This window comes from Ptychodera flava, chromosome 21 (assembly GCF_041260155.1).
Source record: "Ptychodera flava strain L36383 chromosome 21, AS_Pfla_20210202, whole genome shotgun sequence".
Lineage (NCBI taxonomy): Eukaryota > Metazoa > Hemichordata > Enteropneusta > Ptychoderidae > Ptychodera > Ptychodera flava.
Window position 1 is genome coordinate 32,821,402 of NC_091948.1, and position 72,089 is coordinate 32,893,490.

The 72,089-nt window shown below is 37.1% G+C and overlaps 1 protein-coding gene across 3 annotated transcripts; it reads right to left on the bottom strand.

The window, feature by feature from the left end:
- Positions 1–4,444: 4,444 nt before the first annotated feature.
- LOC139122056 (serine-rich adhesin for platelets-like) lies at positions 4,445–55,704 on the bottom strand. Of its 3 annotated transcripts, none has more exons than XM_070687433.1 (4): positions 55,483–55,704; positions 12,704–17,148; positions 8,575–11,340; positions 4,445–6,783 (listed from the first exon to the last, which is right to left on the bottom strand). In XM_070687433.1, exons 2-4 carry the CDS (start codon positions 17,118–17,120, stop codon positions 6,725–6,727), a joined length of 7,242 nt encoding a protein of 2,413 aa, XP_070543534.1. In that variant the 5' UTR covers positions 17,121–17,148; positions 55,483–55,704; the 3' UTR covers positions 4,445–6,724. The 3 variants fall into 3 exon arrangements, with proteins under 3 accessions (XP_070543534.1, XP_070543533.1, XP_070543535.1); XM_070687432.1 differs by lacking the exon at positions 55,483–55,704 and adding an exon at positions 37,028–37,194; XM_070687434.1 differs by lacking the exon at positions 55,483–55,704 and adding an exon at positions 24,262–24,390.
- Positions 55,705–72,089: the final 16,385 nt, after the last annotated feature.

Below are 72,089 nucleotides of genomic sequence, written 5' to 3' on the forward strand. Positions count from 1 at the left end.
TGAAGAGCACGCTGAAAAATATTGAACATACAGATATCTCTGATGTATGTATGCTTGATATGTTAAAGTTGAGGGTGCTGAAAAATATGACTGATTATTAAAGTACGTGCCCGAAGGGCGCGCTGAAAAAAACAACTGAATGATGAAATTTGTGGCTGACACAAGCATTTTAGGCAATGATGAGCCTGTTTCAAATTCAAAACACACACTGACCCCCCCCCCCCTTATTGGGTATTTCAAAAACATGGTGACCCCCTATCACCAAAGTCAAAAACAGGGTGAAACCCCCCCCCCCCATGAATCCACCCCCCAGGCTGAAGAAACTGACCAGTCCCTAAATACATGTATTTTCAGTCTTATTAACTTCTTGAAAATATATATTAAAAGATGTACCTTGGCCTAAACTTTGACAAATGAGTTGAAATAACGGGTTCTGGCATGCAGGCTTTGACCAAGATAAGACAAGACCAAAGTCACAAGCTAGACATACCTTGTTTAAAAGTTTACAGTTGTATACTGTTTGATCGTACAGTTGATATCTAGGTCTATCTGCCTGTAAAAAATCGATGCATAGACGTTATCTTGGGAAATATAAACAGAGGAATATAATTAAGGTATCCTTGATTTCGTTTTCTATTGGAATATAACGAGTGAGAAAATAAGGTATATGTTTTTGTATCGTTTTCTATTGGAATATAACGAGTAAGAAAATAAGGTATATGGTTTTTTTATCGTAACTCTCTTTAGACAAATGGTCGTACAGTTTTCACGGTGCAGTGGCCACAGTATCCCTGAAGCTATGGAGAGCTTGATACTTGGGCATGGCTGCAATATTGTGTTCCCTGAACAAGGCACTTGTGGTTCTCTTTGCTTCTCTCTCTACCTTCCTTTTAAAGGCGGAGAGGATTCTAAGATCTGTGTCATTGGCCATTTCCTCTAGACAAATTTTAAAATTTTTATATCGTAATAAGAAGTTTTTAGATATTCATACTAGAAGACTGTTGGCTAGCTGTTTGATTCAATGCCACTTTTGATCATGAAAGCTAATATTGGTACAGTGCTTTGTAAAAAGCCAACAAAGACTACAAACTTCAAAAAATAAAGTAAGTACGGTTTGTCCTTGATATGTCAGCGAGAGCACACCTTGAATCTGTTCACTTCAAACAAACGGGATGACTACCTGTTGACCAGAGAGTCGCATTTATAAAACTCAATCATGTACATAGAGGTAGATCAGAATTAGCACCGAAATATTTATCAGATCGTAAAAGATCCGGACCCTATATATTCTATTTTGTATTCCAGGTAGGGCTCGGTTTTGCCTGAAATGTTTTGTATACCCAGCTAGTGTTGAATGGAACAAAGTTCCAAGAAACATACAGAGTAAGTATTTATATGAATAAATGAAACAACTTGAGAAAAACGATTTTGTTTTTATTAATTGTTGTCATGCTGTTTTGCCATTGAATTTGTCTTTCGTGGGACCAAAAGTGGAAATAATAAGTTGATAACCTTTCTGCGTTATCCAAGGACTTTCGTGTTTGTATTAGAGTGCCCAATAAATCAATCAAATCAATGAAAAAAGACTGCTTGGCCTTACATTCTGGCGTGTTTGCTGGCAGGACAGTATAATATAATTCAAAAATAATTATTGCTACAGAAAAATGCATCTACTTAACTTGCAAAATTATTGATTAAAACCAGCCAAATAGAAAATCAGTGCGCATTTCATTAGCCTAAAATATGATCGAAGTCTATCGACCGAAGGGAACGGGGGGGGGGGCATTAAAACAATTACATGTGATGCATTCAGGAAAATAGGCATAAGCTTATATACAGAAAGAAATATTTTAAATCACCTACAAACTACAGAACAATGAAAGTATGTCAGAGAAAGCGATATACTCTGAACCTGACGGCCATACTGTAATTGACAAAATTGGCAGCTGCCGCGCAAGAATTGAATGAAGAACGTTTTGAACTTTTCGAGACACATTATACAAGATTAGGACGAACAGTATCTTAGCAAAACTTGCCCTTTCTGTTGATGTTGTTGTCACATAAGTTGTATATATGTCCGTACCAGTGGCGTTCATCTTTATCCTTAAAATGAAGTTTACTTCAGCCTTAGGTTTATGTTGGTTTTAAATGTACATAAAGACTGTGATTCTATGCCAAATACTGCTCATTTCAACACTTCTATTAAGGAATACAAATAACAAAAAATTCGAAAAAAATCATCAAAATTTACTCTAGCGATGGGACTCATGAAATTCATGGGGATTACCCTAATATCAATTGGCTAGGGGCTCATAGCTTTTGATGGAAACAAAAAGAATTAGTCGGCCCATAATGACTGAACATTCCATAACAAGCAAGCTCTTTTGGAAAGTTTATTTTGTGCTGGAATTGTAAGGTAGAAATATGGAAAATGTGATAGTTGAACAAAGAGCCTCAGTAAAATTTTCATTCTTTGATATGAGTCGGTGTTCCACCAATTTGATCTCACACGAAGACACGCACGGTCTTTCCTGAGAAAAGACTCTGATTTATTGATAAACACTGTGAACCTGGCCTACAGGTCGAACTCTGACGCAGGTCAATTTAATGGGTACTTTGCTTTTAAACAATATTTACAAAATCCGTACCAAAATCATGATTATGGAAGACGAATTCGATAAATAAGACCGGTGCAAGCATATCACTAGGTTTGTTTCAGCATTCATACCACACTTAGGGAGCCGTCACTGTTTAAGGACGGGGGTCGACGTCGGAGGAATTTCATCGGAAACTCTGACATTTCGAGTAAACCCCCCCCCCCCGCCAACCATGAATTGGAGTATCCCCCTCTAAAACAGAAATTTTGACTGACACCCACTCCTAGAAAAGTCAAATATCGACACATGTATTTGTAAAATTTACAAAAATACAGCAATAGTAAAGACCTTTCCAAATCCTGGTGTACCCTAGATTATCACCCGTTATCTCATGACGGTTGAAAAAGGTGAAACCAACAAATGAAATTCAAAGTCACGATGAAATATAGATATAAAAGCTCACGCTATAACCAATATCCAACCATATAGCATTGTTTAATTGGTAAATGGGTATCATGACAGGGTTTTCTCTTAGATATCTGACAGGGTAGAATTTGAAAGTACCGGGGGGGGGGGCAAGCTAGAGGCCGAGGGGAAATGTGTCAGAGGGGGTGTCCCCTCTCTTGCACGGAAAATTTCGAGAAATTGATGTGTGAAATGGTGCAGTACGGTGAAATCTGATACGTGTTTTTCAATTTGTTTTTTTACTAAGTAATACTGTTAGAACACTGCAAGGGAGAGAGCACGAGGTGTGCCCCTCTAGCATAAAATTTTGGAGAAATTGATGTGTGAAATGGTGCAATCTGAGATGTGTTTCAATTTATTTTGCACAAAAAAAATTGAGCAACTCCCCTTCTTTCTCTCCACAATTTGAGCAACCCCGTTGAAGCTTTCAATTTTTTTAGTAACCACCCCCCCCCGGCGTAAATAATGATGGCTCCCTTAGGTACAAAATGACCAGGCCACTACTTGTGGCCGTTGTCAGAGATCGACACACAACTCTTTGTGGTAAGATTGACTTTGACTATGACTTCACAGTAGAGTTTGTGAGTATACAGCCCTGCTGTGAAGAGCTACAGTATTAGTGTACATTGTACCTGTAGTGTAATGGTCATAACCTATGCCATTTGGTATCGAGGTTATGACGATGTCGATGGACTCAAGTTACGAGTAAACTAGCGGGCTAGATAATTCATTGTCTAAATGTGGTAATGTTGTAAACAAACACAATTCCAATATAAATATGATTTCATTAGTATTATTAACATTTTACGAATACTGACATTTCATGCATTTTTCTATATCATTGGGTGAAGACAAAACACTTTTCATTGAACCTGCCACTGACCCATATAAACTAATAGCTGTAACAGGGATCCAGATAATTTAATGCACAATGCCATAATGAATACCAAAAAACAAAGAAAAAATCTCCACAGACTTGTACGGGGAGCTTCTTCAATGGAAGAAGAGGAGAACTCTGGGAAATTACAAGGTCAATAGCTGTACGTAACTTTTGATGTTTTATTTCTGTTACGGAGAAATGTATTTTCTTCCCCGGTCCTTGAAGTATGCTCAAATAACAAGTATTGGTCTTGCCAACATGATGAATTGCGTGCAAAATTGTCAACAAATGGCTTTGGCTGGGACTCAAATTCAGTCATCAATAAAAGTAATTTAACAGTAATAAAAGTATCAACATAGAGGTGTTGGCAAACTTAAAACCAAAGTGTTTGGACCTAGTTTAGGGAGTAGAATAAAACACTATTTGACCAAGAGAACAACCCTTGAAAAACTCGTCTTCTTTATGTCTTCTTGTAATAGTTCATAACACGCAGCAGTCATACTCTATGTAACTAACTTTTATTTTGTCAACAAATACAGCATCAAGATGTCTTTACATAACAAAGTAAACATCACAGTGCCCTGGCTGGCTGCATAGACATAATTTAATGCAAAATCAAATTTCTTTTTATACAATATCAAACTATCCCTACAGTGGATTAAACACTTATCGATTCACAGGGAATATTCAAAGCACATAATATTATCTCACTTGCAAACAGAAAAAACAACAATATTAAGACCTGAGCTACAGAAACTTCTTTGACACAGGAGCTATTTGGTGAGTTCATAACAATTTTCCTGTTTTCAAACATACAGAATTATTGAAATTAAGTAGACTCATCTTGAGAGATACAGTTAGTAATGCAATAACAATAAGAGCCTATTGATACAGAAACTGAAGAAATACACGATTAACATAGTAAATATATATATATATAACAAGAAGATTATGTGTGAGAAACTGTTAGTTTATTATATTTTTAAGTTTGGAAACAGCTATCAGAACAAACTTTTAAGATAACACAAGATTAACATAAATTATATACATACAAGAAGATAATTTCTAAGACTCAGAACAGCTCTCTAAATTTGAAGTGATGTAAGAAATGTGTTAAGCAGCATTATGTTATCTGCTGAGTTGTACCAACAATTAATATCATATAAAGAACACAAATAAGGAAATTTCAAAATAAAAGATACAATTGGTAAATGAAATAATATGGTTCTTGCTAAATAATGCCCATTAGAAGACAAAACTTAAAACAGCTTACAGAGAAAAGAAAGTTTTTATTCCATTGCTGTTGGGATTGAATAAGATCTAAAATCTCCACTTCATTTGTCAATTTCAATGTGAAGGACACCAAATGTCCAAAGTGTTCTATGTTGGACATCAAATAGAGAAAAAAAGATTACTCATTGGAGGGAACACAGAATTAAAGTAACTTTCCTTTGCACATTTGTGCATTCAATGTGCAGCATATATTGTACATGGGAGTCAAATAATTTCAAATATTCTTGAGGTCCTATGTTACATTAAGATTGAGAGAATAGCCGAGAAGCACACAGTAGTAAAACAGAGTTTATCAGTGTTGGCGGACTTGTTTGAGTTGAAAGGTTCAAGTTTCCTGTACTTCAGGGTAATGTCAGTGCCAGAGGCATGCAATTTTCTCAACTTGTTCTTGAAAGCCTCACTTTTTAGGTCATGATTCACAAGACAGGATTAGCAGGGAAGTCAAAATCAGGAAGAACTAAAAGTGTTATATGTGATAAATATCAATCCTACAAAAAAAGTAATTTTCGAGCTAAATTTGCAAGGTGGATATAGTGGGTTAAGTACTACGGTTCTACTTTCTCTGATTAAGAGTTGTGGTACTGACTTTGAGATGCATGACACTGAAGTACTGGACTTTCAGAATATAACAACAGTCAATTTTTCTCTGTCACTGGCAAAAATCTCTACCAATGTGAGAAATTGCCTACACTCTTATTGGACAGACAGCTTTAATGTTATCTTGTACAATGACTTGCAGGGATAGATACAGCATGACAAGTGTGACAGAAGATGTTTATCGGCTTCTGTCTGAGTTGGCTATCTCTAATCATTGCTACTAGCTGGATAAAATTGGACATACAACCATTTTATTCAAATCATAACACTGCTATTTTGATTCATGTTTGAATAATTGGCAGAGTTATTGAGTAATGCATTGACATGAGGTGGTTTTAATACACATGCTCTCTTTTCCTTATCTTTTTCAATAAAGTGTGTACATTTTCTGAGAGCATAGTACACAATTGCTATAATCACAAGACATTAAAGCTATACAATGGCAAGATGATTGTTACAAGTAATTTAACGCATCACAGACTCAGAAATCACAATACAGAATTACTCCTTGATTTTCTCTATTTGCAAAAAAACATCTTCAAGGCAAGAGATTCACTCTCCATTTGACAACCGTGCAAGTTCCACTCTACATATAATGCAAGGTAACATTGTGTATTAGGAATTGACGAGTGAGAACCTCACAATTGAGAAAATCAAAAAGTATAAGTCTTTCTCTGTTTATACATGCCATGACGACTCTACAAATGCTGTTATGGTCATGTACTTTCCTGTACACTTCTTCATGAGTTGTACATATGACTTAACATGGCTCAATGACAACACATTTTTTAACATGATATACACACTTTGAAAGCTACAAGAACGGTTATGAAAGTCACATCCCATGCACAACAAGGTGTAGTTCCCACAGATCACAATCACGACAAGAGAACTAAAAATTTCCACGGGAATGCAGCTTACTCTTCTGTCTTCTTGATCTTTCGATGTGAGCTGAAAGGAATGAAAATTTGAGAAAAAATGAAATGGTTTTCATAACAGACTTCACTATCTTTATCATCAATGCCAGACTTCACTATCTTTATCATCAATGCCAGGTGATGTAATTTTGGGTTCTGATCTTAAGCCAGTCAAAACATCTATTACATTTTCCATGTGAATGAAGTAAATGTTGTTAAATTCATAAAGAGATGTTGTGTACTTTTGTACTTGCTATAAATTTTGCACAACACCAACAACTGTCTTTGTATATGTGCATGGATGATGAATTGAGGGCATGGGATGCAGAAAAGCTAATTTACATCATCTATTCACTTCTAAGTAACCTGAACAACATTGGGCCGACTCTTCTGTAGAAGAATTAGATTCTCTCAGAGGACTCTACCTAAACGTGACCCACTGGATTTATATAAATTTGCAAAGTTCTTAGAACAGCCTGGCTAGGTATTCTTTGAACTTTCCCTTCAGTCTGTTTCAGTGATGGGGGGTAGGGGGGTAGGCTTTGTGGTTATTTACTAAGATTTTGATTGATTCTACTTGAATTTAAAACTGTCTACAACTACAGCCACTCTTGAACTCTCTACACCACCTTGAAAAGTACGGCAGACCACGGTCATATTAATTAAATGCAACATGAAGTAGAATCTTATTGCTGTGTGTAAGATAAGTAAATACATCTTGAAGAGATCTGAACACAATATGATAGACCAATACTGGACATACTTAGTCACAAAGGGCCACACAAAACCCTCTGTGTCAGGGATTACTAAACACCTATTGCCTGGTCATGAGGGCTATAGCGCCCGTCTATTACCCCGAGGGGCGGTGTGTTACCAGAAACATCGCTATTCCCCGAGGCCGTAGGCCGAGGGGTATAGCGATGTGTTTCTGGTAACACACGGCCACGAGGGGTAATAGACGAGCGCTATAGCCCGAATAAAGACAAGGCTATAGGTGTTTTATAACACACCACATGCTCATGTTGTATTGTTGTACAGTTTTTAATGTGTTTTGATATTTTGCACCGCAACAATCCATTGTGACAAGTTTACTGGGCTATGTTTCGACATCGGTTTCAGTTGTACGTGGTACCACTTTCTTTCAAAAAATATTCTAAGCATACCTAGCGACATCCTTAGTTGCACTTTAATATTTTCCGTCGATGAGCTGTCCAAGTTCCTACACTGTTGGAATGTTGGAAAATATTGGAAAATCTGTTTTAGAGAATGTGTCGTCACCTATCCCAGACGCACATCACGTTCTAGTCACCCGCCATTGTTGCAAAGCTGCAGACGACACTACGGTCACCTGACCGAGCACTTTTCCAAATTTGGTCAGAACTATTTCCCTAGGGAAATAGCTTTTCAAAAAATACCCTCTGACGTCACTTTTGTCGCTCTGGTGGGGGATTAGACGTATCTATTTTTTCGTCACGTGACGTATTCTGGCAAATCGCGACACTGAATGAGCATGTGGCGTGTTATAATGTATACTATTTTTATCATAGTGCAGTCAGTGTAGTCAAGTGTGTTTAAGATTCCAAAGAAAAAATCCAATTCACTGCCATTGTATACAAAAGACTTTTTACGCTTCTTGGTTTGTCTTAACTATTTACCGGTATTTTTGTGGGGCAAAAAGGATGGAAACTTTATTTAGCACTGTGCTCAGTAAATTCTGTGGGAAGCAAAGTTGTGAGGTTGCAGACTAAGCTTATTGAAAATAACATTACATCATTACTGTTGTAAGGTTTAATTTCCTACCACACGCTTCACTGTGGATACTTACCAGCACACTTTGCAATTGTTTCTTGTAGCATTTCATTGAATTTGACTTTGCCAGGTACAGTAGAGCCAGTGATTTCTTTTCCCACAGCTGGCCTTGTAGAGCTACTCATGGAATTATCATGGATGGCGGTATTGCCCCATCTGTAGCTCTCCATCTGTCCTGCAGCTGATTGCGAGCTATAGGCAAAGGTATCGGAACTCTCTGAGATGACACTGTTCACAGGCAAGGATTGAGCACTTTGTGTGAGGCCAGGCATGGTAAATGTATGGCCATTGACGGCTGTGCTTTGCTGTTGATGGCCAGCAGTTCCTGGAGCAACATTCAGAAGCGGAGGCACACCTGTTTCCATGTTTGCTGACAGTGTTGCTGGAGAATTGAGAGCTAGTGTATTTGCTTGTACATCATACTGCGATGAAGATACTATTTGTCCTGCAACCCTCTGGTAGCTGCCATCAGGTTTCCACATACTTGCAGTCTGAGGTGATGTCACAGACAATGAATTTGATTGCATGGGTTCTTGTTGCATAGCGACAAAACTGACTGTCTCTGTGACATCAGCCATACGAGAACTATGGGATGGGTTAGTACCCATTCGTGTACTGGTGTACTGTTCAAACCCAGGACTACCACTTTGAATACTCGACACTGGATCTCTCTGTCCCCCTCCAGAGAGTGACCACACAGAAGAAATTTTTGGTCCCACATAAGTACTTTGCTGTGTTGTATTCTCAGCTCCTGTTCCTACTTGCTGCTCTCTGTTCACTTCCTTTATAGATGCACTTACATTTGGTAATCCACTCTCACTTAAGCTTTTAGTCTTCATGCTAGCCGACAGGTTAGCACGTTTCCTTTTGACATCTTCAATCATTTCACGCAAGGAACAAACAAAGTCAATCCTTATACCTGTAGTGTTGTCACTAGAGGGCGCACTACTTGTTGATTTCACTGAAACAGAACCAGAAGACTCAACTGCACCTCTGCGGAATGCTTTTGAATGTAAGACACTGGTATGATTGTTGCCATTGGCTTCAAGATATGTGGGGGAGTTCAGGTTTTGGCCACTAGAGGATAGCTGTTTGCCAACATGTCTCTGATCTATTGTGGGGAATGCACTTGTTAAAGAGTTTTGAGCTGAACTGCCAGTTTGCTGTGTAATGCTCTGGTTACTGGTACTTGCTTCAATGCTCTGGATTGGTCTCAAAGCATTTGAAGTGGGAACACTGACATCAGCATTTGTTTCTTCAGAGACAGCATTCCTTGAAAAAGCTTCGAGTGAACGTGTGGTGGTACTTTTCCAGATACTCTCATTATCCGAATTCATTAACAAGCTACAAAGTGTCGGGTTGTTTTTTATGTAGTCTGGCTTTGTGCTTTCTTTGTGTCCAGAGGTGTCAACGTCACGCCTATCTTTTCGTGTGGTATCAGACACTGCTGTTGTCTCATCGAATGCTGTCACAGATCCTCTGTTAGTTTGCTGATGTATGGATCTATCTACTACAGGTATTCTGTCCTTCATGGATGATTCATTTTCACCAACTTTGGCACCGGTTCCTTGGACCATCGTTGACAATGAACAAACAAAATCAATTTTAATTCCAGATTCAGAATGGTTTTGATGCATGGATATTTCACTACATGATCTGTTTGGAGGAGGTTGTTTCTCAGCCTGAATTAGTAATCCATCAGATGCATGTCTTTTCCTGCCAGGTGACTGTTCAAAACTCTGTTGTCTGGCATCAGTATTGACTTTGCTGAGCTGCTGATCCACTCTTGGACCTGCAGAGTGACTTTTATGGTCGGGAATCCTATGGTCTGGCTGACTATGTTGAACTGCATAGAAATTATGTTGATCCTGGTACAAAGTGTCTCTGCCATGAGGTGGAAATCTTGGATGGAAAGGAACTCTATATGGCCATGGATTATGATTTGGATAGTGTGCCTGTTGATTTCCGCGTCTTGCGTCTTCATAGAAATTTCCTTGCCACGGGCGGACACCATTATCTGCAGCATGTGGGTATCTGAACACAGGGCCTGGTGCAGGGTTCTCTGCCCTATGATGGATCAATTCCGGACCGCGGGAATGTGGTTTATGGTTAACATTTGGTACTGTATGTTGCATTCTGTACAAGGTTTCAGAATACCTTCCCTGGAGATTTGGAGGTGCTCGATCGTTGAAAGGCATGGATGGTTTAGAAGTGGGCAAGGACTTTCCTGGTGGAAAATAAGGATAAGGGTGGTTTGGCCTGAAAGGTCTTTGCCCAGGATAGGCTTCACTGTACAGAGCAGAACTTGCCACATGCCTGCCAGGAAGAGCAAACTGATGTGGCTGAGAAACAGGAAAGTGTTGTTGATTGTCACGAACAGTGGGAGGCAGTCTTGGAAATGTTTGTTGCGAGGTAGAGAGACGATCGTATTCCTGTTGGAAATAACGTCTATCCATCAAATCAATATTGGGTGGTGGCATTGATGGAATATACTGATGCTGAAGAGGACCTTGGTTGTTTCTTGGCAACTGATTCCAGTATCTGTGCATGGTCATGGCTTGATTAGTCGGTACATGCATTGCTCTCGCTGGCCAACTACCACTTGGTCGATCAGCTGGTTGGGGTTCCAGAAGTTCACGTCTTCCATGTGATTGGTTTGTCACAATGCCATCACTTTGTGATAATTGTCCAAAACCATGTTGGTCCACTTGTGGAATATACTGTCGACCCAGATCATCATAGCCCCATGTTGTTGCTGTTCCTGATGTATTCCATGTATTATCTGTTAATATACCAACAACCAGATGTAAAACATGATCATTCTGAGAAATGGAATTTTCAAATATGGTCACTAGTAAAAGTATAATGGCCACAGAAAACACAAAAAGTAAACATATATTTCAAAACCCTCAACTGTTTCATTTATCAATTTTGTTACAACAAAAATCTTCTTCGCTTCTATTGCTAGGTTTAACTTGCATAAACAGATATAGGGGTGGCACTGAGAGAGTAATTTGACCTAGTCTATATCTCATAGTGGTTGAGCAGAAGTGATTTCTTAGGCAACAGAATTGATTTTACAACTTTAAGATGGCTGCTTGTCCTGCAAAGTTACCACTGGATTGTGATAGACAACTGATGTATCACTGTCCAATAAACCTGACCCTTACACAGACAGAATGTGGCTGGGGTCACTTTCGTGGACACTCAAAGTTCTAATGTACTTTTCTTGACAGCTACTTGTGCAGGCTAATTTTGAAGCCTATTAAGTCAATAAAATTACCACCACCTTGTTTTTGTGAAAATAGAAAGTATAATTTTTTCTGGATTGTAGAGAAGCCATTTTGAATTTGAATTGAAGTCATGGCCATTTTTAATCTTCATGTATATTTCATTTATACCGAGAAGTTGTTTCAATTCACAATGTATTGGCAGTAAAAGTTCTATGATATGATAAACGTTTCTTGTTGACAATGAAAATTGCAACAAAGCCATGTTGAATGTATCGTTTTCAAAAATAATTACTGACATGTAACTATAGCTGGTGCCTTCCCCTCAAAAATTAAAGAAGTTTGTTCACTGACTATGCACCACAATGCCATCACAGTATAAACACCATTTTTTTATACAATCTTTGAGACAATGTGATTTGAATACCGACAGTAATATTGGAACTTTAAATTATGTACAGACCATGAAAAATTGAAAGGAAATGAATGGCATTTCCCAGTTGATAAAGGCCAGGCAACATCTTATTTCTATCTTTGTTTCTAGCAATATTATAAACTGAGGTAGTAAGTACACACCATTTCATGTACATATGTAGTTATGATGATCTGAAGTGTGCTTTGCATGCTGTGAATTCCCTAGAACGATGTCAATACGCAAAGTGGAAATATTTAATGTGAATTGGCTCAATTGAGAATGTTTATGAAACATCCTCTCACTCTAGAAGCCATCACTTTTTCATGATTTTACTCCTCCTGCTGGTGATGGCAAGATAAAATATGGACTGTGCATATTCAAATATAATTTTTGAATTACATTGCAATAAAAGAATATCACTGAAACCAAAATGGAGTATTGATTTGACCGTTAAACACATCAATGAAAATTGAATGTAGAAGGTGGTATGTAATACTTACCTACAGAATGTGACTTTGATGAAATGTTTGAAACTGGGTTTCCATATTTTGCTATAACACTTGTGTTTGATTCTTGGATAGATGTTTCATCATTAGTTGATTCATTTCTCGACTCAAACTCTTCTTGATCATCCTCAAGCTTTCCCAAGTTATTATCTAGCATGTATCTTAACCTTGGCATATTCTCTTTGATGTGCTCTACATTTATCATATGTTTATCTTTTCCTGAAAATTCACTGATTTCGTCATTAACAGCGATATCCAAGGTAGACAACAGCCTTAGGAAACCCTTGTGTGTGCATTGTTTGGTAAAGAGTGCCTGGTGAATATCGATGCTACTGACAAACCGCTCACCAGACAATAGAGTTATTACAGGAAGTTTTTCCCAATCTGAATCCAACTGCGATGTTTCTGAACCTGGTGAGTCTGTTGGTCTGTCATCTGGAATGGATTCCTGTTCGTCATCAATGCTTGAATCTCCAGATTCATCCGTTTTGCTCCGTTTATTTGATTGACTCTCAGCACTATCAACAATTCCAACAACACGCTGTGTGGTTTTTCTCTTTCTTTTGTTAATCCTATCACTATCACTAACATGTGACTCTTTTACGTTTTGTTGCTTTTCAGTCAGTATCCTGGCAACGGAATCAATACTCCTTGTTGGAACATATACTTTGCGTTTCTTGGGTTTGCTGTTGCACTGGTTTTCCAACAGTTCACGTTTCACTTTAATGCCAAATAACTTTGGAATGGTGGCAGGTGTGTCTGATGTGTCATTTTGAGCATGTTCATTGTCCGTGATAGTTTTTCTTGAGTTTTCATTGCCATCAGAATCCTTGGAAGTTGCAATGGTGTTTTCAGTACTTGGGGGCTCCACTGTTTCTTCCAATTGCTTGCCTGTACTCATATCATTGTCTGTTTCAACATTAAATTCCTTGCTGGCAGGCACTGATGTGGTCTGGACAGTGGAGTCTACTGAAACAGCCATGTCTTTCACAGAATGGGATGTTGTAGTACATTCTTCTTGATCTCCATCATTCTCGGCACTAGATTCAGATCTTGGTACATTTGGAAGTTCCATTTCAGCACAGGAGGCAGCTTGTGACATGGATTTGCTTGCATGAGAGGTAGACTCTACTTCAGTCACCACTGAGGGCGCATTTTCCTCTGTGCGCAAAACTTGTTCACCACTTGCATCTTCTTTGTCATTTGTTTCGTGCACACCTTCAGTACTTGCTTCTGTTGATATTTGTTCATTGCTCTCTATAGGACTATTCACCACTGAGGGCGCACTTTCCTCTGAATACAAAACACTGATATTGCTTCTATGTCCTTTTTCAGGTTTATCAAAGTCACCTTCTATACTTGGTTCTGTTGATATTTGTTCATTGCTCTTTATAGGACTATTCACCACTGAGGGCGCACTTTCCTCTGCATGCACAATTCTTTTATTACTTGTATGTTCTTTTTCAGGTTTATCAAAGTCGCTTTCCATACTTGGTTCTGTTGATGTTTGTTCATTGCTCTGTATGGGACTATTTGCCACTGGGGGCACACTTTCCTCTGCATCCAGAACTGTTTTATTACTTGCATGTTCTTTTTCACGTTTATCATTGACACTTTCCACACTTCGTTCTCTTGATATTTGTTCACTGCTCTTGATAGGACTATCTGCCACTGGAGGCACACTTTCCTTCACATCCAAAACTTGTTCATCGATTTCATGTTCTTTTTCAGGTGTATTACAAACACCTACTGTATTCGGTTCTGTTGACATTTGTTCATTGCTCTCAATAGAGCTATTTGATGATGGGGCAGCATTACTTCGCACAGGTGAACTTGGATGAAAATGAGAGTCTTCACACAAAGTTGTACTGTGTCTCATAGTATCAGTTTGGTCCATCTCTTCAGGTACATTTAAGTTGTTTTCAATGTTTGGTTTTGCATTTTGAAGGCTGACCATCTGTGTTTCACTTTCATTTGATGAGCTGATAAGCTTGTTGGAAGCTTTTTCTCTTGAATTTTTCTTTGACCATTTTCCAAGAAAGTCACGCAGGTTCCGGAGGGCACTGTTCACAGTTTCTGGTTTCCTCTTCAATGATGTCAAACTGAAAGCATTGATCTTTTTTGTTTCCTTGCGTGAAATTTCAGGAGCATATTTCGAAACATCATATCCAACATCTTCACAATTTTCTGTGACATTTTCTGCATTATTTTGTGAGTTTTCTGACCTTCCCTTACTTAAAATGTTACTTTCTACAGTAGGTAGTCCTTTCTCAGCAACAGTTTGATTTTTCTCATTTTCATTTGTTGCCATGTCCTGGCTTATATCAGAAGTGGTTTTGGCAGTGTCATCCGTCTCCTCCATGTCAGCATTGGCATATTCCTGATTTCTCCTGACATCTTCCTGATTATCGCCTTTACACATTTCTACACTGATACTCTTGACAACTGGTGTTGTTGCACCTTGCTTCTTGGAAAAATCAAGAGGGTTATCAGTGTGCTCTTCTGAAATATCCTGGTTACATTTTCTTGGTTCAACATCCTGTACATGTCCTCTGTCCAGTGATTTGGTTTTACTTTCTCTTTGTGTGGTTAGAGTTTTTGCAACAGCATGGATTGCGTGAGGGCTATACCTTACAGCATCGTGAATTCCCTCTAATTTACTTTCACTTTTGCTGGGCAAGTCAGACAATGTTCTATCTTGTGTTTCTGACAAATCAACACCGGAGTCACATGAACTTTTTCTTGCATTGCTCTCATGTTTGTATGACTTGTCATTCAAATCTTGATATTTCACCGAGTCCAATTTGCTCCAATCCAGTTTGTTTATTGCAAAAGTCTTGGTGAATGGCACACCTTTGTCCTTCTGCTGATTCATGTTTTCTTTCTTTAAAACCTCATCAATTTTCGGCAGTACAACTCTTGCTACACACTTAACTTTCTTGGAATTTTTGATCACGTAATCCAAGCCTTTCAATGAATGTTTTTGTCCATGGTTTTGTATACTCCTAAACTTTGCATCTCCATTGGTAGGACCACATGAATCAGTCTGCGTGATATCTTGAATATTTTTCTTGGCTACATTTCCATGGCTGTGTGAAAGATTTGTTGAAGAGTTCTGCTGATACGATGCTGGAACCTTAACAGATTCTTCCTCTTGGTTTGAACCAACATGTGATGAAACTTGGGATTTTCCACAGTCTTTACTGATAATTTTCCCTGCACTTTCTTTTTCAGGACTTGTGTCTCCGTTTATGTCCTCAGTTTCATGTTCACATACAGATGTTTCCTTGGAGATACTAACACTCACTATATTATTTCTCAAATTTGAGGCATCCGATACCACAGAAGTAGTGCTCTGTGAGTTGCTTTGCGGCAATTGACAACTAGGGTGTGACATTCCAGTGTCAGTATTTACCGATTCATGCATTCTCTCATTGTTATCCGTAAGTGTCGCATGATTTCCATTCTGCACATTTCCTTCATCCAAAAGATTACTAACACTTCCAGGCATGGACTGTTCATCAGGCATGCATGTTTTTGTTTCTCCCTTTTTTTGATGAATTGAGTTGTCATCACTCTGAGATGACACAGTCTTTTCTTGAGCCGATGAAGTAGGACTTTGTGTATTTCCAGCTTGTTCATGCCTTGGCTGGCTATTAATATTATTGATAACATTCCGAACGTCTTCATTCAGACTTCCAACACTTTTAGCACTGTTTCTTTCAGGAAGATTATTTTCCTCACAAGGATCTGTTGTCCTTTGTTCCACTGACGAGACACAAGATTTTTCCTTGATTGATTTTTTCGTTTCGGTTAGGGATTTGCATGAAATTTTGTCCCTGCCCTGCTTAGTCGATGCACGTGACACAGCAGGTTTGCACACATTGACTGACTCCTGCCCTCTGTCGAGCGAATTGCAGTTTCCGTTTGGAAGATCTTTCTCTTGATTACTCTCAACCTCGTCATCATCGTCATCCAGAACAATCAGAACCGGTGCATCAGTTTTCCCATTTTTCCTTGAGCGAGTTTGTATCAGAGTGTTTCCATGGAGGTCTCTATCTCTTGAATGTTTGACTGCAACTTTGCATTTCTGAAGCATATTGTCATAGCGCAGTCTAAGGTATGTATAGTAGCGCTTGAGAGAGTTGATACTGACCAGAGTAGCATTCACTTTATACTCTCTCTGCTCTCCTTGCATTCGCCGAGTTCTGTTAAGCGCCTGTGCTTCAATCTCAGAGACATTCTTGGTCTTAACTCCCTTCTCAGTGAGAATATCGCTAATGAACTCGGGGGTTGCACACTCTGGGAATAACTTTGTTGTGACATCATCAAGGATGACGTGATGTTCTCCTCTTCGCGTGATGAATGGAAACTGAGCATTTTTGAAGACAAGCAGTCTGTACGAAGACATTGTTCTTCATTAGGATCCAAATATCAATCTGTAAAAAAGAAGACAAGACGTTACTGTTGTAGACTTATTTAAATTGAATGAACAAAAACATTTCAAATATTTGACCTAAGCCTTCATAATACTGTTTTACTGGAAAACTATTAAATATTCTAATTTTGATTTTCCTTGTTGATGCAACAGGTGTGACCTAGCAGCTAATAAAGCTCTGCTGTGATATTTAAGATCATCTAGATATAGGTGTGGGCTGCTTTATCAATTAAAGGAATACTAATGAACATGTGACATTTTTGAATATCAGAAGGAAATTTCTGAATAGATAAATTTTTTTAGACAGGAAAGAGTCTAACCGAAATATGCACTACATCATTGGCAGCTTAAAGACTGCAGACAGTGTACATCATTGGTGGCACACTTTGCCAGAATGCTAACATTTAACCACAGCTCACCTGTCCAGACAAACATTTTGTTTAATCAAAACTGGCAAAAATAGCCTAATAAACAGAAGTATGCAAATTTTATCATATAGACACCTTGCCTGGACATTAGCTACAGCGTGTGAGTGCAGGAGCTCAAAAGTGAAACAGTATAACATCTTAAAGAATAGAATGACCATAAATCTGGAAAAACGTCTAGGGGAAAAAGGAAAACGAATTGGCCATTTATAAGGCATGCCCTCATGAATCATGAATTTTTTAACAACACAGTAGTTAGTTAATTGTTTTAATTAGAGTTGTAATTATTCATAATTCATAAATAGTCCCCCAAATAGTCCCCCTGTAATTGTCATGGCATGGTTTTATGATACCAGCAATATTTCATGGGCTTGCTATAAATGCTGCTAATAGCATTTAACTATTCACTTTCTGAAACATTAATGCAGTAACTATTGTTGCTGATACATGGTAGAATTTATCACTTTTGAACGCAATCCGAGGGGAGAAAAAATCATCGTGTAAAACAGATATGGTTGGTTAATGCAGTCTACACAGTGAACTAATTCTGGTGAAATGTGCTTTGGAAACCATAGTAACAGACACACCTGTAGATTGAAGCACATATATACAGTGAGTCATATCATGCTGAAATCCTATGGGATCTCAAGGGCAGTATCCATTCAGAAAAAGTTAATCCTACAGTACAATGTTAATGAAAAAAATATACATAATTTGTCTTTTAGGGACAATACAAAACATTCAGCTACATAACTTTTAATATTTCATTTTTTTTTGTTCTACAAAACAAATTTGTTTCCTTTTTCTCTCCTCAATAGTACGTTGAGATACACAAGTGTATTATATTATTGATGACAAATTAATTCCATTCTGGTCCAGACTTTGTGTGTAACACTGGAAGTTACGCATATATAGACTGTGGTATGGCGTTAAACAATGAAATGGTCATTTCAACTGGGGAGCAGACCAAGCAATTGTATTTAAGAGTGTTTTTTTATGAAGCCAGGTAGTCAGAATGTATGTAAATACTGTGGCATACAAAGTTACCACTACAATTCATTATACACACTTTCATTAGCAGGTGTCATTCTTTGACTGTAAGTTAATATTTCTATCTGGAAATTTCAATTTAGATATGCCACATTGCCTTCTTCACCCTTTTGCTCTTTGACCTGTCTGAGGTCAACCTGTCTGAGGTCAAAGTGAATGAATCACTTTGTCAGTGAATGGCTGAATGAATCCTGTCATAAGTAAAGCACAGCATTTTACCATTGTTCAATCACTACACCAGATCTCAGTTTGCTTTCACAACTCAAAACATGTATAAACTTGTCTTGCACTAGGTACAAAAATTATTCTTACTAGTATGTTTGTTTCAAAAATTAAGACAGAAAATCAAAAATTGATCAGTCCATGTATGGACTGGACTGTAAATTCTAAACTGTTATGTTTGCATTCATCATAAAGAGACCAGTGAGTTTGATATCTTCACCATTTCAAATTCAAATGGGATTATTAGAGCCCAAAATAAACTGTAATTTGTAAATATAAACTTGACAAAGGGAAAACATTTGCCAGAACATAATTTGAAATGTTTTGTCATACAATACTGGTGTACAACAGTTCAAGTATTGTGAAAGCTGCTCCGTTTTGATTCCAGATATTAGAAAATTAAACTAGAAAATTAAACCTGAAAAATCCCTCCATTTACTGTTTTACCACCAAATTTTGGAAAACCTTATGCTTTTTCTACGGTAAAATTGGACCTTATTAGTAAAGGTGTACATGGCAGTGCAAGAATTACAATGCTCTAGCAATAGCCCACCTAGTCTTTGTTTTTGTATACACAGCTGTTCTTCTTATCTTTGACCTATCAAAAGCTGCACCACACTGTGGATGGACATAGGTCATGTAATCTGACCATAATAAAGCAATCGTCAAACGCTGACTGAATCATGTTATTGTTTACTACACCAATGAGTGACTGCCATTTCATTGCAAATGCCTTCTATTATTAACTTACACAGAATGACCATACCTGAATGAAACCTCATTAATATACATTGGCACAAACAGGGTCAAAGCAAGGCTTTGCCAGAAACAGAGCAGCATAAAATATTATATCAAAGTTCCTCCTCAACATTTTATTACAATTAAAGTATTGTGACTGACCTCTTTAATATTTTAAACCAAAGTCCCTGCCAGGTGGAAGGACTGTGTCTAAACTCACTGTTCTGTATCTGCTGACATGGTGGAACACGAAGAATAAACACAACTCATCAAAATGTCTATTAATTTATTTTAAACATAGGGCCAAAGTCCTGAAGCTACTATAGACATGGATACAAAATTAAGTATTTCCTGACCGTATGAAATTATGTCACTAAGGTCTCCTAGGGACTTGTAAACCAAATATTAAAGCTGTCTGATCAGTCGTTTTGAAAAAACAAGCGACTCAACAGTTGACAGAGTTTTGCTGTGTTATGTAGAGAATACCTTTTGTGACACATGTATTCATGAAGAAGGTGGATATCTTGATCAGTCCGGGTTATGTCCATAGAGAGGATATTACGATTGACCAATCAGCGAACCTGCCGCCGCAACGTCATGAATAATTAACAATGCAATCCTCGGCTCGCAGATTGTAATGAGTTCGGAACTTTCCGCCAGATTTCGCCCTTTATTTTTAGCACTAGGTAGTTTTAGATGTAGACGTTATGCACAATGTTCAGTACGGTCGAGATGGCGACTGACACTAGTGGTTATTACATCGAATATTACTTCTTTGGATGATTTTTCCTGGCCAGGTACCGCTCCTAGAAATCAGGATTGACCCTTGTAAATTTACAGCAAGTTATTTGTCGCCAAATATCGCCTTAATATTGGTCAAATTTAATTTAACCTTTCAATCTGTGCATGGAGAATATTTCAAGCTTTGCAACGATGGGTCAAACTGTTCTTGTCAATGATCGGAGCACGATAGAGCACGATTTTTCGATCACCATGCATTTCCCGGTACGATTGACCCTCGCTCCAGAAAAACGCGCGCAGAATCAATCGCCGAAAAGTTAACCAGAAGCTGGTAAAGAGTACGAAAAACGTCCAATAACTCTTTGTCGAACATGGTCTTGGGTAAAGAAACTCAGAAAACTATTCCTGAAGAAATCCTTACAATTTTTAACACGGTAGAACGTCGCAAATTGACTTGACACCACGGGTAGCCAACATTCTCACTCGATCGGTCATTGTGGATCTATCAGGTCAGATCGCGATCTCAGCATAACATTTCAAAGTGAACCTGCTTAACCTTTAACCCTTATTACATATACAGTATGTGATTGGTTCTTGCCTTAACCTCATTACATATACGGTACGCCATTGGCTTTTCCCAACTATCCTCTATATGGACATAACCCGGACTGTTGATAGCTCATTTCAGGATGGCCTGACCATTGTAAGTTCTGTTGAATAAGTTGAGACTGTACGTACTCAGAGAAAGCACACTGAAGAGACAAATGTTTGAAACTTAAGAAGTTCAAGGTCATCAAAAGCATTATAAGGAATCATGTAACACTTTCATTGCACTGTTTACTCAGATTGCATAATTGCTATAAATAGCACATGAGGAATCTTACAGCCCAGCTTTACCATAAAAACCCTATCACTTTGACCACTCTTTTAATTGACCACTCTATTTTTTTCCTCAAAAAGTAATTTTATTTTATCCTTACCAAGTCAACCATAAACGGAAATTAGAACTTTCTCTATCTCTATTTATTTGACCACCCTATCATGACAAACTATTATGAGCAATTTCTTTTAGATAACATACAGGGCACAATAAATGACAGTTCAGAATATGTCAAAGTTGGGATTCAGGAAAGTGGCCTTATTTTGGCTTTGATGATTTCCTATTATTTCAATTATTTAAAATCATATTAATTATTTTTTCTGGGTGAATTGATAGGGTTTATACAGTACAAGAATTACATACAATGTAAGTCAAATTTTGACCAAAAATGACAAAAAAATTCCTTAAAAATACAGATTTGCATATTTCATCACAATTTGAACAAATCTAAGTTGGGTTATCCTTAGGGACCTGTATACCAAATAACAAAGCTGTCTGACCAGCAGTTATGAAGAAGAAGATTTTTTACCAAAAACGCCTTTTTTGGCATTAATTTGCCTATTTTCAACAATATCAAAAAATTAAAAAAAACAGTTTCTCAAAATCATATTTTTAATCTACACCACAAATATCAAATCAGTAAGTACTGCGGTCTCAAGATATTTGAGAGGAACGGACGCCTCACAAACGGACATACATACATACATACATACATACATACATACATACAGACTGACGCGGACGCCGGACGGATACCCATCCCAATAGCTTCTATAGACTGTAGTCTATAGTATTTAATAATGCAATGTTAGAATAAATGTTAGTAATGTAAATGCACACCTTAATAGTGTGTAGTAGACTTTTAAATTACCATTGTGTAAAGTTGGCCAATTTCTGTTAGGGAACAGTCGGTTTTGAACGCCCGCTGTGTGGTACGCATTAGAAAAGTGGTTCTTTTCTAATGCGTAGCAGCAGCCACCATGTATTGGTTCACAAGTGACTGCGCCTTAGATGTATTGAATAGCTTTGACAGTGTTTTTAATTTACTTATAATAACAAAGGTGTGTGCAGAATAGCTGAAACAAAGAGCAAGTTAGAATGTAAAAGGAATGAGTCTCCCTCTATTTCCCAAGAGACAAAGGAATGTTTGTCGGGAAGTCACTTGTGCTCTGATTCCCGATTGTTGTTTGACTTAGCATTCCAAGGCAATGATACATTGATGATAGACACTTCCCAGATTGCATTCCTTTGGGGATTATATCAAGAAAACCATTTTGGTTTTGTTTATACCAGTATGTCAAGTTAAGAGCAGATTTTGACAGGATAAATTGCCCTTTCAAGGTCATCCCCATGAAAGTCAACACTGGTCTCATTATCAGCGTACTCATTTCAGCAGGTGCTCTGCAAACTCTGAAGACTGTCAGAGATGAGGTGGAAGTCAACCAGTTTAATAGATGCTAATCTACCATGGGTGTGGGGAAGCTTCAAAATGGCTTGAGATTCCATGCATTACTTTGATAGTCCAAACCACATTGGATAGAGGGACTGTGTCCAAACACAAACAAATCCCTTTCACACCATTACCCTGTACATAGGTCTCACCTATCTTCATAGCATTCATGAAGCCCTACCCATGCCAAGGAGTGGAAGTGCACCTGGAAGTTTGTAGTCCAGAACTTACATGTATCAGTACTTTATGGTTATTGGGGGTAGCATACCAAAAGTACAGAAAGATTCTGAACAAAGTTTGCATTCTCGTCAATCCCGCTAGTACACGCATTCTTGTCAATCCCGCTAGTACACGGCAAGAAACCAAAACATGTTTACTGTCTGAAAAACAAATATTTGAAAGTACAGTTCAGTAAAATATTTAGTTGCAAGAATATTGGTGTCACAATGCAAAATTTCAAGTTCAAATTTCTAAAACTGTGAAATTAAAACTGTTAATTTCGTTTCTAGTTTCTGCACAAAAATGAATCACTAAATTTGTCACACTCAGAACTGGGGTCAATGACATTGTTTCAAAAGTTAGGACAATCACCCTGGTTTGCATGACTAGGAAGCCTGTAAATGTTGACTTTGGCCTATGACCCTGAAGGATCTATGCTTTGGCAATATATGTGCCATAAATTATACTATGTGACAAAAGAGAAGCCAGTCAGTTCCAGCAACTAAACTGTTCAACCATTATTTCTGTATCTATTCATTTATTCCTCACTGATATCAATTTATTCAGTGTTTCATCACCATCCATTCACTCTTAAAAGCTAGTAATTTCAATGCGATAGATGCATTATCTGAGGAAATGGGGAATAACAGAAATCAAAACATGGGTGAACTGTCACCCCATATCACGCCAGGTCTATCACTTCCCTGTCTGCTGAGTCAGCAAAACTTTGCATGACCACTAATTAACAATTCTTTTATAAGTAGGGTTGAATGCAATAAATCTGATTTCAATATCTGGCAATTTCAGCAACATGACAGAAGATCTAATCATGTGTGGCAAGTGTGCAAACAGTGGGTACCAGTTAATTAAACATACAGAAATTAGGCCATTTGTTCCTGCAGTACACATAAATGATCTGAAAAAGAGAAAATTCACACTAAAGTGCTGTTCATTCAGTATACAAGGGGATACAACATACCCGGTACATGTGCATGTTACATAATGAAATTGGATAGGTGTTTCAGTGGGCACAGTTACATAGGCCAATAGTAGGTGACAGACTGGGTCACATGGGTAATTGTAGCCAATAGAAAGCCTGCAGTTTTGGAGGGAAAATGGTGATGGTTGTTTACCTACGATTGCCTGATTGCAATACGGCTGTAAATCTTTCTCCAAGGCCACAGGATATGGAAGCATGCCATAAACAAATGAAAGATATATTATGCCGTTGTTCCTACACATACATGTACCTAGAGCAGAAGACAATGCATTTATCAGCCTGGACACAAAACCTCAAATACAAACAGAATGGGAACCTATGGCTTATTAGTCCCTGACCCTAACCCTCTTTCTCTCTGACTAACCAGTGACTGATATATTAAATCATACCTGTATGATTTCTCTACACTTTGATGGCAGCAGCTGTTTTCTTCTGCAGTGATTAAAATTCCACAACAAGATTTCAATCTTTCACCAAAGTTCAGTGCAGTGATGGCACCGATACAAATTCTGGGAATGTGCATACAGGTGCATCCCTCTTTTGATGTACTATCAACAGCTGATGATGTCACAACTTCCCTCTTACTGATTCGTTCCACACACTAGACTTTCCAGCTGTATGCAGAGCAGATCCACACCTGATTGCTGACACCTTTGCTCTGCTTATATAATTGACAACTGTACACTTTTATTGTGCTCTAGTTGAGTCTACACTTCAGTAATTGTGTAAACCAATAGTCTACCAGATTTTATCATTCTTTTAATGGTCATAGATCTGCCAATCTGTGTTCATCAAGAAAATCATAGAATATACTTGAGTCATTCCCAGATCGATATATATCATTTCAGTACAGAAGTAAAATTGACATATATTCACAGATGACTGAGATATTTACAATTCTAGCAATGTTAACATGTAATCGCACAATGGCACAACTGACCAGTACCTTAGAACCCTTGCCATAGAGTAAATTTTACAGGTATGTGTGATGCGTTTCAATGCTACAAATTTGAATCCGAAAACAGAAATCATCATTTGGCTTGGTCGGTGGTTTTATATTCAGTTTTAAACACAGCAATCACTCTTGTAATTTCATTGCAATGTATGTGTTTGTGTTGATAATACACCTGATGCAATCTAGTATAGGATCTTTCTATGTGTTTTGGTAGCTGGAACTACCATTCGTAGTTTAGGACTACAGAAATGCAAACCAGATACCTGATAATTAAGATGCAATGTGTCTCTGGTGAAACTGACAACCTTCATGACTACATACAGGAGAAACTCCTTTGGCTAGCAGTTGTAGTAACAAAAAATTATCAGGAATTCTTCGGAACAAAATGACAAACTGATGGATGAAAGAAGAAAAAATATCATGTCTATCAACACGGTAGGTAGGGAACCATTTAAAGAACAACAAACCCTACAGATCCATGGTTTATGAAATAAGGAACTCCCATTAACCAATGTACCATATATTTACACAGTAACTACAATTATGAGATACTGCTTGGCAACAGAACTTTTGAATATCGACTCTACAGAGGGGTATTTTATGTAGATTATGCAAACAAAAATGTAGAAGTACAAATAGAGCACAACAAACTGAAGTATTATAACACAGTGACTGATAATGTACATGTAATTGGCATATTCATTTTCATACGTGCAACACAGTGAGGGCTTTGTCCCAGCTTGGTCATGTGCAAACGTAGTTTTGTAAAGTCAGACAACATGTTCGAGATGTCGTGTGTAGCTACATATAATTTCTTCAAAGTGTAAATGTGAAAAATTCTGTTTTGTTGCGTAGTGAGGGCGCTGTTCAGAATTGGGAAATGAATGACAGTAAGTTGAAGTATTAAGATTACATAGTGTTGCTAAGGTTGAGAAATATTGATAAAATAAATGATTTAGGAACCCTGATACACATTTCTGCCGTACTACATCTGATTTCATTGATACAAGGTGAACCCCAGTAACATTTGCCTGCTTTATACTGCCCTTACAAAAACACTGAATGTAGCAGACGCTATACGTTGCTGTATTTCATCCGATGGCAAGTATAATTTCTTCCATGTATGAACATGACAAATACTTATGCAGTGAGGGCGCTGTTCAGAATTGCATTCAGGTACTTGACATCTTACAAAGATTACTATGGCTAAAGTTACAAATGACAGTTGAAGGTCAAGGTTACACCTTGGTCTGATTTTTCAGTGGATGCAGTAAAATGTTTTACTTCCCTCATCAGGACAAATATAGCCATAGATTTTTTTTTCGATATTTCCGATTGGTTCAACTTTTATTGAAACTTTTATTGCAGTGTTCTGCTAAATGCTATGTTGACACAAGCTTTCATGCTGATAACAGGCATGCATATTACCTGTGATTTATTTAATAAATAAAATTTTATTGCAAAGAATGCTTCCATTTGAGCTGGATTGATATGCGCATACAAAGAATGAAATATGTGAGCAAACATCAATTTCAGCTGTGCTCTCCGTTTCTGTCAGAATATATCTGAATGAGTCAAGATCTGGAAAGATTTCTTTCATTTGAAAATGAAAAACTATGATAGACATTTACCAAATATTGAAATCCAAGTCAAGTCAGTGTGTGATTCACACACACATCGAGCTATATGAGAGTACCGGTATGGTTTTTGTGCATCTATCATTTTGCATTGTATATGTACATGTATGTAGATGCACCTTAGCTTACAAAACTACATTAACATATTCAAAATCTCGAACTGCAGAGATGGCACATTCACAACTTTAAAGAAAGAGAATCTGATGATCAATATTACAGTACCAGGTATAGATATGTAATTGTATCGCATCTGGTTTCATTTAAGACAATACGCTGGATGTGTAAAACTTTTTAAGTCCACACGACGGACTTTGTCAGGGCTTGGCTAAAATGAGTTCAGTCATTTTATGTGATGTTTACCCACTGCTGACTGTCAAAGAACATTGACCCAGTGACCTTGAAAGGGAACATAAAGCTTTTGTGTTCACATTGGCTGTATAATCGGGAGGGGCTTGCATTACAACAGCACTACATTAAAAGGGCACATTATATGGAGTGTGAAAACAAACAATTGAATCATTTAGTATTATCGGGATAAAAATGTCACATAACAACCTTTTCATCTCCACAGAAAAATCACGGTCCCTCCACAAAATATTTGGTGGAGGGACTGTGGAAAAATCTAGTGTCTGGTACCATACACAGCTAAAGTAAAAAGGGTTTAATGATTACAAAAGCCATTGTTAGTCACAAAAATACCATTAATTTAAGAAGAAAGAGAGTCTTCAGTCGTAAGTGAGAAAATGTTACAGTCTATAAGTGTAAATATGGCTCTCTACACTAAAAATGCAATGGAATGGTGTTTTGCAGCGTCAATCAATGAACTGAAGAGAAACTGCCGGCAGATGTAAATAATATTTACTTATAAGGTGGTATATTGTCCTTATTAGAAGCTATGACTTTATAGCAAAGGATATGAAATATTTGTTAAATATCCAGGGGCCTGGCAACCACATTATATCATTTCATGAAAGACATTGACATACACACACTTACACAAGCACTGCACTGTCCCTCTGCTAAGATTGAATGAAATTGGTTCATCCATGTATGAGATAGCACTAGTCAAAAATTTCATATGCTTGCCACTGAGCAGCCATATTAGATCAGATCATGAAACAAATTGGTATGCACATGAAGGTCATAGCTCACAGTTTTCATGCTAAGTTCAAATAATTCAACTCATGCATGTCTGACTCTGAGTAAGTTGCATGCAAAGATTTGTGACAAAACAGCTACCTAGTGGCCACATATTGCAAGGTATCGTGAAACCAATATAAGTCCATTGTGCTTGACCCAGTTTAATTATTAATAGGGCTAAATTGGTTGAGGCATCGACTTTTTACATGTGGTACAGACATGTTTACCAACAAAATATTGTTTCAAAGCATGCTTTCAAACTTTAAAACAATATTAAAGCTGTCTGACCAGCGGTTTTGAAAAAACAAGCGACTCAACAGTTGACAGAGCTCTGCTGCGTTATGTAGAGAATAACCTTTTGTGACACATGTATTGAAGAAGAAGGTGGATATCTTTGATAGCTCATTTCAGGATGGCCTCACCAAAAATGGGGGAAAAAATTCCGTAAAAATACAGATTTGCATATTTCATCACAATTTTAACAAATCTAAGTTTGGTTATCCCTAGGGACCTGTATACCAAATAACAAAGCTGTCTCACCAGCGGTTATGAAGAAGGAGATTTTTTACCAAAAACGCCTTTTTTGGTGCTAATTTGCATATTTTCAACAATATCAAAAAATAAATAAAAGTAGTTTCTCAAAATCATATATTTTATCCACACAACAAATATCAAATCAGTAAGTACTGCAGTTGTCAAGATATTTGAGTGGACGGACGCCTAACAAACGGACATACATACATACATACATACATACATATATACATACATACATACAGACTGACGGTGCACGCCGGACGGATACCCATCGCAATAGCTTTAATAGACTATATTAGTCTATAGTAGCTAATAAACGAGAATTAATTACATTCTAATTAAAGTAAACAAGACTTGCTTAAATCAAGATTTACGTCATAAAAAAACAGCATATATTACTGTGTTCCCACTAGCCAAACCAACGCCGCCGGTAACTAACGGTTTTGATTGGCAAACACTGTGGATTAACCCTTAATCTCTACTTATGTCCATACACGGAATTTCCTCCGGTGTTTGAGGAAAACACCGGTGTTTTGCGCCCTCTACGTTCAATATATGTCTATAGTACAGGTTGGATATAAACAACAATGGCGGATGTCCAGGACGCAACTGTAGCGGCGTGTCTCCTGTATTTTCACCTTCATATGCGATCCAGACGGATTCAACAGTTCAATCGTCGCCTCAGGAATGCATAAATGGACTCACAACGAGACCCAAACATTGATATTCTTGCCTCGCTATTCGATGAGCAAGATCACTAAAACCCATTAAAATAATTTTTCACAAACCAAACAAAGGAAAGAATCTACACTGCGACTGATGAGAAACCACACTCGGGTTTCGAAACGCTAGCGTCAAAGGGCCACTCTATCAACTTTGTAACACCATAGGTCCGGCTGCGTCTCGCCATAAGCTTTCCCCACACAAACAAAAGATTACCGTACACACTAATCCAAACTTCCCTACAAATATCCGAGGCGAAACAAACATTTTTATTAACACAAACAATCGGATAAGAATGTAGGAACACATTTTGAAACGAATCAAACACAAACTCGACACAAAAACATTTTGGATAGTTAGGTGGGCAGCCTCTTTCACACTTTATACATGGGAGCGAGAGATCTGTTGTCTTCCATGGTTCGTGTCGAGTCCAGCTATGCGTACTGTGCACTCGAGCTGATAGGTCAGAGGTAATGTTTTGGACAAAAGTCGTCGCGAGAGGGCGTTTACACCGTCGTTAACCGTTCTGACACACAATTTGCGTCGGCGCGCCGTTGCAGGTCTGACGAAATTCGACGCCGTAGATCGACGCCGTCGCAGCACCGTCGTTAACTGTTCTCACACGTGGTTTTCGTCGTTGTTTACCATAACAACGGCGTTCACAACGTTGTAAATGCTGTGTCGAAACAAGACCTTATGTATATAAAACGGCTAGTTCTGTCAGGTATAAAGAATCTTAAGCTCGTTATCTTATCAGTATTTCCATCCTATTAACAAAGCACATTTTAACTTTCAAATTAACATTGTAAGTACGTTCTGTTGAATAAGTTGAGACTGTAGGTACTCAGAGAAAGCACACTGAAGAGATAAATGTTTGAAACTTAAGAAGTTCAAGGTCATCAAAAGCATTATAAGGAATCATGTAACACTTTCATTGCACTGTTTACACAGATTGCATAATTGCTATAAATAGCACATGAGGAATCTTACAGCCCAGCTTTACCATAAAAACCCTATCACTTTGACCACTCTTTTAATTGACCACTCTATTTTTTTCCTCAAAGAGTAATTTTATTTTATCCTTACCAAGTCAACCATAAATGGAAATTAGAACTTTCTCTATCTCTATTTATTTGACCACCCTATCATGACAAACTATTATGAGCAATTTCTTTTAGATAACATACAGGGCACAATAAATGACGGTTCAGAATATGTCAAAGTTGGGATTCAGGAAAGTTGCCTTTACATGTTTTAATCCTCCAAGACGGTAAGCATTTCACTATGAACTGTCAAAAAAAGTTGAACTTTCTGATAATTCTACACTAAAATTATTTTGGCTTTGATGATTTCCCAATTAATTCAATTATTTACAATCATATTAATTATTTTTTTCTGGGTGAATTGTTAGGGTTTATACAGTACAAGAATTACATACAATGTAAGTCAAATTTTGACCAAAAATGACAAAAAAATTCCTTAAAAATACACCTTTGCATATTTCATCACAATTTGAACAAATCTAAGTTGGGTTATCCCTAGGGACCTGTATACCAAATAACAAAGCTGTCTGACCAGCGATTAGAAGAAGATTTTTTACCAAAAACGCCTTTTTTGGCATTAATTTGCCTATTTTCAACAATATCAAAAAATTAAAAAAAATAGTTTCTCAAAATCCTATTTTTCACAACAAATAGTCAAATCAGTAAGTACTGCGGTTCTCAAGATATTTGAGTGGACGGACGCCTCACAAACGGACATACATACATACATACATACATACATACAGACTGACGACGGACGCCGGACGGATACCAATCCCAATAGCTTCTATAGACTATAGTCTACAGTAGCTAATAAAACTATGAAAATTAACAACTACATATCAATAATACTTTATGTTCGTGGTTTTACGTTGCAATAATTTAGAAGATTATGGTGGATGCCATGCCTGATCTGATACATCGAGAGAAATGACGTTTATACCAGTACGGATTTTCAGTATTCCTTTGATTCAGACGTTCATAAATAAAATAAATGAACATGCCAAATTACCATGTCGGATTATGCCGTGATTCTGAAGTGCGCGTAAATCGGTCAACAAAAGCACACATAGACTCTCGCCAGTGCGCTTGTACTGCTTGGTCTCGCGTAGCTTTCGGTATTTATACAAGCTCGTGCCTTCGGCACTCGACCTTGCGCCTTCGGCGCTCGATCGCCTACGTTGGATTACTACCGCAAGTGACTCCGGATCCGGTCAAAAGAAGGCACGAGGACTGTCGACAGTCGAAAGCACACACTGTCTTCAACAATGATGTCAAAATCAATGCACAACTGTCGAAATTACCCAAAATAAGCAACAGAAAACTTAAAGTTATCGCTGTGTCGAAAGGACAGTACATCAACATAAAACGACGCTAGTTTGTTATGACATGGAGGTAGAAGGACAGAGCGAATTCCCTCGCTCTCACCCAGCTATTACTAACGGGCCGCGGTGGGATTGCCTCGCTAAAGCATGATTCGGATAACGAAGGAGCGTTTCGTGCCAAAAAAATACATGACAGCAACAAAAATACAATCACTGTGAACTTCATATTTACAAAATATCATCAAATAAACGCTAAAAGCTTCAAAACGTCAAAATCGCACAAGACTGAGAAACAAGACAGCGTCGGTTTGATTTTTCAAAGTCCTTGCCAGGAGCTGGTCCTTGCAAAACAACGCTAACTTGTTATATGCGCATGCGCATATTAAGGGGAGACCCATTTGATTTCGGGGGGGTATGCAGGAAGTGGGTATGGGAACTTTTTTGTCAGAGAGACAGCATTTTTTAATTTCAACTGTCACACCTGCATCAATTTTTTTTATCAAATGGAGTAGCAGTGCAATTTTTCAAATTTAAGCCAGTGTTTCACATATCACAGGATGGTTTTATATATTCATTTTACATTCCAACGAATGAAAACAAAATGGAAAGTCTAGTATATATACAACTTTAAATTATAGAACACTTTTTTGGCAAATCAACAGTGATCAGTACTATACCTGCTTTTCTTTATAACAGTCAATTCCTTTTAAGTTCTCAGGGAGATGTTATCTTTTGTGGTCAGAGAAACAAGGCTCACACATTGTATTTCATTATATTTGTTGTTCCTCAATTTTTCTTTGACAACTTGTAATCTTTCTAACATATTTATGTTGAGAGAATAATATATTGGTTTTTACACTAGTTTATTGACTCCTGTCTTGTGTTTTAAATTTTCACAATGTACAGAAGTCAAATAGTCCCATCTAGATATTGCCTGTACCATTGAGATATTGCAACAGAAATCCTGAAACATGATTTCTTGGGTCAGAAAAGGGAAGGAAAACATCGAGTGCACTGAGGTGTAAAGTAGTGAATGCTTATATCATAAGTGCTGGGAAAAAAAAACACATGAGAATTGCTTGTGGTAAAAACATTTGCGCTGCCTATGGCAGCATGCTAGCAAAGAACACATGAGAATGAAGTTTCCAAAATTTTGCTCATTTCAACTGCATTATGACAATTCCTTTTTTATTTCTGTCTGTTATGAGAATTTTTTTTCTCAAGCCATTACAGGCTTATTTTTTCTTTTATTTCACCTGGTGACAATTTTTTTTTCTCAAAATCCTCCATACCCCCCCCCCCCCGAAATCAAGTGGTTCTCCCTTAAGTGAGTCCCTGACCTATGCGGGCCAGTGGATTACTTCCTCAGTAGAACTGATATGCCTGCCGGTACCATCATTCTTCAGTCGATCAAAGGCGCCTTTCGTACCAAAAAATACACGACAGCCGCAAAAGTGCATCACTGTCAACTTCATAACTATAGAACATATTGAAATACACAGTGAAACGTTCAAAAAGTAAAAAATGTGCCCAGACCGAGAAACAAGATGGCGTCCGATTCGATTCTTCAACTCAGATTTTGTCCTAGAGTTGTGCGCATGCGCAGACGGTAGCTTTAACGAAAGCGAGTCAAAATCAAGTAAATATAAAATAAAAATGGATAAAAATATTGTTTAAAAATAATACAAGGCATGTATCACCAAATTTTGAACATTTCTGACGGCATTTCAACTATACGAACACCCATGCCAAATATCACAATAATCAAATCAGTGGTTTTGAGGAAAAATTGAAAATAGTGTTTTCACAAAAAAGCTAAAAAGTGACTTTAAAATGATTCAATCAAAAAAAGAAAAAAGACCGTTTGAGATACATGCCAAAGTGACCACCAGACCAAATTTCAGAAAAAGTTACTGAAGCGTTTCTGAGATACCTGCGTCCACAGCATACGGCCCACTGTATGCAACAACAGAGGCCGCGTCATCACATTAGTACTTTGGGCCAAAGGCCCAAAGGACTAAAAATTAATGTCTAAGTGGCACTTGCTTTGAAATGGTTCTTGTTTGATCATACTGAAAAACAGGTTGACATGTATTGTATACAAGACTGTGGGTCATACTACCATACTGTCCTTGTGCAAGAAAGGAGTTCAGGAATCATGTCTGACTAAAAGCTTCACATATGAAAACATTCACAACGATGGCTACTCATACACCAGACTGGATTGAAACCGGGCACTGTATTTGTAACAAATTTGATGTGACCAGCCAAGTCATGATTAAATTGAAATCATGAATGTCTGAAATAATGAAATAATCTGAAGTAATGGCTCTTGATATAAAAAAGTAGTAATACAAGTTAGAAAAGCCATTAAGTGCCCATACAGGATCATATTGTGAATTAAGTTCATGCACATTTGTGGATCATTGTGACCCCTTTGAATGAAATTGATTCCCAGATGTCTGAGAAATGACTGAGGATGCACACATACTCACAGAATCAATCACTAGCAGCTAGCCTATTTGCAGGGATTGAAGATCTACATGCGTTATTTTGGAGAGAGACGGATACCTTACAATGAGAGTATTTCTGATAAATGACCTTCAATATCTATCTGATGAGTATACCAAATTTTATGTCCAAAATTTGAATTATGTGCACCAGGAAAACAGTTGAACAGAGTGAAATGCTATGCACAAAAATAGTTCTCAACCAGCAAGTAGTCTAACATATCATTCCCATGAGCCTCTAGTGTAGTGACATTATGCCTTATGTTCAGCTGTACATTTTTATGGTGAAGTGTCAAAACTTGGCTTTCCTCCATTGAATATAATAATTTTGATGTTACAGTTCTTTTCCACGTCAATTCAAACAACCAACTCTATCTACAGTTTTGTGAAAATGAAATACAGTGTGCCCATCTTTGTAAGAGTATTATTGAATTATTTACTAGTTTTCTTGCTAGATCATGTCTGCAAAAAAGTTAATTTTCATAATGTCTCTACACAAGAGGCTCATGGAATGGTCATTAGACCTCATGTACCGGTTGAGAATAATTTGACTGCAAATTCCATATCACTCTGTTCAACTGTCTTTTCCTGGTGCACATACAGTAGTCAAATTTGGACAAAAATTTGGTATCACAGCATCAGCATGATGTTCACATGTAATGTATTGTACGTGTTAATAGCCAGACATTGATTTGTCAGTCTCTCAGAGAGATTGACGATTTGATTGATGCACATTAGGTTTACTGTATGCAAACACATGTTTGTATTTGCTTGTACACGACAAATTTTGCACCTTCATGGGTTTTGACCTATTTGAACTGATAGTGACAGATGAACACGGCAGGAAATGGTGAACTGGGCTTATTCTTCTACTACAATATATCTGCAATGATCACAGGAAATGGATATTTCCTATTGCCATGGGTATTAACTTATAATATTGAACACATAACAACAAGGTGTGTGGATATAAAGTGCATCATGGTAACTTCATTGAAAGGTTAAGAGATGCTCTTCTAGTACTGGTATGTCACAGATGTGGTTTCAGATAGCAAGTGGCAATTTCTGTGTCATAACATAACTATCATTAAATTATGGTTACAAGTAACTTTCTTTTAATATTCATCATCAAGTGTACCTACAGAGATGGCACCTATGTTGTTATTAAGAAAAATAAAGTTACTGTAAATACAGACCCGAGGCATAAAGCTTACTTTGACTGCATCAAACTGCAGGATTGACAGAACATATTTAAAAAGTAACTTATCAATGGCCCATATCAATTTGCTATAAACAGAAAACCAGATATAATTTACAAATATAATAATGAAATCACTTAATACAGTTCAATGAACAATGATGTAACGTGGATTATAACTCTGATCTTTTCTACAGTGTTCACCAGTGTTTTCAGTAAAGTTGTTTTAATTGCTATTGCAGGTCCATCGTTTCATCCCTGCAGGTTTCATCTGACATTTGATCTAAAAAGACTCTCCCCTCTACCTCGACTTTTCTCTTGACATGATCATACACTGGCAGAACAGCCGTAATATGTAGGTTTGATCTGTTTTGTTTTTTGTTTGTTTGTTTGTTTTTTTTTGGGGGGGGTGATAAAAGCTACTAAGAGGTTCTAGATTAAAATATTAAACAACTGTCATTTTTGTACGTATGTAACCATGAGTACACAGAGTATGAAGTGTCCTGAAAGCCTTGCCAAAGGTTTGATCATAGTATGGTTTGATTTACATGTATACACAGAATATGCAGACCTGTGCTGATGCTTAGTTTGACAGACTGCTGTTTTCATGGTAAAATGGAGAAGTGCACTTGTATTCACCAGTGACAATGTGAACTACATGTAATTCCCTAGTCTAATTACATCTTCACTGTCTTGCTATCCCTGATCCAAGCCCCCAGGACAGCAGATTCATTTGTGTATGGGTGCACGGTAGTTACGCCATCCAAAAACTACTATGATGCCTATACCCATGTAAGAGATGGCGGAACAACAATAATTACCTGCCAAGTTCATATTTCACCGTTAGGTCAAGTTAAAACTTAGTGATAACATGTCCCATGTGGTGCCTTGAAGATTTTAAGGTCCCTGAAGACAGAGCAGCTGAACTACTGTAAACATGATTTTACAAATTAAAGTTGCTGTAACATACCAAGCCAAGTGGGTGACAATACATATGGATTTGGCACAATACCGCTTTTTACTCACTGGGCAGATGGGGAAATGACACTGTCTGGCAGGTGAAGGGATATTACAACTGAGTTGTCCAGTCTGGAGAAGAGAAACAAACTGCCATGATATCCGTCACTCTTTTCACACTGCACAGCGTGTATCGAGAGTGCATGGCATACACCATAGACATCTCCGTCTAGACTACTGTCTGTGCAACCACAGATACACAGGTCACAAGTGCCTGTTCTGGAAGATTCGGTCATCGTGTCAAGGACTACACAGCTCTCTGATCGGTCAGCAGAGCTGCAGGGGATATCCTACACTTCGTGGAAACACATACACTTCGTGGAAATTCGGGGGATTTCGCTGATTTTGTGTTCTAGTTACTATGAAGGGAAAGCAATAAGATTTGGATCTTGTTTTGTATGGGTCAATTTTACGAACGATAGGAGCGACGCCGCATCCCGGCTTTCATTGCTTTATATAATGCGTTTAGGAAGTTCGACACGGTGACGTATTGCATTTACATGCGGGAGATCCCCCGTTGACAACAATGGCCAAGGAATCGATAGCAGATTTACTGAACAATCTCGCTGAAAGTGTTCAATAGACAATCATTTAAAGTGTTATTATACAGGGATCTATCATGGTGGCGGTCAGGGACATTATTTGACTGCGGTATAACTGATTACACGGCAAAAACTGTTTCTAATTCTTAGCTCCGAGTATCACGCAATAACCATAACGGTTGCTGCTACCGTCGTACCGACACAGTACCTCCAGCGCGGCAAAGATTGCAACATTTTGTAAACAGTCTACTTGAATGGTATATTTAATCCACTGTCTTTGATTTAACTTGAGATAATTTATAATCTGTTAGTATCCATGGGTAAGATTCTTACGATGTTGTAAACAAGAGAAAAACTCCTCTGAATCGTCACCCGACGGTCTTTATGCGAGCCATTTTGCCAGCAGTTCACTCGTAGCCTATTAACCATGGCGAAGGTTCAAAGTCCGATGATGCATGGCTGCTGCTCTGTAATGAAAACCACCTCAAGTGTAACTGTGCTTTTTTAATAGAAAATCTGGCTACTTACACGTTCCTCGAAGGTCCAAGCCTTAGTTTTATAATCTAGATCATATACAAACTTGTGATCATTTCCAACAGATTCCTTCAGTGGGAGTGCAAGGCGTCAATTTTCAGTAATCCCCGCGCGTAGACTTCACTAGACGCACAGGCTTACGTCGGTAAATGCTGTGTACGTAATGTGACCCCGTGACCTCTGTAACGACGTCTGTATCATACGCGTACATGTACAATAACGGAAGACGTAAGGACCGTTTCGTTTTTTAACGGGCCTGGGGGGGGGGCCGGCAAATCTTGTCGCCGGTGTTTCAAAAAAATATGACCCCCCTGCATTTTTCGCGAAAAAAATGATGACCCCCCCCTTTGTCAGACGAAAAAATTTGATGACCCCCCCCCCCTCCGAAAAATAACCAAAACCCATATGTCAAATTTACCCGCACGGTTTGGATTTGAACTCCGGTACGCGGCGCACTTTATTCTGTAGCAGAGATGCCAGTGCACAAACTTCTCAGCCACATCCATGCAAACGTCTGTTAATTAGGACGACTGTAAGGCAATTTTTAACTTCATTTCCATAGACAACTTATGTCCATGGACATTGTATGAAGTAAACTTTATTGGAGTGGTTCGCCAAAGGCAGCCCTCCGGTTAAGAGGGTCATGGGCCATTACGTAAAGTCAACTTTTATTCTAGTGGGCAACCAAGGTGGCCCGCTGGTAAAAGAGGGTCGATCATGGCCATTGCACGAAGTAAACTTTACTGAACAGGGCCGCTGAAGGCGTCCGGCCGTTAAGATGGTCATGGGGTATTACAATAAAGTCAATTTATTGTAGTGGGCCGCCGCAGGCGGCCCGCCGGTAAAGAGGGTCGATCATGGCCATTGCATGAGGTAACCCTAATTGGAGTGGGCCGCAAAGGCGTCTGCCCGTTAAGAGGGTCATGGGTAATACATAAAGTATATTTATTGTATGGGCCGCCGAGGGCGGCCCGCCGGTAAAGAGGGTCGATCATGGCCATGGCATAAAGTGAACTTTATTGTAGGTATTATGTTTTTGAAAATGTGGTGACCCCCCCTTTCCTACCAGTGAAAAAGTGATGACCCCCCCTTTGCGGATTCCAAAATTATGATGACCCCCCCCCCCTGGATTTTGCCGGCCCCCCCCCCGGCTGTAAAAACTGAACGGTCCCTAAGGGACTAACATGAGATCGTACAAGGGGGCAGTCAACAGATTCGGTGTGGGAGACATCGTACCGGAGTAGTGAAAAAGCGAGACATGCAATATTTTCCTATCATTTTTCAACAGGTACACAATATCTAATTTGGTCAAATTTAGCAACTGTGTGCTTCGGGCTTTACAGTATTGATTTGAAGGCACACCAAACCAAATGGGAGGAAATCTCCCGATAAGGACATTTCTCCTCTTCGGGAGAAAATGACCCCCATACTAGATAAGGAGAAATTCTCCCGATACGGAGACTACTTTGACGGAATAGTTCTTCGAACTTTAGTAGACACAGGCGCATTAAAGTTCCTGCCTGTTCATAATCAAATATGAGAGTAGGTTTAGGGGCCTACTCATAGACGAGACAGTTGAGATCTGCTCCGACTAATGTCTATATTGTTCTGAAAAAGTTCTCAATTACTTTCTTTGCATATTTATCTAACTTTGCTGATATCATCTGTGGACAAGACATGCAGTGAATTGTCGCTTACATGAAATGTGTACTCGGGTCAGTCACAATCAGGGTGCTCTAGACAGATTTCGACATGTTACGCTCTAATATAAAAAATGTTGAGCAAAATTTAATGAAAGATTGTTCTTAATATGAAACAACCAGTAGAACCAAACAGGCCCCATCGAAAAAATGGAGTTTTTGTGATGATTTTGAGCTGAGCAGTGAAAAAAGTACCCTAAAAATGGGTCAAAATGGGCGTTACGCTGTTTCATCTGAAAAGCACATTTTGTAAACTCACTTTTTGAAACTGTTAGATTATTTTTTTCGATTATTCAGAATATTTAAAGTATCATATAGCATTCCTTCTTTCTTTTGCAAGTTATTTCATCTGAAGACATGGATTTGAATGGAAATGGCGTGATAACAAGTGAAATTTTTGTGTCGTTACGCTTTTTATATTTTGACAACAGCATTGATTTATCTCTCTATTATCACTTGGAAAACATTACCCTAGAATGTTTCCTAAAACATCTATTTGATTGGAAGACCAACTGTGATTAGTTGGTACTAAATGTTTATAGGGTCAACGTATTGATTATGAATGACAAATCATGATAGTTGCCCACATTTTTTGTCCCAAAATTTTGTAGTGTCCGTGACACCCTCATAACTTTCAGCCATATTCAGATAGTAGAGATCTGATGTCATTAGCCAAAGTGGCCCTGTTTGCCTTCCTTATGTGTTATAAAAATATAATCCATTTACCACTTGTATTGTTTCAGTATATCAAAAAGGGGCCAAATGTAGTGTCCGTGACAGCCGTAGTGTCCGTGACACCAAATCCATACATTACTTGTTACAGTGATTTAAGCTGGTAATTCTATTGTTTACCAGCTGAAGTTACATTTTTATAAGAGAGTAACTTAGTTTTTGAGTAAGACATCAAATGAAATATATTAAACCAGTGAAAGATGTTTTTTCTACCTTTTAAGATTGTAATGTTAAAAAACTGTCCTATGAAATAACGGTATAGGGGTTTAAAAAAGGAACAGAAATAGTGTTATCAGTTATTTCCCAATATAACTTTAAGATAGAAATGTTATTTATAGTGAAATTAAGGCATAACACTGAACAAACTAATTTACTTTCACATTAAACCACTTTCCATTTGCAACTGGCTTCATGTCACGGACACTACACCTAACAAGTGGTTAACCAGTTTTTACTGCATTTACATTTAAATTCACCTGACATCTGAAGTAAACTTCATAGACCATAATAAATCTTTTAAAAACAAAAGAAAATGTGTTTTTGAATTATATAAGGGGGGAAAGTGGTTGCAAATCTGACTATTTATGATGATGCTGCAGTAGTGTTAGCCCCAGTACAGATCTCTGTCAACAGTGATGCATATAAGGGGAGGGTTTATGTCCCTTCAAATTACTTTTCTGTTTTAACCCTTTGTTTGCATTATAAGGCTGTATTATTAGTGTTTGATGAAATTTCAATCGTGTGTTGGTTGTTAAGGGAAAGCTATGGTGAGACATAGTCGGATCTATCATGTGATGTCTATTGAATGCTGTGATCCTGAAATCTGTTTGGAAACCCAAGTGTGTGGTTTCTCCTCAGTCGCAAAGTTCTGTCTTTCTAAGTTGTTGGGTCAGATATTTTGTTGTTTTTGTTATACTTGTTGATGTTTTCACGTGTTATTGGCTTCAAATAACATCAATATTTCTATATTTTTATCTTGTGTTGAGATTATTGTTAACGTTTTGTCTCTTTTTGTGAACTTTGTTTTGACAAGTGTGTCTTTTATGTTCTTGTTTCTTTTTGTGGGTTATTATTGGGTGGTTTGGGAAAAGGATTTTTAATGTTTCGTCCTTTTCAAGTTCCTGCCAGTATTTTGCAAGACTTTCTTTCAAGTCTTTGGGCTATTCAACAATGAACTCTACCGCCAAATATGTGGCTGTTTAATGGGCTGAAATGCATTGCTTGGGATTGCCATGATTGCATTTCATAAACTGGAAATGGAAATCATCTCTGAATACCAAAATGTGATTCACTTTTGGAAAAGATTCAGAAATGACATTTTCATAATTTTTACTGGAACACAAAACCAACTGGCAGAGTTTAGCTATAGAATAAACAAAATGCACCCACATTTAAATTTACAGTTAAGAAATCACTAGAAAAAAATAACATTTCTCGACGTCAAAATTTTGAAGGGCCCAAGGCACAACCAAGAAAATATTTTGGATATTAAAACCCACACAAAACTAATTGGAACATTCCAATACCTGGACAGAGAATCATGTTACCCAAATCAAATTTTAAAGGACTAATTGAAGGTGAAATTCTCAGATACTTCTGTACATCCAATGACCCAAACGATTTCAAGGAGATAGTTGATTTCTTTACAAGCAAATTAATTTACAGAGAATACACGGAAAAAGAAATAACTAGAATTACAACAGAAATCAAACACAGGAATTGAACTCAACAAAAAGTACAAGAAAAATAAAGAAGGAAACAACAAATAATCTAATCTTCACAACAACATATAGGCCATAAACTAAAACAAAAGACTTGAAAGAAAGTCTTGCAAAATATTGGGAGGAACTTGAAAAGGACGAAACATTAAAAACCCTTTTCCCTGAACCCCCAATAACAGCCTACAAAAGAAACAAAACATAAAAGACACACTTGTCAAAAAATCAAAAACAAAATTCACAAAAAATCTCAACACAAGATAAAAATATGGAAATATTGGCTTTATTTTTAAGCCAATAACACATGAAAACGACAACAAGAACAAGCATATAAAAATCAAAATATCTGACACAGGATCACAGCATTCAAAAGACACCACATGCTAGATCCGACTATGTCTCGCCATAGCTTTCCATAAACAAACAACACAAGACTGAAATTTTATCAAACACAAATAATACAACCTTATAATGCAAACAAGGGGATAAAAGAGAAAAATAACATTACGGGACATAAATCCTCCCCTTATATACATCACTATTGACAAAGATCCGTAATGGAGCCCACACTACTGCAGTACCACCATAAATAGTCAGCTTTGCAACCTCTTTCCCCCTTATACACAATAGATGCAAGATACTTAAAATACTCAAGTCACCTACAAATATCACTATGAGTGGCAAGAGAGTATTATATTATACTCTTCATGACTTTAATTAGACTTCTGATATAGAGAATTTGTGTTTAATATCGTCTGTTAAAACTGGTAAAGAAGTTGCCCCTTTAATTATTCAAATGTGTAGTGTCCGTGACGCTACTGAAATACAGATCACAATAATATGTTGGAAACCAAATGTTCAGTAAATCATTTATTGTTCACTTTATAGTGTTAATAGGACAGTTTTGTATTGTTTAGCATTTTCTACATACCAGTTATCATTGTCTACATACCAGTTATCTCAAGAATTTTTGCATTCAGTGTTGTATTTCTGATAAAATTTTCTGGTTATTGAAAAATACCAGTACTACAAATATTCTTTATGTCAAACTTCCTTAATAATATGTTTTTGATTTGTTTGTAATCAATTCTTGTCATAATTTTACTGTTTTTACAGGTTTACTGGTTATAATAAACAATAGTTTATTTCACACACATATTCCTGAATGTGTAGTGTCCGTGACGCTTTTACCATACTACAAAAATGACTAGAAAACTAACAAAAAATGAGCAAAATTTTGCTGCAAATACTATTAATGTTTTCTAAAGACTTCAACAATTGCAGTAAAAAATAATTTAAATGTACTAAAGGGCAAATCTGTAAACTAGAGGAATCATAAGCTCATGGGGAGAAAAAAATGAAAAATTTTTTTTTTCGTAACAAATCATTTTGCAGAAATCATGCAAAGCTGGGTAAAATCCTGATACATTCACCTTATTTTCTACAACAGATGTATATATTTTCTGGTTAAACTTTTAAAAAGAATATTTGTACAAATGTTGTATAGTCTACTATGTTATTTCTCCATCAACTCATAATATTTTGTAGTGTCCGTGACGGTGTGTCAACACAATAAAGAACTGGTTGCCATGGAAATACTGAGAAAGTTTGGTTCACAACTTTTCAAGCAAATATGTACCAAACCTTAAGCTTTGTGAATTTAGTAAATTTAGATATATGTCTACAAGATGAAATTTTGACAAAAGTGAAACACTCTAGAGCACCCTGATTGTGACTGAGCCGACTAGCTGCGTGGATCAACTCCATTTGTAAGCTTACCAGTTTTACGTCAAAGTCATCTCCGGGATATGAACAATTTTCAAACATTTAAGCATATGGGACAAAATCTTTCGATCGAAATATATTATAGTGAAATTTTTAATCGGGACAACTGAAATAAAATACAACATCTCAAGGTTGTTTCCCGATCAGGACATGCAATAATCGGGGAATTTTCTCCCGTGTAGTCTAGCATAGTCCAGCATGCATTGCTGTTGTACTGTTTTGAAGTTCAAAGCAATAAGTAAACGGTAAATGTTGGGACTGGGACTTATGCAATTAATATTTATACACAGTTAATCCATTTCTTTTAGCTCAGACTGGAACGTCTGAGTAGGTCGATATTCAGTAAATGGCTCAGAGAGTTACTATTGCAAAAGTACTGAATGGTTCTGCGTCTCAAACTTTACAGACATGTTTTAACACGCGCTATTGGCAGGACCTTTTAGCATGGTCTTTGAGTCGAGTTACCTGTCTAGGCTCGCAATGCTCATAGTAAAGAGATGTCGATCGTGAGCATCAATATTACTGAACATAAACGGTAAAAACTAAGCTTCTAAATCTCTACCCATTGCTCAGCTGTACTCTCTCTACTTCTATCGAGAAAGTCTACGACTTGAACAGTTATAAGTCTACATATTATTATGAATGAATGACTGGTAAAGCTTTTATTAGGTCCCCTAAATACGAATACGTCGGAAAATATTAAAGGATAGGAAATATTGTCAAAACAGGATGAGATGATCTTTCAACTTGATGCTTAGGTCAACGTCAACCTCAGGTCGTTTATAATAACGTACAGATTGTTACTTCAATATTCGTAGTGTGAAAAAAGGCTTTAAAGAGAATCACAGAAAGTAAGATCTGTTGGTAATCGTTACTATCGGTCAAGTGGGTTATTCCTATAGGTCAACTTTAAATATCCGAAATCACGAGGGAGGGGATGAGGAAGGCGTTACACGGTATATAAATATGACTACTTGTCACTTGACAGCCGGTAAACGGTAAATGTTGGGACGTGAAACACTCTGTAATGGCCTTCAGACACATTTTCAGAAGATTTAATTTGAACTACATGTTTTTACTTTTTATTAAAAGCCTTGGTCAGATAGTGCGGTCAAGTTGAAAGGGCGCTGAATTTAGGCCTATACTAATATATTACAATTTCTTAAGGCAGATGAAGTGCTGATCTTTCGTTCTGCTGTTTTTTAACATTTCAGTATCTCTATTAAGTAATGATAGCCTTGAAGGGTCGTGTTACTGCTGTTTTACTTGACAATGTATAAGGCCCATTTCACTCGATCTTCGCCGTTCGTAATTTTACACTGATCGATGCAGAGTCTATTCTCATCTGTTCGAATTTCCATATTGAAGTCAAATATATCCTAGGTTATTTTCGATATGCCACCTGGTGGACTACCGGATGTATACTTAGGGAAAATGAGGGCAACCCATTCTACTGTAAGTTGTTTTCCAAAACACACGAACCATGACACTGGTATGTTGTAGAGATATTATAGAAATAACGGGCGACGCGCTGACCATTAACGTTTATTTGTGGGCAAGGGCGAGAGGAAAGCCAAAAATTAACGGGCTAGGCTTGCCGACTTTCCTCGAGCCCGCGCCCACAAATAAACGTTAATGGTCAGAGCGGAGTCTGTTATAACCATTATATTACAGCGAACCCAAGAAAACCGTCAAAATTTCCGAAAATTTCAGGAGCGAACGACAACTGGGCCCCAGAAACTGAGCAATACGCGACGCACTGTCACGCGCACTGTAAAAAATTGGCAAATCCGGAGATGTTTTCAGAAAAAAGTATCTCAACTTGACCTACAAGTGCTCCCATTTTATTTTGTGATTGATTATGATTTACGTTCGAGCTGTAAAGTTACGATACTTTGAGTTGTTAATCTTATTATTCATATTCACGGGCATGTAAGCAAACCATTACTGTGTATTTGTGGTCAGTCACGTGGTTCAGCTCGACCAATCAAAATGCGACGGGCAGGGCATGGTAATATAATTACATGTAACGCCACTGAAATTTTTATAGTACATAGTAAGTATGTAAATATATTATCACAGAAAGATTATATAATATCAGTATTTATATTTTTTAGATGAATATGATCGGACGAGTTTCTATTATTTTTAATTCATTTTTGTTGTATGAGATCAGAGATATAAAACTCCACTTTTTGGAGATGATGACACAATAGCGCAATATGCATTCGAAGTTCTTGGGCATTAGTCTGGGAACGGCGTTCGAATCTTCGCCTATTACATAAAATATACAGTTCTGTTGAAGCATATTTTAACAGTACAGATTATAATTCTCACAAGATTTGCACAAAAAGTAATTTCATTTTTCACAATTCCTGTTTACTTTTTGTAGTCATAATTTTTCACAAATGTCACTGTCCGTTTACTTTTAACAACTACTAACAACTGACGTTTTGGTCTTAAAATTGGCCTGAGCTTATCCCGCTATTTTACGTTTGATTGTAAAATGTTTCCACTGTTAGTCATTGGAATAGGTTCAAGGTGCAACATATTGCTACCAGAGAAATTCCGGATCTCCTACAGAGCGTATCCCTTTTCTTTGGCTATACGGACATAACAAATTGATGTGATAGACTGGGACAAAGCCACGATTACCAGCTTCCCCACTTTGAACATGAGGACAGGCTAAATTTCATCGTGGGAGAGTTAAGTATTAACACAGAATACATATCATACGTGGTGACACATTTCTTTTTCTAAAATGAGCAAGTATTCGAATGCAATGCCACTCCTTGCTACACATTTTAAACGATGTCAAAATTCAAAATATAAGTTGTAGAGTTTAATAACACAGGATTCTGATGAAGGAAATGTTCTACCCAAACTCCTCATTTGGGGTTTCTTGCATTTCTTTTTTGCCGAGTCCTTTACAATTTGATTATAAAAAACACAACAATGAAATAATGTTTAACACTTGTAAATACTTTAGTGCTTTATTTTCCCTTACTTTGTTCGCCACACAATCGACATGAGTGATGCACTCAATCATAAATATCAAAACAGCTTTTGAGGTGATCATGCGAACTACAATTTACTTGTCATTGAACACGTTCGAAAACAATCAATGACAGTGCGATGGTGTGGTCACTGTCCGTTGACGATGGTAACTCAAGAAAGTTATGTCAATCAGGTCACTGAAAGCAGGTTATTTTTTATCACAGTAAAACGTAATTATGTATTCTGTGTTACCTAACTCTCTCATTGTTGTATAATTATACTAATGACCATGTAGATATAATGTTAGACTCTCCTAGAATGGATTCAGCTCTAGATACCTCGCAGCATAGTGAATCAGACGTGAATTTAATCCCATAATAGTTGTTAGCCAGTGAGACTTTCTGGGTCATCTGTTGACATGCAACTTTGGACTAAGTCTTGTCTTTACACCCTTTATGTGCTTCAACTAGTAAAGTGGAGTATAAATTGCCGGGTGCTACGCTGTGCTCAGTAAAGTATACTAAGTCTTGTCTTTACACCGTTTATAATTTTCTGCAGGCCCATTATTGTAAACCCAGTACCTTACCTTAAAGCAACTGTTGTAGTTGTTTGTTATTAAGTCATTTTGTTGCCAAAGGAATCGCTCATTTCATTTGCACTCTCCTTTCTGTCATAACAACAGGATAGACTATACTTATTTTTGTATGTAATTAAAACATCTGGTGTTGACAGTGACTGTCAAGGCATTCATCAGTTGTCCTTGTTTTTGGTGTTTCCCTGGATGACGCATCAAATCAATCTGCTCTTAGCTCATACCATATGCAAAACGTAGGGCCAAAGTCCCTGAAGCTACTATAGACATGGATACAAAATTAAGTGTTTCCTGACTGTATGAAATTATCTCACTTAGGTCATCCTAGGGACTTATAAACCAAATATTAAAGCTGTCTGACCAGCGGTTTTGAAAGAACAAGCAACTCAACAGTTGACAGAGCTCTGCTGTATTATGTAGAGAATAACCTTTTGTGACACATGTATTGATGAAGAAGGTGGATATCTTTGATTAACATTGTAAGTGAGTTCTGTTGAATAAGTTGAGACTGTACATACTCAGAGAAAGCACACTGAAGAGACAAATGTTTGAAACTTAAGAAGTTCAAGGTCATCAAAAGCATTATAAGGAATCATGTAGCTTTCATTGCACTGTTTACACAGATTGCATAATTGCTATAAATAGCACATGAGGAATCTTACAGCCCAGCTTTACCATAAAAACCCTATCACTTTGACCACTCTTTTAATTGACCACTCTATTTTTTTTCCTCAAAAAGTAATTTTATTTTATCCTTACCAAGTCAACCATAAATGGAAATTAGAACTTTCTCTATCTCTATCTCTATTGACTATTTTGAGCAATTTCTTTTAGATAACATACAGGGCACAATAAATGACGGTTCAGAATATGTCAAAGTTGGATTCAGGAAAGTTGCTTTACATGTTTTAATCTCCAAGATGGTAAGCATTTCACTATGAACTGTCAAAAAAAGTTGAACTTTCTGATAATCTACACTAAAATTATTTTGGCTTTGATGATTTCCTAATTAATTCAATTATTTAAAATCATATTAATTATTTTTTTCTGGGTGAATTGATAGGGTTTATACAGTACAAGAATTACATACAATGTAAGTCAAATTTTGACCAAAATGACAAAAAAATTCCTTAAAAATACATATTTGCATATTTCATCACAATTTGAACAAATCTAAGTTGGGTTACCCCTAGGGACCTGTATACCAAATAACAAAGCTGTCTGACCAGCGGTTATGAAGAAGAAGATTTTTTACCAAAAACACCTTTTTTGGCATTAATTTGCCTATTTTCAACAATATCAAAAAATTGAAAAAAGTCGTTTCTCAAAATCATATTTTTCATCTACACAACAAATATCAAACCAGTAAGTACTGCGGTTCTCAAGATATTTGAGTGGACGGACGCCTCACAAACGGACATACATACATACATACATACATACATACATACATACATACATACATACAGACTGACAACGGACGCCGGACGGATACCCATCCCAATAGCTTCTATAGACTATAGTCTATAGTAGCTAATAAACTAGAATTGATGATCTGATATTTTAATTAACAACTATGCGTATTCTGCTATGATACAAACATATGCCGTTGTCTTTTGTCAATGTATATGAAAAAAAAAACTTTTTTGAATTGACGTTTGTTGTTGTACTTGTTAATGTCGCATTTGGTGTTCCATTAATACGGAGTCAATGGCCGCTGTGACTTAACTTTGATGTATGATATCAAAACAGTCTTTGAGAAATGGGTTAGCTCAATAGAAGTTTAAGTCGAGGATTATTCGTTAGTCCTATGAAGTTTGTTACCGAGATATTTTATCTCACACAAAGGTTTATGCACCAGTGGTCATACGACCAGCAAAATTATTGATTAAAACAAGAAGATCTCAATGACACAAGTCGATATGAATACAAACCATATTTGCTACAAATGCACACAAAGGCTAATTACGTTTTACGAGGATGTGTATGGAGTTTGGACGCAAATTAACATATGTTTGAATGATATTAGAATAAGGAAGGTAAGAAACATGAGAATTTCACGTGATGGGTTTTCAACGTGTCACAGTGACATTTGAATATTAATTGTGATATGTAAATTTAAAATCAATATCTGTATTGATGTTTATTATTGGATGTATTGTTTTATCTTTAATTCACATCTATTGTATAATCAAAGCTACGCCTTAAATATAACGTTTAAATCCTATTCTAAACAATACGAGGGAGGAAATACGAAGGGGGAATACAACGGGCAGGGCAGAAGGACAGAATGACGAACGAGTAACCAATGACATTTAGACAATGGGAGAAGCTTATCTCGGGAGACGGCACCTGTCAAGCTGGTCTATATAATATAATTTAATATAATATAGTCTACGCAGTATAAACGTACTTTGAAGATTCCTAGTACCTCTTAATAGTTCATAAAGAAAATCGACGAAACATAGCCAACCGAACAAGCGAACAGTAACAAGTTCTTGACTCTTTCGGCACAGAATTCCCCCATCTATTCGACTTTTTGCTGCAGTTGGCACTGACGTTACATGAAGACACAGTTAATAACGTGCTATAAGCCTTCCCTTGCTGTTTAGGCACATAGAACGCCGTGACCGTAAGTTATAATAAATGTGAAAATCAAACTAGTCATAAGATCGTTTTTGAAAGACATTCAAAACCTTGGGTATATCAAGCCACTTCAATATTTATGGTGTGTAGGCTATTTCAAGAAAATTTATTTGTTTCCTACATCACTTTGTTGTTCACATCTGCTCTTTAAAACACCCTATTCTTAGCATGTATATTTATATCAATTGTCAAGCATTTATGAAAGCATAGTTTAAGCTAATTTTGTATTATAAGAAAATTATTCATAAGCTTAGTTTCCTCATAGAATACAATGTATAGTGAATTAATATTTCAGAGAATTTCCAAAATCAAATTTCTTGCACACACACATGCACTTGTTACCACGCTAGTATAATCAAGTACATTGATATCAATAATCAAGAGTCTATAAATACACATATTTAGCTAGTTTTGTATTGGAAACAAGTTATTCATAGTTTCCTTGTAGACCACAATGTATAGTGAATTAACATTTCAGTGAAATTCAAAAATCAAATTTCTTGCACACATTAACCACCCATGTCTAATCAAGTACATTAATATCAATTATCAAATGTCTATTAGCTAGTTCTATATTAGAAAAAAATTGTTCATAGATTACTCATAGACAACATTATACATAGTGAATCAACATTTCAGTGAAATTCAAAAATCAAATTTCTTGTTTAAATGTAAGCATATATAATTACAAAGTCCAAACATTTTTGCAAACACTTCATATAAGACCATAAATTTCAAAAATTTGAGCTATTTTCCCAGTATTCAAAGAATTATAAAAGTTGTATCGTGAACATGGCATTGCATTTATTTATTTTGGTTAACTTGGACATTTCAGTTTTGTGAATAGCAGTGCTCTTTTCTGCTTGTTGACACCTGTTCAGACAGAATAAAACCATGTTCATATTCTGTTCGATATACTTTTTGGTCAATGGTGTTGTTTTTTGCCATAACTCCATACAAACCTTTGCAAGATTTGAGCCCCCAATCATTGATTGTAAAATTTGACCCCCCTAAAAACAGTTTTGTAAAAGTTGACCCCCTTTCCCTTATAAATACGAATGCTCTCTAAGCCGAAATTTGTTTGTTCGGTAGAAAAGACCCCTTAGGCAGTGCAGTCCAGGATGTGTGGTTGAGTGATTCCTTTGACAACGTGTTTTTATCAGTGTGAGAGAAAGTGACTCATGTGCATGATATGTTCACTTGAATCTACAATTGCCCGAAGAAATTGATACATCTGTTGCCTGGTCGTAAAAAGTGGTTTCTTGCCTTCCAAGGTCATTGTTTTCGGTAGCTGTATTTGATGATTTACCCTCGCTTTGGGCTTGATTGCGTCTATCCTAGAGGAAATCCAAGTGCCCAAGCCAGATTCAACCTGATTTAACCTATGTCAATAACACGCTTGGATTGACTTCAGTTGGGATAATTACAGATCGTTGAATATTTGACCGTAAGATATGAGAATAAGGTATAATTTATGCCTCAAGTTGCCTTGTCGGCAGTCCTGCGGCAGTCCTATTCAGATTTGGTCAATCAACTCTAGTGTTCTTGTGCTTGAATAGGGATGGTCGAAAAAAGTGAATCAAGTCTACAAGTTTGCAACTCTATTGACGAAACTGAGCAAAATGATCACTGGTAAGTGTGTGATCGCTAGATTGAAAACCAGAACCTTTGGCAATAAACAGTGTTTATTTTTTGCCGATTACCAGTTCATGAGATTGTGTTAATTGTCAAGGTGAGCGAGAATGTCACAAATGGCACTGTCAATTTTATAGCAAAGATGTAACCCTAAATACTTCCAATTAATAACTGAAATGAAACTTTTGGTATAGTTAAATTTACCAGCAATCTACCTTTTAATCTCATTCAAAGTCTTTATAATAGATCAATGTCTGCCAATTTTTTATATTTCTGCTTCGAGCTTTGAAAGAAAAGTTAACAGCGTTTGTTTTTTATTGTATGTTTTGTCCTGGTTGTGAGTCATTTGTTTTAAGCTGGCTTTTTTGTTCTGTAACAATATTTTAAATGTTTTTACAAAAATCCTCCTGTAAGTGCAGATGTATATGGTTTTAAATAGTATCATATCTATGTTGGAGTAATAAATAAATAAATAAATAAATAAATAAATAAATGCATCTGATGGTCAAGAAGATCTCAATTAGAAGTTGATTTGTATACAAACCAGACACAAAATATGGGCAGCAAATTCACTGAGACGCTACTTATGATTTACGACGATATTTACAAAGTTTGGTCGAAAACAAGAAATATTTGAATTATATAAAGAATAATAAAGGTAGTCAGCACTCATGAAGGAACATGGGGATGGATTTGTACGATGTCAGAATGATTTAATAATATTTATTGTGACATGTACATTTTGAACAGCAAGAGCTGTTTTTATGTTTATGATGGAATGCATATTTTTATCTTTTACTATCGTAAGATCGAAGCCATGCCTATAACGATAACGTGTAAAACCATATTCTTAAAGAATACAAGAGAGGAATACAACGGACAGATAAGGAGGACAGAAAGACTAACAAGTAACTCAAGACATTTAGACAATGAGAGAAGCGCATCTTCGGCAGTGGCACCTGTGAAGCCTTTCTAACGAGAAATAAACTCTGAAAGTCCCGTGCAGTCAATACTTTGAAGATTCCGAGTGCCTCAAAGCTGGCCAACATGAGTCAACGAGTAAATCATCTAAAAAGCAGGAAAAACAAAAAAAAGTTCAACTGTAAGCATATGAAATACAGCAGAGTCGACAAAAGTTTGATCATAATACAACCATTGAATTGAGTTTACAACGGAGAATGCAGTGCTCCAAAGAAAGAAGAATAACCAAATGCCCCTTGAATTAGGCAACAAATCGGCGGATGTCCAAAACACTTGAAGTAGGTGCAGGTTTTGGTATGAGAAGCATAAAGTCAGAAGCATAGAGTCAATAATTAGATTCAGACTTGTTAACTGTGTGCGATGATGATACGGACTATGAGAAATCGAACAGGTAAATAATTGTTCTGTTATATATGGTCCTGGCCATTGATATGAGCCTTTGCCATAAATACGTCATTACTAGGGTAAAGTCATGTACGAAGGAATGGTAATTATTGTATGTAAATAACCACTGTACGTACACATTGTATGGTGTCTTTACTATCACCAGCACTTGACTCAAAAGAAGGGACAACACCTGGCAGTATGTAAAATCCATGTATAAGAAATAAATGGTTTTATCTTTGAAGACTATGAGCCTCTACACTGTTTCTGTAACCCGACGTCCTCTCGCATAGATATTCCCCGAAGGGAGACAGAGAGCAGTAATAGCAGTTGTTAGTTGCTTATGGTCTCACTGGTTATGCCATTGAAACATCACGTAAGTGTCTGGTCCTTTGAAGTCAAAGCCTTCTTATGCAACCAGTGTCACCTTCTCCTGAGCTCCACCACAACAGTGTTTCCTAATAAAGTATACTCCAAAAGAAAGAATTTTATAATGGTGTTGATGTATTCTTGTACTCCACACCTTAAATTGTTCCTAATGTCAACATATTGCTGTTGAGTACCTTTTACAAGTACTTCCAGATTCCAATCATACCGAATATTCCCCCTGTCTTAATACCAATAATATAGATAGTACAACAACACTTACACTAATGAATGGTTTGGTGCATGCACACGACACTTTTTGAGCAAAAGCTGACATTTTAGTTAAAGACATTTGTATTTGCATCAACTCACAAAATTTACAGATTTTGTCACCAATTATCTCACACCTAACTGTAGGTTTAAGAATGTTGCTATCAACATTCTATTGTTTTCTACTTTATACAGTTGTGATAACTGACATGGATACTTGGAACTACAGTGGTCCCTCCACGAAGTTGTATCGTTTCCCGACCTTAAGTGACTTCTTGTCTCCTTTTGGGTAATATATTGCTTTAGTAACTGCTGAAGTCATTAGCAATGGCCGGACGTTAAGCTTGGACCTTCAAACTTGTTGTTGAAAGAACGTTTCATCCTGATTTGACAACACTTGGATGGGAGCAATCTTCCTGCTCTTTGCTATTTTCTGATTTATCTTTACTTAGTAAAAGACGAATACAAAAGTCACGACAATATGCAAATTTGGAAAGTAATGTTTTTTCTAGGCAGGGAAATATGTCGCACTTTGCATTGCACTTACACAGAGATGTACATGACCTCCTGGCTTCTGTGAGAAGCCCAGTCCCTATGACAGGAGTGGACATCGTGTTGTAGACATCCGACCCTTTCTCGACATTGTTCCCCAGCCTGTCTTTCGCCTTGTTATGCGATGTATTAATTACTTTAATAAAGTTTGTGTGTTGTATGATAGCGAGTATATGTGCGAGTCCTGTATGAACTGTACGGGTTGTAGAAGGGTCATATTCAGAAAAATTGTAACAACTTAGCTCGGTTATTGAACCATTCTTTTCTAAGGATGGGGATTTAGTCGAGCGGATTTACTGTGATGCCTTCGCCAAGTGACTGGGTGCCGTACATGGTGATTTTGAATCCGATCGAAACTTTAATGAATTGTAACAGTGTAGTCTGTATTAAACTTCGCCAAAACCTCTAGCCTGTATGTGCATTATCACTGACACCATATGATTACCCGGGATAGCGACGACAATGACCAATTCACTCAGCCAAATTGCATAATTGTGTCTCCTGATTGTGAAGAGTTGCCAGGGCCTGTCCGTGAGTTCATCATGTTGGAGACTTGGTGGCCCAAGGTTTACCTCTAAGGAACACGTTAACCTTATCAAGTGTGGTATTCAAACAATTCAAATGATGGACCGAAGATGTCCTTTGAATCGTCCACTCATCTAGGACCAAATCTCTTCTGAGGCCCAGGCTTGGTAGATTCATAGCATATAGATGTATTTTTGATCTCCATATGCTATTGGCTGGTCTGTGTACACTCAGTCAGAAAATAGACAACAATCGCATGATCCAATGCCATGTTGTCCTTGAATGATAGATGCATAGTTGTACAAAACACATGGTTGCATTCATGATTATTTTTATTGATATCAGATTCTTCTGGCTAGAGTTAGAATACTTCAGACGGGGGTTCTAAGGCCCATCATACTTCATAGTTGTTCCTTGTATGTCCTTGTTTGCATTATCAACATCGCTGTCAATGGGCATTATTTTGACCTGCAAAATGTGGTTAGGCCTACTTGTCTCTCCGACCTTTATAAACGTCAGGTATTAATTTCCAAAAACATATTTTGGCAGGTACATACATTGATTAGTGAGGAAGTCCTTCTTTGGCTTGCAGGCTTGAAGTTGATCTTAACCGTGCAGAATTCACAGAGCAAGTCAAGCATGAGTGTTGAGGTTCTGAAATACTCTTGAAATAAACGCCGACGTGATCCCTAACAGTCTAACAAACTTTGTACCATCCGGTTTTTATACAAAATGATTCCATCCAGAGCATATAAGAACAATCTAGAACTTCTATTAAATGCTAATTACTTTTTAAAAAATATCTTCATATGTAGCAAACATGACCTTCTAGAAAGTTCTAAACATGACTAATTTCATTCAAGGTCATGGAGTAGAATGACCTTAAATATATGACCTTTAGAATGTTCTCCACTCAGGTCATGGGTGGGCGAGAAAGACCTACATAACATTTGGTATTCTAGCAAATTCTGCAAATCTGGGGCCGATCACTTGACGACATGACAAGTCTGTCTTGGTATTGCATTTATAGAAGTTTGTTTTCACGGGTGCCTGTTAAATGATTTTCAGTGCGACAAACTTGGTGTTCACGGAACATTTACCCTCCATAGGTTAAACTAAACTACCACAAGTCAAAGTTGAGTTCATTAGTTGGACATTGTAATCGTTTTACTTGCAAACTCAAATAAATCGTATAGGGGTATTTATGCTTCAACAATTGAAAATATTATATTGGATGTGAATCTTAACATATTGACATAAATCAGATCGACCGACTAGACTTAATTGCAAAGTATAGTATTCTCAAAATTTGAACAAAATTTCGACCAACTCCCCAGTCCGCCATTTTAATGCTTGGCCGTTATCTTTCGGATGCAAATTTATTGATGTACTTGTTCTTTGACCTACTGTTCATGAGCAATTCTCTATAATGAAGTCTAGAGCGACAAAATTGGACCACGTTTACCTAAGGCAAAGTGGTTACAACACTGTCAAATTGATTATCAAACAGTAAAACAGAACATTAATAGTCAGAAATTGCAGGAGTTTCAGAAAGAATTTACCTACCTTACATTAATATGGAAGACTGCCAGCAAGTGTACGTTTCTGATTCGTTCCCATTTTCCGTCGTTATATTGGTAATGAAGTGAAATAATAATCAGGAGAATATGTTACAAATGTGCCTTATATGAGAATGGTGAAGATATTGACTGTTAAAACCAGGCAATGTACATATAGGGTACGTCGGATACCACAATGCTGTTCAGCTGAAAATTCTAGAATGAAATCGGGTGACCCTATGAACTAGGGTTTACAGAGAAATCCTCTGTGTGTGGCAAATGCGTGGGTGGGAGGTCATAAGGAGTGGTGTAGCATAGATATATTGACATTTGTGTGGGTGGATGGTGTTGACTATTCAGGAATGTTCCTAGGTGCCAGTGTACAGAGAATGAACATTTACCTAAGCTAGCACGATGACGAAAACAAGTGCATTGAATGGCAGGTTAATGAACACAAATACGGTAAATTAAATTCAACGTACCAAGTTTGATACCTGGGGGGAAAAATAAAAGGATAGGTGTTTAATATCATAACAAATGTGCGCATAGAATAATACACTTCTTAGATTCCTATCAATATATCATGAAAATATAATGTACTTCTCACATCTCGCAAAAAGAATTTTGTTGCAACGGTAGTGATGAATTGATGTTTACTTAAGACTATTTATTTCAAGTAGGTCAAAGTTCGTGAAGTTTATATTCTGTCTTGGTTACACTTAGAAAGGTTGCTTCTCCTACTTATTGACTACATTTTTTAACACTTGAAGAAATGTGTAGTTTTCCAAATTGAACCCAATCATACCTCAACAACTTTATATCGGTATAGTAATTAACAGTCTTTTAAATTAATGATACTCTTTGACATTGGAAATAATAACAAACAAGTTATATTTTCTACCGTATAGCAATAGTATACCATAAGTATACCACACCATACTATACCAAAAATTAACCATTTTACAAGCTCTAAGCATTCTCCCAGAAACTACCGAGAGAGTACTCTCGTACCAACAGTCAATGTATTTGGTTCAATTATGCCCGGTTTAGTAATTTATTTTTAATTTGGATTATGATTAAAACTTGTATTCCAAATTGTTTTTGTCGGTCCAGATGAACAGAATATGGCGATATTTTTCCACTTTGAAAGAAGTAACTTATACTGATGGCCTTTTATCTCAACGTCAAACAGCAGATAAAAACTGTCCAACTATGAAAAGATTTTGTGCTGTGCTTTCTTGTTAATGGATATATTCAGCTACTCCATTCTCAGCCTAGAGAGGTTTATAGTTAGTACAAATTAAAACTCATATCCGCTTTAGTGTCCGACAAAACTTTTAGAAAAGCAGATAGATCGCAAGATTTATTGGAGAATATAATATTATTCATCCTTCTGTAAACAATACAAATTCGAAACAAACACATCACATTCCAAGGAAGATTAGTGCACCAAAGTGCATTTGACTCACCTAGGGACAGGACATTAAATTAACTGTTAACCCTGCAACAGCCTTACGGCAAATGTTCAATTGTTAACACCTATAAAAGCATTCTTGTGATGAAAGTCAACATAACGATGACTTAAGCCTAGAACAAAAGGTTAATGAATGTTTACTGCAAACTGATGAAGATGATTCATCTGAGAAATATTGCATACATAAAAGGACAATAAATCATCGGTATGGCTAGTTGTGCATGTTGAATTTAAAGCTAGCAAACTATATTATATGAAGGCAAAAGAAAATATTTTATCCACTGAGCAGTTGAACTCATCGAAGTAAATGTCATTGATAGATATATTGCTAGCAAATGAAGCAGTCTGAAATACATAATTGAAAATCTATACTTGATGAAGTCGTACACTGAGTATTGCCTACTGGGGAACGTCTAATAAAGCATAACAGAGAGGTGATCAGGTCAGAACTTGACAGAAGTTATTAATGGAAGAGAGATAAGATCCATTGGATCCGGACATCACTGTCACAAGTGGTTGTTGTTTTGATGTATTTGCTGATGAGTCATTTTGATAATATACTGTAGCATCCCTACTGACAGTCACCCAACACCTGTCCAAAACGTCACTTCCCCTAGTTCAATTCCTAGAGTACTATCTTTAGAAAAATTGAACTCACTGCTCATGACTTTACTTACTCATGGCTGATTTCACGGCACGAAGTGTATATTTCGACATTTTTTATTCAATAAACATAATTAATGGACATGGAAATGCTGAAAATTCAAAGCCGCTGCAACTTCGCAAGTTGGTTTTACTTCTGGAAACAATATAATATATTACTAAGTGGTCTATAAGCTTATATGGTTCATGCTGGCCATTTTTGCAATAGGTTCTAGTTGCCAAATGCTACCCGTAGCTACATCGCTTATGATTCATTTCGAGGCGTTATAAATGAAAGGTAGAGATTTAACATGCAAAGCTACTGCATGGTTTACGAAATCTCATACAAGCTCTAATCCTCGGTGCACGTACTGTACTTAGTACAGCTAAACAAACAGACTAACTATTGTTTGTCATCCTTTCAGACCCATTTATGTTGGTAGTGTAGGATAAGAGCTGTGAGTATACAAATTTTCTTTGATCTAAATTTCGGGGGAGATGATCACCTTCAAAATCCCTGCAACAAACAAAGTAGACTGTCACATTAAAATGTTGCTGGATCATTCCACAGGCACCGCCGTAGTTGGTAGTGCTTTTAGTGTAATAGAAAAGGCTACTACACTAAAAGCGCTATCAACTACGACGATGCCTGTGGATCATTCATGGTTGGCTGGACTTAGTAAATCTGAAGGTTTGACTGGTAAACATGAGCAGATTCATATGCCCACGCATTTTATTCGGTTCTCTTTAGACATCCATATAGGCAGTGTGACATAAGGCCTGTTATTTAATAAACCACTCACATAAAAAAGCAGAGCCTGCCTGTCTCTGAGAACTGTATAATTAACATACGTAAATCTAGGAGAGTGCTCAAAAAGTATAATCTCCATGAAAAATAGAGTATTGTAAAATATATCAGGTAATCACTGAAGGAAAATAAAGTAAATATATATATATATCAATACTTCAATGAAACTGAGTCACTCTCTTGTGAAGTCTAAATAGAAAGGTTGCTTCAACAGAACTGCTTTGGCCTGTTTTTGCAGGCTTCTAATATCTTGTGAGATGTACTATCTCTAGAGTTTCCAAGTTTTCACTTAAACAATTATCCTTCATCTTTTAACAGCACCTGTGCTGACTAAGACTGGGGAAGACTGATCAAAGGTCTAGAAATGACTGATGAAGTCAATATTTCAAGGTAGATACTTTAAAAGCAGGGAACAAACAGACTGATTGCAAAAAAGTGTGTAATAACTACTCGCTGGGGCTTTCGTACTGTACACTTTCTTGTCTTTGTAAATACATTTTGGTTTGTCAAAATAGTATAAACGTTTGAGCATAAGATTCTCCAGGTTCTTGATCAGCATTTAAGGTCTTTGGGCCCTTTTAGAGTATTCTTGAAGAGTTTCTTCAGAATCTTCGTCCTCATTACACCTTAAAGCACTCTGAGTGTGTTCTAAATTTTCTTTAGACCAATAAACATAGTGTACTGGTTGATGACATTAAGGTGAACGCACACAATACACTAAGTCAACATTAGATTCCTTCACAACTGCTTAGGATACTGTTATATTGTTATCAACTTTCTTCTTCTCATTTTAGGTGCTAAGCATCAACACCAGATGTCTACTAGCATATTGAAATATTCTGTGCTGTGTGCTGTCTCCTCCCTCTAAGTTCTAGGCCTAAGGGCCTGGAGTCGGCGGGGGTGGGTGGGGGAGGAGGTTTTAGGGGGTGGATTATTTTTTGCGCATGTCAAAAAGTGGCTTAACCCTCTATTCCAACTTTATATATATATATATATATATATATATATATATATATATATATATATATATATATATATATATATATATATATATATATATATATATATATAATATATATAATTGTTTTGGTGTATTGTAAACATTCAATCATTTTTTGTTTTGCAAAAATTGTTGACATGTCAGTTGTAAGACAGGAATTTCAAACTTTCAACTCTAAAATTTGAATACAGTATTTTGAATGAGCTGTGAATGTATTTCACACTTTCTATGCATAACCAGATCTCCAGAACTGTTTTACATAAATGGATGTCAATCGCTAATATCAAAGAGAGGACGTCAGTAATTTATAAACTTTATTTAGTGATTAGACTGTTGCCAGTCATCCAATTACTTCCCCTGAAAAGCCATACAGAGCCATTTGTTTGTTACAGATTGTAGCCCAATCTGGTGTGCACAATGTCTTACAAGACCCTTTCTTTTAATGTTAAAACCATAGAACAACAGCTAATAATGACAAATTCTGCCTTTTTGTTGACCATAATTTTACTCATAAAAACATCTTTAACTAGAAAACCTGCGACATAAAGAATGATAGTTGCATCAATGAGAACGAAAAACATCTTGTCCGTTTTCAATGTATTGTGAAATATTAGTGCATGTTGTATTCTTAAACTGAATTGTCATAGAGAAAACAGAAAAGGATCAGGTATTTGTCATACATACTTTTGATATGAACTACAGATTTTATAATGATTAGGACAATTTGCAAAACAGACTTTCAATTTCTAAACATCAAGATTTCTCTGACATATATCTCTGATACCTGAAAGTTCTGCGCCCAATGGGCGCACTGAAAATATTAAACATCAAGATATCTCTGATATTTATGTCTGATATATTAAAGTCACGCGTCAAAAGTGCACACTGAAAAATACATGTCTGATATATTAAATTAGTTAATTTTAGGCAAGTATGAGCCTGTGTTGATATTCAAAAACACACTGCCCCCTCCCAATCGGGTGTTTCAAAAATATGGTAACCCTCATTAGCAAAGTAAAAAACAGAGTGATCCCCATAAATCCACCACCCTGATGCCGAAGAGACTGAACAGTCCCTAAATCTCGAGATGCCTTATCAAATTGTCAAAAAATGTTCTTGGCCGTTCCTAATCAGGATTAAGGGGAACTTCAGACCACAGTACGCGTAGATGGAGTAAATATATAGATCAGGCGACACAGGAATTAACGTTGCGCTCGAAACTTTATTTCCCCAGGTCAGCCTGATGGCTGCCTGGGGTAACTCTTAGCTCCGAGAGCCTGGAGATATGCTCACTCCAAGGCCAGTCCGACTCCAAATTTACAATATTTTGTCGACAAGAAAACTTGCCAACGCTAGTTTCACAATGATTAATACGTAGTATGTATGAGACATGTCACAACACCATTGTTTTAAATCCAAGCTGTGAAAATATGAAAAGCGATACTTAACAGCTACAGTTCTGATAAAAGTTCGACTTCATTGTCTTTCTATTGTCCAACCTTGTGTTGGACATTCCATGCATAATCATAGGAATTCACGAGACACACGGGTGCCGGTAGTCTGGTTCCCTGAAATAGCGCTGCCATTGAATTTAAACGAAAGAGACTTGAAAATGTAATTTGCCGCCAATTTTGAAGAATTTCCCCTCCGGTAAATCGTGGGAATTCAAGCCCAAGTGGCGAAATGTTGAAATTTGGCGAATTACTAGAATGAAGATTTACAGTAACCGGTGCAAATTATAGAAACATGACAGCCTTCTGACTCACTCAAGTTCTAACACTTTGTTGAGAGATTCCTACTTCAAAATAACTAATTTGCATGTTAATATGGCTATAATCAGGGTTAGCCAGTTTGTTATCATACAACTCCATTTCATTTGAATGAGCCCTGGGTTATTTTTTTACGATTCTAATTTCACCAGGGATTTTTTTTTCTTTTCAAGCATTCTTCAAGATGTATGCATATATTTATATAGTTCTTACTGCGACAGACATGGATTTCAGGGAACAGAGTTTGTCCAAGCCCCGTAAAGTCGGGCGGTTTCACGGAAAGGAAGGCACACGTTAACTCTTGGTAAATGCAGTAGTACGAAAAGAAACAGGCAGGCAGATTCTGGTGACAGGATTTTGGAGTGACATGAAAAGAAATACACTGCCCTAAGCAGGTGTTTAAAACGAATCCAGCAATCATAATCGGGTGACGTTAAGGGGTTTGGCTACCCCTAGATCATTAAAGCCCCAATGGCAGCGAATTTTAAGCATTATTTTCACGATTTTATTTTCAAACCAAAGTAAGTTCGTTTTAATGTGCTAGCTGAAGGACATTATAGAAGTATCACTGCTCGCTGACCATGCCTGTGCGGTTTAACAGGTTAAATAATAAAAAGGTGCCGAACTCATCGAGTATGAACTCATTAAATGGCGCTCTTATGGAAAAGTACAGAAAATGCAGTATTACATGTACATACCCATCGTAATTATAAAAGAAACAAACATGATGCCATTTACTTGAATGCACAACACAGGATGGCCAACATTTTGTTGTTGTAATATTTATTTTCTCAGTCACATGATTAACTTTTGAAGATGGCGGGAAATCTAAAATGATGTTAAAACGTTTGAATTTACATGCCACTTCCAACACTTATGACAGTGTTATACACTTTTTCAGTCTTTAATGGGTCTTATTCAAAGAAAACTCTGGGAAAACGGGGGATATTTCGAGATCGGTTTATTACATATTCGCAGCTATTTGTAGCTTTAATTACTGATCAAATCGCGCCTAGAGAGTATCTCATGTGGGAGTGTGAGCAGATGAAACATATTGTGAAACTCTGTGATCATATACGTGATGCTGCATATTGTTACGTCAGAAAAACTATAGCAAGTGAAGTCAACGATTTTTTAGAAATAAAATTCATTAATAATGAAAATCTAATGACTAAGTCAAGGGATAAAGTACAAACTGTAACAGTTTAAAGGCTACTTATCTCAGCTGGAACGGCACAAAGCTCCAGAGTTGAGTCAGACAGGCTGGTGAGTGAGAAATCCTTTGGCTTGCAGGCTTGAGGTCGATCATTTCAAAGCTCACCGAATAAATCCAGCGTGGGCGTCTCGAAAAGTCTTGAAATAAACAGTGCTGAAGCGATCCCAAAGTCTTGAAATTAACACTGCTGATATGATCCCGAAGTCTGTCTGAAAAACTGTGCCACTCCTATTCATTCGATCTAGAGAATATAAGAACAATCTAGAACTTCTATTGTGTGCTAATTACTGTTCTAAAATATCTTCACTTATATTAGACGCTACTAATTGAATTTCCAAAAAGTTCTAAACATGACTAATTGAATTCAAGATTATGGAGTAGAATGATCTTAAGAATGTTTTTTACCAATTTAACCATAGGGCATAGCACAAAAATTCGTCTCCAGAGATAGGGATGGGGTAGGGGTGTCTAAGCACAAGGTTCTTAATGCTATGGTTTATTTTATTTTAATACGTTTGACTATTATATGTATTGCTAATAAAGATTTATATACCGACCTTTCTTTGCAGCTTTGGTGTCTTTGTCTTATTTTAACACTGGTTTTGTAACGATTTCTTTTCCTCCTTCACCGTGCCACGTATTTGTCCTTTGACACCCTTGACTTAAGCAAAGTTTTGTCACTGTGTTGCGTCTATTATCTGACCAATTTGATTGCCTAATTCGCTAAGCAAGCAAGGATAGTAATTTAGTCTATTATCTGATGAGTTTGAGTGCCTATTTTGCCAAAGTAAGCAAAGGTAAATTACTAATCATTGAACCTTCATTTTGTAAGAAATTGGACACAACATGTTTCATGGAAGGGTTAGCAGAATCTTACCTGGGGAAGGGTTAGGGGAATCTTAACTGGTAAAGAGTTAGCAGAATCTTACCTATAGGGTTAGGGGAATCTTAACTAGTGAAGTGTTAGCAGAATCTTACCTAGGGAAGGGTTAGGGGAATCTTAACTGGTGAAGTGTTAGCAGAATCTTACCTAGGGAAGGGTTAGGAGAATCTTAACTAGTTAAGGGTTAGGGGAATCTTACCTAGTGAAGGGTTAGGGGAATCTAAACGAGTGAAAGGTTGGGGAATCTTACCTAGTGAAGGGTTAGGGGAATCTTAACGAGTGAAGTGTTAGCAGAATCTTACCTCGGGAAGGGTTAGGAGAATCTTAACTAGTTAAGGGTAAGGGAAATCTTACCTAGTGAAGGGTTAGGGGAATCTTAACGAGTGAAAGGTTGGGGGAATCTTACCTAGTGAAGGGTTAGGGGAATCTTAACGAGTGAAAGGTTGGGGGAATCTTACCTAGTGAAGGGTTAGGGGAATCTTACCTAGTGAAGGGTTAGGGGAAACTTAACTAGTGAATGGTTAGGGGAATCTTACCTAGTGAAGGGTTAGGGGAATCTTACCTAGTGAAGGGTTAGGGGAATCTTACCTAGTGAAGGGTTAGGGGAATCTTACCTAGTGAAGGGTTAGGGGAATCTTAACTGGTGAAGTGTTAGGGGAATCTTACCTAGTGAAGGGTTAGGGGAATCTTAACTAGTGAAGGGTTAGGGGAATCTTACCTAGTGAAGGGTTAGGGGAATCTTACCTAGTGAAGGGTTAGGGGAATCTTACCTAGTGAAGGGTTAGGGGAATCTTAACTGGTGAAGTGTTAGGGGAATCTTACCTAGTGAAGGGTTAGGGGAATCTTACCTAGTGAAGGGTTAGGGGAATCTCATCTAGTGAAGGGTTAGGAAAATCTTACCTAGTGAAGTGTACGGGGGAATATACAACGTTACCGATTATGTTATAACACTGCAATCTTTGTGTGATTCATTGACTCAATAAGATCTCAGACTCCCGATTTTCGATTTTCTGTCCCCGGAATTACTTTTACCACATCAGACTCAACATATGGGCGATGCTCCCAGGTTTGGAATTCAACTTTCCACTCTTCACAAGTTTTGAGTTTACTTGTTCTTACAGCTACATCTTTTGAAAAATATTTCTACATATTTCATAAATTCGTACTCTGGAGAAAGAAGGATCATTCCATACCGAAATTTCATTGAAAGTCTCACAATGGCTGAGTCATAAATATGTATAACTTTTCTTTTTCATTCAAATGGCCTGTCATTCCGTTTGTCCGTCTATCAGCTGTTTGTTTGTTTGTTCATCCGTCGTAAGTTTAACATGTCTGTTTTTATAGAGTTTATTCGTTCTTTGTTTGTTGTTTGTTTACATGATTTTTTATTCAATTTAGGAAAAGTATGGAAGAGAACTGTAACATATGTGCCATTTGCATTTTATCTACAAACAAAGAGTTCATTCATATAATTTCGACCGGCTACAAGTACTTGCCTTGAGTAAATTAAGTGTAAACATGGTGTTCCACTGATTATCTCATTCCCCAGGACTTTCGTGGTCTATCTTATACATAGGTATTAAGACAGACATAGCTTAATCGGGAACAGTGACAAACAACGTTAGTAGCGGGAGATAGCTAATGAAAACATCCGAATACAGGTCAAATTGCATGTAATCTACACATACATCTAATTGGCGGGACAGCCACAAACCCACTAAGTGTACATTATCATAAACAAGCTTTGCGTTTAAGGGTGGGCAATTCTAATAATATACGTTGTTTTCGAATGTAATTCCTATTTTAGGAGCTAATTTTGGATAATAATTTAATGAATATACCGTCAAATACCTCATTAATTTTGATATGTTAGTTACAGCCTGCACAATCAGTTTCAGGGTTATTTTAATCTTTTATCGTTAGTAATAGGTTTATTTGTATGTATAATTACAGTTACGCTAAGATCGCATACATAAAAGCTGTAATTTTGCTATAGCATCATTTACCACCAGCGGGCACTTCTGTGTAAAGCATTGCAAATACATGTAACTACAACGAGACATGTACAAGAATTTAACTGATGTATTGTTCCGAAGGCAGTTTATTTCACACAAAGGGTAAGGGACCAGGTGGTCATCGGTACCAGTAAAAAAATTAATAAATACAACAAGATCTCAATTATAAGTTGATTTGCATACAAACCGGATACATACAATATTGACGAAAAATACACAAAGATGCTACTTACGATTTACGAGGGTATTAACGAATTCCGAACGAAAACAAGAATACATTTGCATTGTATTAAGAACCAGATATGAACTGAAAATGCTCACGTGTTTAATTATATGTTGCAGTTATGTGTAAATTTGAACCTTTGCCACATGTTTGCAACTTCACTGAAAGTGTTATGATCAACATAATGAATAATATTCACCACAGATTAATTTTAAATCCAAGTATATATCCCCAATCAGGAAAGTTAATTAAAATATGCAAATGAGGAATCTACTGAAATGTTCTCATTAAATATGCAAATTATGAATTGGCTGAAGTAAAAATGTTAAATGACTTTAAATAATGTCGTATCATAGTATCTTTAATGTACAAAGCAGTTCGTCAACTTTGGTCTAGTCAAGACAGATAAATATCCTTAATTGCTTAATGACTTTCAATAATGTTAAATCATAGTATCTTCAATATACATACCAAGTTTTGTTAATTTTGATCAAGTCAAATCAGATATATAACCCTAATTATGAAAGTTCATTAAATATGCAAATTATCCATTATATTTTATGTCAACCCTTAATATCTTTCACAGCTGATATATCTTGGTGTGATCAACATTTGTAGCAAATCTCATCAAATTGTGTGCAATCTTTGTCAATATATATCCGTTATTTCTAAAATCATTAATTATGCAAATGAGCAAAAAGTAAGCAAGCCACACCCACCCAAAACTAATCAGTTCTTGCCATTTGCAAACTAAATCTATATACCAGATTTGATTCTGATCTGATGAGCCGTTTTTGAGATATTGAGCCCACAGACAGACAGACACACAGACAGACAGACAGACGGACAGAGAGACAGAGAGACAGACAGACACACATCGCTGCGACATATGCTCACGTGTGTCAACACGTGAGCAAAAAATGAAGGTAGTCAACACTTAATAAAGTAATATGAGAAGTTCACGTGATTGGTTCGTTAAGTGTCACAGTGACTTATAAATATTAATTGTGTCGTGTAAATTTAGATCAAGAGCTTCGTTTATGATTACAATCGGATGTAGTGTTTTATCTTTACTAACGTACGATCAAAGCCATTCTTAAAGTGGCACTCCCAGTTGGTAACATTTTTAAAACACATTTTTTTAGTGCCAACGGTCGATATTTGATGTGGCGACTGCGCGCGGATTGCGAGATATCGATAAAACATGTCTTCAAAAAAGTAAAAGTTTGAATTCCGGTGGCCCACCTAAATTCAGCTTCCGAACATCGAACGTTCGGCAATGGGGCCATTGTCAACTAAGCTATGGAGTACGAGTCTACACTGACGCTGCTGTACGCCACAGTACCACTTGCGTCGGTGATCGGTCATGCCCCGTGGGAGAAAGGTGAGTCTTACTGACTTGGTGAAAAAACGGAAAACAAATTTTGCTGATTCCACCAGAATTCGCATAGATGACTAGCCCAGTTACGTGCGGTTGATACATATCGGCCACCGCGTGGTATGCATAGACGCATACCACGCGCGCGGCGAACCACACGTACTGTGTGGCAGACGACAAAATGTAGTCATCGCAGGCGGCTAATATTTTACACGTAATAACTGATATTTATGTGGTATCGGTTAAAAATTTAATACAACTGATTTAGAATAATGAAAACGACAAAAGCTAAGAAGAAGTTTTCAAAAACTGACCTGTGGTAAAGGCATAGTGCTGTGTATAAAGTCTTTGCAGTGGGAGGTAAAATTGCGTCGTTCGAACTTATTATGGACTCCCTAGAATATCGTCAATCAGCACAACAACAAACCTTCTGGGGATTTCGCGTCATAATCAGAAACGATCGTAAAACTTCGGGATGTGAAAAATACGCTCGGGTAATGAAATGTTTTTATCGATATCTCGCGATCCGCGCGCAGTCCCCACGTCAAATATCGACTGTTGGCATTAAAAAATGTGTTTTAAAAATGTTACCAAATGGGAGTGCCTCATTAAACAATAAGGTGAGAGAGGAATACAACGCACAGGGCAGGAGGTTAGAAAGAGCAACGAGTAATCCAAGACATTTAGAAAATGGGAGAAGCGTACCTTTGGCGATGGCACGTGTCGAGCTTGTCTACCGAGAAACAAAGTCTATTTAGTACCGACGAACTCTAAACGTCTCGTGTAGTCAATAGAAATATATTTAGAAATAGAAATATATTTTAAAGAAATATGTAGAAATATATTTGTAGAAATATATACGTAGAAATATATGTAGCAATATATTTTAAAGTATGAAACACTTATTCCCTGAATAACTATGTAAGAACTTTAAATATTTTTTACTCATCGGAATCCTATAATAAAAACAAAAAGGTCAAAGATAATTTCTTTCTGGTTCCCTTGTTGTTCATTTATCAAGATAAATATTTTATTTCAAATTTCTTTTTGAAATAACAACGATTTCGATATCAAAAATATCGTCAAACAAAATAAAGCGACCTTTCTGACATATGCCACGTCTATGGTTAACATTGCCACAGTGCTTATGCGTGCGGTGCCTAACCTCTGCCAAACAGGAACCCTTAATTTCCAATTCTGCTGGTACAATTTATGGCAAGATAAGCCAAGGTGTTATGCGCTTGAAGACAAGCCATGGAGTAACTAAGTCAAGGAATGAAAATTCATGGAGAATCACCTATGAAATTTCTAATAATAACGCTGTGAACTAGTACAAGGCATTTTACTGGATGGGCGATTTAAAAAAATCAAGTGATACCCAATTTCTGTATTGTATGAAAACACATAATCTCTCCTTTGCAGCTTTCCAGTATTTCACTTGACCCCGCTGGATTTTGGCGACCCACCCCATCAATAATATCTGAACGCGCCCTTAGTTTATCTCTATCTGTCCAGAAAGTGCGCAATTGATCTCTGTGTTATGTAATGACTTTGACATGCTCCGATAAGTAAATACAGATTAGTCGGCAACAGTAAAGGGCCGCCCACAACTTCGAGATTGCCAAACACGATAAGGCGGGTCTGTCAACACGAGGTCAGTTTCCTGTCATTGCTAATGACTTTAGCAGCCACTGAAACAAGTAATTGTGACTCACAGGAAAGTAACCTCTTGAGCAGGAAAGTAAACAGGAAAGCAAACAGGTAAAATAAATCATGGTCACAATATAACTGGAAGTAGTAACCTGTCCCATGAACATACTCATAAGTCTTACGTAATTTTCAAGGAATGGCGTAAAAACGTAAGCATGGGTAACATTTGCATATTGAGTGGGTTCTGCAAGTCACATAGCATAGTAATAGATCATGAAACTGGGGTCAGTACGGAATGGAACATTTGATATCCCGGGGAGGGGCTTGAAAGGTTCGGGCGGGTAGCAGAGATTTGTCTGGGAGCTTTGTCTAGCCAAAGACGAGAGGTAACGAAACGTGGCCGGCAGACTTGAAAGGGAAAAACTTAATGCACCGATAGTTGTCATTCAGTGTTTATTTTTCACATTAGGCGCGCCCTTCTGGAACCTACTTTTCATAAAATCTGATTTTATTGTATTTTGCAGAACACCCTTGGTTTTGGGCACAATTGTTTATTTTAAATGTTCTTGATACTATATTAAGGGACAGAAAAACTAAACTGCAATAATTTTACCACTATTATTTCTTGTACTTCCTGTAAAGTTTCTCACTCTCTTGAACTCCTCAAAACTGTACGGAAAATTATGCTGATCATTCAGCTTGTCAACATAGCGTTCTCAGCATATATATGCAATGAGCATTGTTGTGCTTGACAGGTGAATTTACTGTCTTGATGATCTGTTGTTTTGTACATGAAGAGAAAGCTGAAAAAGTCATCACGAGTTTAATACAGTTGCTGCCAAATGCAAACTATTTGAAAAGGTCATCGAGTTCAAACAATTACTTAAAATAAAGTAAACAATAATATTGAAATAATTTTATTGATATCGATATTATTGTTAATGATTTGATAAACAATAACAATAAATAATTGAGAGAAATGCAAAAACTCCCTACCTGTCCTGGTTTAAAAACCGTGTCATCTACATCAGAATTTTTTTATTTGGGCTTTATCACCGTCGTCTGCCGGCAGCAATTTTTTTTTCGAAAACCCTCCAGCCCCCCCCCCCCCCGCAATTTTTTTTTCGAAAACCCTCCAGCCCCCCCCCCCGAAATTAAACGGGCGATCCCTTATGTAAGCAAGCACACCTGTTTCTTTGGTTAGTAAACAGGTGCAGCCAACGGAGCCATTCTTTGAAAAAGCTATTCCTGGAGCAATTTTTGAGGGCAGGACAAATTTTAATTATGCTTGGGCAGGGGACATATTTTAAGCTGGCAGGGAGTAGATTTCAGTTTTATGTCGGGCAGGGCAGATATCGGTTGATTGGCTTGGGGACCGGGATTGGGGAAATACGGAGAGGGGAGTTACTTATAAAAAGGGGACAGGGGAAATCATCAGTTTTTTTCATCACAATGCAGGGGAGCTTCATGTCTGCAAGGGAATGATAAAATTTTAAAGGGAATTATTTCCAGGGCAGGGGAAATCGACAAATTTGTTTTCGCTACAGGGCAGGGGAGCTTCACAAATCAACAATGGGGAGGAGAAACTGACAAAAATATGTGGGGAGTGCGTAAAACTGAAGTTTGAGTGCAGGAGGGTAAGTTGTAGAATTTTCAGTTGGCGGTAGCTCAAGATGTCAAGATAGTATTCGTTCGACACTCATTTCTAGGTAATTCAACTCGTCGCATTTTTTAAACGTTGATCTAAGGGAAGTAACAGCAAAATATTTTTTCTCCTTTTGCCTCCCCTCCATGTCCCTAGCACATGCTGCTCACCTCTGTATCCAACTTTGGAATCCAACGCATAACGTAGAAACGATGACTAGATAAGGGGACATTGCTTCTTAAACCACTTTTCACAGAATTTCCCAATTTCTACAATGCGGACTTTCTCTTCTTAACGCTACCATAACACCCTTGTTGTTGAGATTGGTTGACACAATTATTTGGTACAGTTAGTTTGTTCAATTGAATTTCATTGTCGGTAGTATGCTCGTATATCCCCCTTTACCCTTATTACGATTGTAATTTTTAGGTAAAAGTCTTACACGAGATATGTATAATTTTGTTGAATCCATGACGAACATTCAACTAGGTGGGTGGGGATATATACAAATAACTGCAGACGGTAAAACGTGGAGGGTCCTCCTTTGATTAACTCAAGTATCATTACTGGGGTTTCTTTTATTGACTAACGTACCATTGCCAATGTGTTAACTAACATACAATGCAGCTACCGGTCAGTCAATTAAAATGAGACTGGAAAACAACCAACAACTTTACTTTTCCATTAAGTACGGACAAAAGATGTTTACTGACATTGACCATGATACTGGTACTTGAATGGACACTTTAGTTAAAACAATAAAGTGTGACACCGATATGGTTACGTCACTTTGGTCAACACTTAATTGACTTTGGAATGAAACTATAGCTCATACATATATAATCAAATTCTGGCTCCACAAATCTTGATCATGTGACGTTAGTAACTATTATTTTAAAAGTCGGCATTTTATCACAAGAACATAATATTATTAAAAAGCGCCGGTTGATATGCCTTATGTATATCTTAAAACTTTCTCCAAATCAAGTATTTGGACTTTCATTTCTTATCAAATCAAGTAATTTTCATATTTTTAGCCAATGTACGATTACTTCCTGTCAAGTATTTTACATGTTCAGGTACGCCCTGAAAAATTGTCAATTTAATGTGAAGTTTTGCGGTCTAAGAGTAAGAGGAGACTTTTCGTTGGTCCCACCTAACGGCTTATTAATAAACTTCATCCACTTCAATCTTACGACGTCTCTGCGTAGTAGTATCCTGTTATACGTCTCACCGAGCTAATTCCCTGACTCAAGTTGTCGACCGAAAAGAACGTGTGGCAACACCCTGTCTTTGCCTTACGAAAATTTCATGCATTATGGCCAAAAAGGACATGCGTAACGAATTAAGGATGCCCCTTTATCTTATCCAGAAAACTGATGTGTATGAACGATATTTTTTACCAACTGTGCAAAATATCTGCAACTGCCTATTTTACGCTCGTCAATCGTTGCCATCGCAAAGATTTTGAGAAATTGGATGTTTCTCGGTACTTTCAATGCTATAAAGTTGACGTTTTGGCATAGAGATTAATATCTATTGGATTAAGTATGTTACTGCTGACCATTTCGATAATTGTCCCCTGCAACAATGTATCCTTCATCTCAACAAACGTCAAAGTAACAAAATTATCATCGGTTCACCAACCACTTCAAACCACAGATATTTTCTTCTAAAGTTTCGTTGCTCACCATTTTCATTTTATCATCCCTCCGTACTAGTTTACTAAACTTGAACTTGACAGTTCTCTGATTCACGGGTCGAAACTAAGCAATGTCAAAATTTGGTATTTCCCAAGACATCGTTGCTCCATCCTCGCCTTCAATATGACTTGTCGCATCATCATTTAGCTTTAATTTTCGTTGAATATTGTACTGAATACCATCTTCACCGACTGGACGAGACATGTTC

Coding starts and splice junctions, on each gene's coding strand:
- LOC139122056 (XM_070687433.1), bottom strand. CDS start 17,120: ATGTCTTCGTACAGACTGCTTGTCTTCAAAAATGCTCAGTTTCCATTC. Junction 11,341..12,703: donor ATCAAAGTCACATTCTGTAG/GTAAGTATTACA, acceptor GTATATTAACAG/ATAATACATGGAATACATCA. Junction 6,784..8,574: donor AACAATTGCAAAGTGTGCTG/GTAAGTATCCAC, acceptor CATTCCTTTCAG/CTCACATCGAAAGATCAAGA.